This window comes from Sinohyriopsis cumingii, chromosome 5 (assembly GCF_028554795.1).
Source record: "Sinohyriopsis cumingii isolate HCF-2022 chromosome 5, ASM2855479v2, whole genome shotgun sequence".
Classification (NCBI taxonomy): domain Eukaryota; kingdom Metazoa; phylum Mollusca; class Bivalvia; order Unionida; family Unionidae; genus Sinohyriopsis; species Sinohyriopsis cumingii.
In genome coordinates, this window is record NC_142965.1 from 47302171 (window position 1) to 47374259 (window position 72089).

Sequence of the window (72089 nt, forward strand, 5' to 3'; positions counted from 1 at the left end):
GTAGGGGCCCTCTAGTTGCCGTGAATAAATTTATATGTTTAACCATAGATAGGTCTAAAGTGTCTAATACTAAGCCTTATATAGCTAAAATATACATGTAATGAACAGTTAAGGAATGGTGTTAGATTGTATTTGTAAATCTATATAGGTCCCCTATATTTATGTGTCCTGAGTTATCCGAAACCGTAACCCAGTCCTGGTTCTAAGAGTCTGCACCAATATAGAGCGAACACTATCTACTATAATTGAATACATCGTATTTCGGTGTGACACAGCGTCAAACCATATAGTTGGTGCTTATTATTATAAAACGGGGTAAATATAAACGCGACTGCACATCTGCCGCCCAATGAGCACACCCCTCTTGCGCCTCATTTCTAACTTGAATCATGTATATATTTATTGACTGTGCGACTGGCATTCGCTCACACGTTTGTTCCAGATACAAAACGGATTTGCAGTGAAAAACAAGCATGATGCGCAGTTTAACTGGTGGGTCTGCATTTCTAATTCTTATAATCCTGCTGCAGATTCATCTGTCAAAAGGTAAGTGTACAAGTGGCTGCTGAACAGTATTTTCAATTATCGTGAGCTGTAAATAACCATTCTGTTCTGAAAATTCATTGAGATAATTTGGCAGCGAATTATGGAATGCATATGCATGCTGTGGACGTGTATGTGGAGCCCCGGTGAAAGGTTCCAACTAACGTACATGTTTATTTTGCTTTGTGTTTGAATTCGAGTCCGGTTTGAGGTTTTTATACCATAATATATTGCTGTTTTATTGCACTTTCTCATGTACAAGACCGTACTGGTTCAGCGGTTGCATTTTACGTGCGTATGCAACCTAATTATTGTAGTCATAGCGGAGTATGCACACTGAAAATTAAAGGTTAACTCTCTCTAGGTAAGCAAACTGGTAAAGTTACCATTGTTGGGTTTTACTTTCTGGTAAAAAGAAGAGTTCAACATTTATAAAGGGAGTTCGTGGTATAAGAATGTGTCACCCTACTTTGTAGTACGCGGAAACAAAAAAGGTATGTACGTTTGATACTGTTCTGATTCCAAGCAAATAGATTCGTGGAGCTATTACGAGCAATACCCTCCGGAGACCGGATCAGTGTGAGGTAGTGCTGAATATGCGACTGCTTCCGGGCGATTTACTATGACATTTTATGCATTATCCCTACGCCCACTAGCTCGTAGAACACGACTGTATGTTAAAAGGAACAAAATAGTTCCACCAAACACATGGCCCCACTACTTTATTATCATGACTTGCTAAGATCTCTGTAATATATCCCTTCATTATAATTTAAACTTCTTCGTAAAAATATTGAAACTTGTTTTGGCAAGAAGTAATATTGCTTATGCTTTTCGGAGCACGTCCGCTGTGAAAGCTTTAGTTTCGGAGATGCGTAGATTGACATGTTGTCAAGCTCTTAAATCTGTGTGTGTGTGTGTGTGTGTGTGTGTGTGATTTCGATTTTTAACTTAGCTTTAACAATTTTTCAGTCATATCGTTACGATGTCTGCAGTGTGGCAGTTTAAAGTGATGTCTAGCACTGGGGCATCATGCCGCAGACATGTAGAATGGTGTCCCACCCAGTCACATTATCCTGACACCAGGCCGACCAGTCCTAACACTAACATCTTAATGCTGAGCGCCAAGCGAGGCAGCTGTTAGTACCATTTTTGTAAGTCTTTGGTATGACTCGGCCAGGGATCGAACCCACGACCTCCCGTCTCCGAGGCGGACGCTCTAACCACTAGCGGTCTTAAATTTTTGAGGCAAGTAAATCTTGTACGCAGACCGCAGTCCCATAATGACAAGACAGAAGTGATCGATTTCGAGAGAACACTGGAACTTGTCAGGTTTGGGACCGGATGGGCGATTTTTAGAGCCTTAAATTAGTATGACCATGGGGCTCCCGCAGCACAGGTCAGTGGGGTGGGGTCACGTGACCCCCCCGGAAATCAGACTGAATATATATATATATATATATATATATATATATATATATATATAATATATATATATATATATATATATATATATTCCGACAAGTTTAATCATGCAAATGAAGCTGAAAATATGTCAAGATTCTGTTTAAACGCTTAGTAAATATTAGCTTTAGTTTCAGACTGCTTACTATACTAACTCTCCAGGCCGTGACTGACTGACCAATCCCCCTTGCACAAAATCATGCGCATGCCCGTGAGTATGACGTAAATAAGTGGATACAATCAGATCGCTGGCTGGATCCTTTTTGTGGGCCTTGTGTTACACGTGTCTTCTTGGCAATATAAACGTTTCCACTTAAGTCGTTTTAAAAAAGTTGCTTATATTTACTATTTTAAAAAAAACCCGTAGATTATATATATATATATATATATATATATATATATATATATATATATATATATATATATATATATACAAAAACCTCCGATTTGCATGGATTTGTTTCCATCGATTCTGTGTCTGTGCTGTTATCGGTTGCCTTATTACATCGATAAAACAAGTTCAGAAATTATACAATAATTTTAGAACAGCGACTTTCTTTTATACAAATTTAGATTTTAGATATAATTCTCCAAATTGTGTACTTTGTCGAACTAATGACTTTTTTCATGCGAAAATTAAGATTTTTTATATTTCTATTACGCGCTTCTTGCATGGATTAATGTAATGAACATTGCCGAGATGGGGGTGAGGTGGAAACACGACAGAACATTCCAACAGACTTTAGAACATAATATTATTAAACAACAGATTTTGATGATTGTGACTTTTACTAGTGAGAATTTTGGTTTGTTTATCTCTACCGTCATCCGTGTATTACAAGCACTGAATCGATTTCGGTAACCGACGCTGCTTCCAAATTTCGATTGTCACTTAAGTTCTGTTTGCAACCAACACTGACCAATGCCTGATTTCTCCGTTGTTTTTAGACTTAATGATGACTGTGAGGACAGTTAACATCGCCAATTAGCAATGTTAATACTTTATTTAATCACGTATTATTTACTTACAAATGTGTTTTGTTTGTGGTCGAGTGTAACAGGTATACGATACTGTATGGGCGACAGAGTATCTAATAGAATCAGGTTATGGTATACGATACTGTATGGGCGACAGAGTATGTAATACAGTCGGTTTATGGTATAGGATTCTGCATGGGCGACAGAATATCTAACAGAATCGGTTTATGTGATATGATACTGCATGGGCGACAGAGTATCTAATAGAATCGGATTATGGGATACCATACTGCATGGGCGACAGAGTATGTAATAGAATCGGGTTATGGTAAGTTCATTCACTGACAATTTGCCTGATTCATATGGAAAACTAATTATACAAGTTAATCTGCGAAGTTGCTTTTTATTGTTTGGGAATCATTTTTAGAAATTCTTGATGGCTCCTTTTCATTAATTACATGCATGTATAACTAGAAGGTCAACAGTCGTGAGGCATTTTAAGATATATTCATCCTGATAGGGAGTGAGAGAGGAATGTGGGAGAGAGAGAATGAAAGGAAGAATAAAAACTATGTAGACCTAAATACGAAACATAAATCTAAATAACATACATATTTCGCCTGTAAGGAGGAATATAAATCTGAATAACATACATATTTCGCCTGCAAGGAGGAACAATAGTATTATCACAAGTGACGAAGCCGCGAACTACAAGACAAAATATTTCGACTTCACACGAGTGATTTATTTTCTTATATGTTCCAAAAGAAAACCTTAGATTTCTGTATGGTATATCATTATCATGCAGAAACATCTGCTTGCATTTTTTTTTTTAAATCGCATTTTCCCCCAGTTGCGGTTTCCACTGCAGAGAAGTAAACCGCATTACTTAAAACAACAGTTTAAAGAAAAACCCAGATTTGTTCACAAGATAAAACATTAACTAAACAAAAATGCTATCTCATCCGCTGTGTCGATATAAATTTTTCTCACATTGATAAATTTCACATCACACACACACACACATTTATTTATTTATTTATTTATTTATTTATTTATTTATTTCACGAGTGTAGTGGTAACATTGTACAGTCATTAGTAGCGAAGGAACGGGTATGTAATTCAAAGCCAAATTTTGGTCCAAACATTTTTTAAGTTTTTTTTCTCCCAAAAGTAGTTGATAAAATACTATGGCACAAGTTTGATTAAGATTTGATGTACTTAATATTGAAATTTATCTTTAAAAATGGTTATATTATGACATCATACGCAAGTGCTTATGACGTCACATTTGACCATAATAAGTCATTTTGTACCACAGTTTGAGCTAGTTTTAGAAATTTCACTTGGTCCACATGTAACAATCATTTTAATATTTTTTACAGAGTACAAATGTATGCGTACCAGAATATCATTTTGGTTGTCGCATGTGGACCATGTAAAAATGAGAAATGCAAGTCCGTCAGTGTTCATTGATACCTTGCATCTCTACGACGTTGCCATGTACTAATAACATCCAAACAGGTATTTCGACATCACTGTAATCGTTATCGTAATCATGGTTTTCAAATAAAGCTTAATCGTTGTTGCTGTTCTTGTTGGGTTTAACGCCATTTTTTAGCACAAGATAGGCTGTGTATAGCGGCCGGTATAAATGATGAAGGAAAAAACCGTAAGGAACCACCGACCCACGAAAAGCTACGGGAAAGTTTTATCACATATCCACATTGTACGAAAGCGTAATCGTAATCATCAGTGTCAAACATCCTGTAATTGTAACTGTGATAGGGCACCTGTAATCGCCACCATGCCTGCTGCTGTCCGGCGTCGTAGGCCACAAAAGTGAACTACACAGTATCACCCACCCACCCACCTCGCGTAAAATAACTGACATTCAGTATCAACTATAAAATGTATTTATTTTTGAAGGCGTCTTATTTCTGATCGTGTTTTGGTACAGGCTTTGCGTAAATCTGAATATCGTGATGATGCCAGCTAAATATAGAAAGGGCGCCTGAAGGAAATCGAAAAACAATAACAACAACAAACAGCTTCTTGTATTTTTTAAATAACAGGGCCAGGAACATAAGGAATGGAGGTGGAAATAACAGTTACCATGAATCTTTTACTTGCCTTGTTCATTTTAAATAACATATATTGTTTTAATTCATCTATAGACTATATTTTACCTTTGTATGATTCACAAACCGGGATCTCTGGCATACATCATCAGAATGTGACTGTGAATCACACACACGCACACAGAGATTGTTGTTTTGTTTCTTTTCGGTAGTACCTACAACGGTACTTTTTCATTGTGCCGGTACGTCGTTTTATCCGTCAGTAAGTAATGTATTTTCGACTTAAATGATATTACATCGTGTTTTCATTATTCATGGCGAAATAGCTCAACAAATTAAGTTGGCTTCTTACAAAAGGTTGTATCTGTTACGTATTAATGGTGAATATTACAAATATAGTTTTATTACATACGTATTTGATATTACATGGCTGGTCGAGCGTGGAACAGAGGTGTTTACATGGAGCATTTTTCAAGAGATTGTACAATATTTTTCATAAAACACCAAATGCCCATCTCAAATTATTAAAGTATACAGTTGAAACGAACGTGTGACTAAAATGGGATGTGCAATAAATATAAAACTACATAAGTGTTATGTTCCGAGTCTAGGAAAGAACTCGTTTGATACCGGGTAGGAACATACATCTCGGCCTCATGGCCTCGACATATTCATAAGCCGCACTCGGAATAAAACGTGTTGTTTTGTCTATATATGTATGCTCCCTGACCCTGTTACGTGTATCAACGCAGTGGCCAACTGGAATGTTGCGAAACATATTCGAACCAAATCCAACTTTAGCAAAAATTTAGGATAAAAAAAATGCAACAAGAAACATGTTTTAGTTATTTGCTAGTGTATGTGAATATGTTAAGTATTCCTTTTTAAGGTTGCTAATCATCCTACGATTTTCAAGTGCGCACTTCTTTCCTGTCTGAACTTTATGTAAATTTTTCAAGTCCATTAAATATTTTCTCGGTTTTGAGTAAGTGTACTTCGTGTTTACTATGTTATTTCATGTTTACTCTGATGTCCCAATTATATCAGCAGTGTAGTTAGTAAATTGCTGGCTTCATATCAATACTTTTTTATTTTTATCAGTAGGCTTTCGAATGTCAGTACGGTGTCTTTAACGATATCAGCTGTGAGCTTAATCATCCCACTGTAGTTACAGCTGTTAGATTGCAACTTATACAACAGTTACACATAGCAAAATCATGTCTTTTGAAATGTTGGTCATTTAATTTTCGGGGTAGGACTGTAGATTTTTTTTGAGCTGAAATATGTTCTTTCATTTTTTTATTAATTTTATTCCAAATAATATGGATATATTATGTTGTTCTATTCCTTGTATCTTGCACTGTTTCGTTGCTTCAGTCTTTCTCACTCCTGTCAGATTTTTGTTAAATGTATTAATCAATTATCTGTCCTAAGAGTTGAAATAGCTTAAAAATTATCTTGAATAGCTTAAAAATGACACTGAATAGCTTGAAAATGACCATGAAAGCAGTTTGTATTTAAATACTGCAATTTAAACCGGTTGCTTAAATTATACATTATCCAGCTTCCTGTTTATCATTTCATTGTTTCCTGAAGCTTCCGTTAGTGACCGTTCTTGTGTGTGTGTGTGTGGGAGAGGGAGAGAGAGACTATAAAAAAGCAGAAAATAAGGAGAGGCTGCGGAGCCTTTTGGAGTCTATCCTTCGCTTTCTTGCCAGTGTTCAGTTGTTGGATTTTTAATGTCATATACATATTTTCGTTCATCTTCAAACTTAAAATGCACACGTGTGTTATATACGTGAATGTTGGATCATAGCTGCTGCATTTCTTTAAATCAAATTTCAAAAGAACAGTTTGTTTACCGGCCTCACCTTTAGTACAGAAATATTGTTATTCAGGAGTAAACAGCCTTTTTGAAAAAGTTGTGTGTGTGTGTGTGTGTGTGTGTGTGTGTGTACGTACGTACTCTGGCATTTACATGCGTGCGTGAATATATATAAATCCTTGTTACGTATGGACTCCGTATTGAGAATTTTTTATTACATTTTTTACACTGTAATTTTTCTGATTTTCCTGTTTAATTGTTCAATCTAACACTAATTGTAATAAAAAAAGTGGTGTACATCTTTTCAAGGTTTGGTTCTATATATTTGCATGGCTTACGAGAAGATAAATATTGCCATGTCAGCGTGACAACCATATCTTGCGCGAAATTCAGAATGGTCGTAGAGCAGAGTGTTGTGCTATTCCACGTGGATTGACAAGTCGCAATAATTAGGATTTGATCTTGAAGTTGTATGTACATATCGTCAAAAGAACGCTTCAACCGATGGTAGCTCAGCAGCCGAGTAAAATACCGGTACGTATAAAATATTAAGTATAAAATATACACCGATCTGTGAAGACAAGAGTGGCAGCAGATTTTTGCAGGTTTTAATAAAGATGTGATATCATCCCCGAAACCGCCAGTCAGTATATCATTAGAGGTGGGTGACTGGTTTATCAGCCTATATAGTTTATAGTTATTGTATCAAATTTTAGTTTCAAACATCATAAAGAACACCTTTTCTTAGAATTATTAATAACATAAGAGTTTTGACAGCAAGTTAGTGCGAAACATGAATTTGAGTGAAACGTTTTAAATAAAAATAGAAATAGTCGTCGGAAGTAATCAAACGAATGTAGTGGAAATATACACATCATTTGGTGTTACAAAACAAAAATCAATTGCTTTAATGCTATCAGCGACTGTGATGCACAATGCGTGCAAATGCACAGTTTAGAATGTTTGTTTACTCCGTATGCGTGATAAGAGCTTTTTAGCCAACGTAGCTATAATCCACCACTATAGGTAGCACAACGGGGAAATAAAGAAGTATTGGTTATTTAAAGATTTCTTCCCTTCATTAAAAGCGGTCCTGGATAAAAATGAAATGCATACTTAATGGATCGGGGGGGGGGGGCATATTTTATCTATAAAGTTTCATCTGGATTTGATTATAGTACCTACCTCTTTGACAGTATACAGCAGACGACAAAGTTCATGTGGCAAAACTCGCATTGAAAGTAAGAGTCTCTGATATTTCGAGTATTATTAATGGATGATGTACTAATACTTTCCTTTGTCACATTAAAATGCTGTTTCCCCCAGATTTAGAGAGTGGAGGACACAATCCACCGTGCCCTTCAGATCATTTTGCAACACAGACCACATAAACACTTATAAGGTATACAAAAAATAAAAATTTATGTATACAACTGCAGTCTGACCCCAGAGTCCATTCATACCTCTTGAGGCGTATTCCATTGATAATAACTTGGAAACTGAGATCAACGTGTCCATTCGTGCATCATGAATGATTCATTAAGAATGTTATACTTGTTACTTTTATCTTTTTATTATTGTAACATCCTTAGGTTTTATAATTTATCTTGTTTACTAGTGTTTATACTTATTTTTGTTATTAAAGTTTTGTGACAGTCTTCATTGCACATTTTCGAAGTTGATCTTTGGTTGGCACCATATAACCAGGACTGTGCCGAAGCGCCGTATAACGCTATTACATATGCACTTACTATGATGCATCCGATTATGACGAGCCCATAAACCAGACTAATCAAAATTTTACTAGCAGCAGATGCCTCGCTTGGCGTTCAGCATTAAGACACTAGTGTTGGGACTGGTCGGCCAGATGTCAGGATAAAGTGACTGGATGGGACATGATGCCACAAGTTTGCGGCATTATGTCCCAGTGCTAGACATCGCCATATACTGCCACACTGCATACATCGTAGCGATATCACTCAAATTATTAAAGCAACTTTAAAAATTCAAACACACACACACACACACACACACACACACACATTTGTATTAATTTGAGAAAAGGAGCCAAATGGCAATCTTAGTGTCTTCTATTGCTAACGTGGTATATCTTTTAAATCGCCTGAAAATAAAATAAGTCAGTATTTGTTTTCAGTGATATATGTAGTATGAATCCTGCGTTCTTAGGGATAATACAAAGATCTAAAATTTGTTCTGGCACATGATAAAATCCAAGCTGGAGCCAAATCTCGTGACCTAGGTTGTTCTTTCGCTCCAACTATTGGCACTATATATCTTTCTACGATAATCTCATTCTGTGAATCTGTTAATAAAATACTATGTTTTAGTTTTTAAATATTGGTAAGGATTTATAAGCCGAGAAAGTATCTTTGTTAGTTTAACGTTCTGGACAGACCAAAACGACCAAAAAGATGTTCTCCGCCTTTTTTTCCGACGTTTCTGGTGGTTCTTAATGGAAATGGTGCCGATCCCCCACCAGTCATGTCCGGATAAAAAGGCTGAGAACAACTTGCTGGTCTACGTTTGGGAGAGCAGTATCCAATTTTTTCTCCTCCTGAATAGGCCAGTATGAATCATCCGTGAAGGAAATTCTAAATATAAGCGCATGACGTCAATTAAGAATCTTTCACTGATGATGTACTGTGAAACATTTGTGAATTATATATCGTATTTCACCTGAACCAGACTCAGGAATTCTTGTGTCGTGTCTCTATGCTAAATGCTGCTAAACTCTCACATCGTCCCAAAATGACCCTTTTAGGCACGAGATTGTTTCGATATAGGCAAATGGATGACCTTCCCGCAATCATTTTAAACGCATGTTACGGTAACCGAATTAGTAACATAGGGTAGTGTCTGTAACGTTATATGTGCCCATGCTAATTATATTTATTTTGGTTCCCCATCTCGTTAGGAACATTCCCAAATTTAATCAAAATCGACTTTACGAATGAGAGAAGAACAGAGAAGAGGACTTAAAACGTACATAGATAACTGGTAGTTGACACATTACGCTTATATGGGTTCAAAAACTAGATTGGATTTTGCATCTCAAATGTGGTCGACTCTGAATTATTCAAACTCGAACGACGGTAGATCTTTGACCTTTGTATTGTTATTTCGGGAAATAGTTCAGTCATTCCAATGCAGAATTTAAACTAGGAGAAACGTAAGCATTTGTAAATTGTAGTAGTTGTGCAATTCGTCAGTTTTTTAATTTTCTGATTGGTTTGTTCCTGAAATACTGTCGCATGTATGCACGTACGTTCTATGTTAATATATTGAGATCTGCTCACGATTACTAGCATGGAATGTGTTAAAATACTTAATTAAGGGACTTAGTCTGAAGCAGATGTAAATTAACGGTACAATGACAAGGCTTCTCTCCACCGAGGCAGACAAACATCCGTATGAGTCTGGCTTGAGGCAGATTATTTTCCAGTTTCCTTGGCCCTCAAGGCAACAGTCGTTTTCAAATGAAAGTTATTGGACTCTAAAATACTACAGTAATTTTCTCTAATCACCTAAAGACCACACATCACGAAACTCTGATTTCAAGGGGTGGGGTGGGTCCTCGTTTCACATTTGTATAATTTACTAGTAAGCCTTTTCGAGCTGAATATTAGCACTTAACGACATACAATACAGAACACGACCCAGTCACCTAATACAAAGAAATATTCCTATCTCAAAGTACTAAACACTTTTTTTTAAAAAAATATCCAGATAATTTCTTTTTATGACATTAGCGAGGGTCCATCGTAGGAAACGAATCCGTGTTGTCCAAAATTTCATGAATACTCGATATTTTGGCGTTTGTTCTTAGAAATTGGCTAACTGCTTCAGCTGAGATATATATCGCCGGGAGTGGTCTAAGGCTCTCACATTCACCGAGCACTGCCATCTTCCCAGTCTAAGTGGGCTATCGTTTCGAGTAGGCAAATGTGTGTATGCGAAAAGGCTTGCCAGTAGCTTCTCGTCGGGCGGTAATTATTCCCAGATTCTGCCTCCACCAGATAAGCTAGCCGCTCTCTATAGCCTATCATGTGCTGAGAAATGACAGTAAATATACGATATATATATATATATATATATATATATATATATATATATATATATATATATATATATATATATATATATATATATATATATATATATATATATTTAAATAATGTGTGTGTGTGTGTGTGTATCGTTAGTCCTTGCCAATATCCATGTATCTACTTGAGTATTTGGGGGAGGGCTGTTGCTAGGTTGTGAGAACTTATAGAACGAAGCCACGTGCTTTAAATATGGCAGTAAAATATGTTCGATACCCACTAGCTCCAGATCGGATCTGCTGCTTCTTTGTGCCTTTGGCAAGGCATTTAGCTTCAGTTTCCTTGACATGATATTAAATACATCCCAAATCTTAAAGGCCGCCTGATCAGCGCTATTAATATACGTACTAAATCTTCTTAGTTATGTCTTTCATATTTGTGACGGGGCCCCGAGTGGCCGAGTGGTCTAAAGCGTTCTCCGTTACGGATCACTGCCATCTCACCTCTGTCTGCGCCGGTTCGAGTCTCAGATTCAGCCAATGTAGGTATGTGAGAAAGCATGCCAGTAGCTTCTCGTGGGTCGGTGGTTCTTTCTGGGGTTTTCCCAGATTCTTCCTCCACCATTAATACTGGCCGCCATATATAGCCTATCGTGTGCTGAAAAATGGCGTTAAACCCCACAACAACAACAACAACAACAACAACATATTTGTGACTTGACTATCCTGTATAGGATACGAGACACTATCTAGAGATAAGAAAGCATTGAAAATTAAAAATTATTGAAAAATGACTTACCGGGCATTATTTTACAAATTAAACTTAGTAAACCTGGCAAACTTGTTTGTTGCTATATATATATATATATATATATATATATATATATATATATATATATATATATATATATATATATATATATATATAGTATTATTTTTTAATTGACCTTTGTTCAAAATCAAGTTCATGGTCTCCCTGACCAGAGATATTTATTTTGTAAACAACATAATACATAGCTAATATTTATCTATACTTGAAAATTCATAAACTTGTTGACAACTTTTAAGGTTTTCGAGAAGAAACTGGCATACATCCTGACTTTTTTTCATATGAATCTTGTTTATTTATTCAGTCACCCATTCTTGCCTTAATATCTGAAGAAGAATCAGTTTATTGTTTGTTAAATTTTAATTTGGACGAATGCTTTTATTGACATTATTATTCATTGGAATTACAAAGTGCTTAATTATATTATTGGACTAAAACATTATTTTAAAAATAAAATGAATTCAGACAAGGAAATTTTATATTATTGTGATAAATCAAACGACTTTTATCACATCGCCGCATTCAAGGCCATTGACACATTTGCACGTTCGAGACTACAGGCACATCAAAACATTCAGTATTGGAATTTATGTGTAATAGCACTGGAATTCATTTGGAACGTCATACATTTTGACTTTTTATGACAATTTGCGATTTAATTTACAATACTGTAATGTCATTTCTTTCTAAAGTTATACTTTTGTAGTCTTGGGAAATAAATTATTTGTTGAAGTTTACAAAAACGTGTTGTTTGCTCATTTCTGTTGCTTAGTTTAAGACCATAGAGTCGTAACAGGTTACACTCGAACATTGAATGTGGCCGCCACTGCGGCCATCTTGAAAATCTTGTTATTGCTGCTTCTCCTGATGGTCATATCAAATTGGGATTTTTACTGAGAAAGGAGGTGGGGGGGAGGTGTGGTGGAAACAATTCTGGCCCACAAATACCTTGAACAATTCTTCCTCTGATTTATAGATGAAGAAAAAACTATTATATTCATTATATCCCGTTGAAGAAAATATATCCCTGCTGGAAAGAAACTCCTGGTAACCGTACTCCGACGAATTCAATGGTCTAGCTTGCTCTAAATGAAATTTTTTCCAATCCAGTGTTAAATATGGTACCACGGTAGCCATCGTGAAGCCTGTTACTACTGCTACTACTGAATAGAGAGTCATATCAATCCGAAATGTTTCGTATGATGTCATCTTGTTGTTAAATGAAAATTGTATCGATCCGCCGTCCAATATGGTCGTCATAGCGACTATTTTAAAATCTTGTAATCGCTACTCGTCTTATCTCAAAAGTCGTATCGATATTGGGTCTTTATCAGAAGACTTGTTCTTATGTCAGTCTAATAGGTTCAAAACGAAAATGGTGTCGATGTGACTGCCACGATGGTCGCCATGGCATGGAATTTTACCCGGAAAGATAATATCAAGTTGGGCCAAAGTGAAAATAGTGCCGAGCGGACTATAAATATGTACATCATTGGAGCCATCTTGAAAGTCTGCTTTGTCATTACTCCTTCTAAAAGAAAAGACACTGACATGGGGTTTTCACTATACATTTCTCATTGAGTCTTGTTGGTACACTGCAGTCTTGTCAGTGTCACATACTTTACCTTTGAATGCTGCCAGTAGCTTCTCGTGGGTCGGTGGTTCTTTCCGGGGTTTTCCGGGTTCTTCCTCCACCATTAATACTGGCCGCCATGTATAGTCTATCGTGCTGAAAAATGGCGTTAAACCCCACAACAACAACAACAACAACAACCTTTGAATGCAGAAATCATAAGATAAATAAACAAGACCATAATTGGTTAAATCAGTTGCTGAAATCTTGTTTAAAGATGTTACTCTAAGAAGGCTATCGGATCGAACCTTTCTTTTATGAAACACACCCCAACAGTATTTATTGTATCAGTCTGCCTATAAAATGAGTTCCTGTTTTCACAGGAAGACTTCTTATTAGGGTTTCTGGTCGGACTTGTATACAGATTGTGTCGATTTGATGCCGAATATGGCCGCCTATCTTGAAGATATTTATCAGCTCAGATGGAAAGTCATGTCAATATTGGGTTTTCATTTTCGAAGGTATCAGTTATAGATTGAACTAAAATCTATCATTTTCGAAGGTATCACTTTTAGATTGAACTAAAATCTATCATTTTCGAAGGTATCACTTTTAGATTGAACTAACTAAAATGTATCATTTTCGAAGGTATCGGTTATAGATTGAACTAAAAATGTATAATTTTTGAAGGTATCATTTATAGCTATAGATTGAAATAAAATGTACTATTTTCGAAGGTATCAGTTATAGCAAGGATTGAAATAAAACATACCATTTTTGAAAGCATCAGTTATAGCTATAGACTGAACAAAAATGTACCATTTTTTGAACGTATCAGTTACAGTTATAGATTGAACAAAAAGTGTACCATTTTTGAAGATATCAGTTTATAGTTGTAGATTGAACTAAAATTTACCATTTTTGAAGGTAGAACTTAGATTGAACTAAAATGTATCATTTCAAAGGTTTCACTTACAGCTATAGCCATACATTGAATAAAAATGTATCATTGTCGAAAGTAGCAGTTATAACCATAGATTGAACTATAATGTGCCATTTTCTATGGCATCGGGATTACAATGCAGATTTTATCATGCAAATAATGGTAATTTGTACGGTAACTATTACTGAATGTTTTATGTCAGTATTTAAGTAACAATAACTTATATCACATTTCTTGACCACGAAGAACAGACCCTAGAAGCTGAGGTGTTGAAAAGTACCTTCCTTCAGTCGATCGGCACTGAGGTTTGAACTCTAAACCCACCAGCTAAAGTGTCGGACACTACCGACTGAGGATCCCATTTCTCAAAATTGTTTGTCTCTTTTTTAAGGATAGCAAAAACATTAGAAAGGTAAAATGCCTTTATGTATTGTAAATGGTTCATTCTCAACATTTTGAAACCAAGTCGGGATTAAACATTGGAAAGGTTACACTTACTTCCTGGAAACTCTTGTGATTTGGGAAACATTGTACAAGTACTCGTGTTAATTTAAAAGTCAGTATACGGTCATAACTGCATCAGCATGTTGAAAAGCTAAAGTTGTCGAGCTGAATTTAGCTCTTATTTTGTTATGTTTATTGTGCTTTTCAAATTTAAACATTTCTATTTCAGCCGTAACAAACATAGTTTGTGATGATGGACATGGTTTTAACATCACAGCAGATGTTGGATACAAGTACGTCGATTTGGTTTGCCGAATTAACAGCACTGACACTGTCAGCTGTAGCAGTGTCACGTGGTTTATCCAGAATCTCAATATCACGAATGTAGGGAAGATTAAAGACGATGTATATGGCATCATGGAAGCTAAGTGCAGTGTATGTAACATTTTATATTTAAAGCAGGAAAGAAAAAGAATTGTTTGGTTTTTGTACCTTATCTTCGTCGAATCTTTCAGATTTTGTCACTTAGACTGAGCACTGCTGACATTCTTTCATCAACGCCAAAGTATTTTTTTTCTCTTTGGATTTTTAAAACAATGTTTAAACCGTTCAGTGGATTAATCGAGGAAATTCCAAAAGGTGAACCTTATTATAATCTTTCCAACACAATAATGGGGTCGCTTGTCTTCTGTTTTTGTATTCTGTTTTCAAGAACAACTGATTCCCGGTGTTAGGCTATTACTAAAAAATGTTTTGTTGTTTGTTTGTTTTTAAAGTGAAGTTAATAGTTCAGCATAAATAGGCCCATCCGGGGAGGTCAGTATCAAAATGAAGTTAGTAGTTCAGCGTCATTAGACCAGTCCAGCAAGGTTTTTAGTAGCGGACGATTTTTTAAGCCTCAGTGATCATAAATATACATAAAGTTTTTATAATTTTGAATCTTTAAAGAAGCTGATTTATAAGAACTGTGAATAAGCAGAGATACGTCACTGAAAACGATATTAGTATTAATTATTTTTGTAGACTAGGAGAAGGTCTTATATATGTTGCTTCGTACTATTATTATCAATTAAAAAAACTAATGACAACCTCCCATGTAAAAGGTACATAGTGGAAGTATTTTGACATTATCTCTTTCTCTCCTCTCAGAAACCAAATGAAACCATTACCAGTACCTTAGTGATATATGACGTAAATTATCACCACTTCAGACAGTACGTGATTTCTGTGGCCAATCAAAACCAGACAGTTATGGTTTACAGGAAAGGTGAGCAAAGAGATGAGCTATTAAAAGGTCGAAAATATTTATACATTTTTTCTTGAATGGTTTTTCTTACGTTCTTCTTCAAATACATTACCCGATCATAAAACCATAGGAGGACTACTCATACCTCGCAAATCAAGCTCTCCAAGGTTAAACATTTATAGCTAAAAGGCTTAAAAGTTATCTGCCAACCTTGGAGGCAGTTAGAGTGATCGCTCTTGATACAAGGTTTGGTTCCAAGTCCCGCGAATACTTAAGTTGCTACTTCCACTTGTGCTGAGTAGCATGCTCATTACAGATAGTGGTCCCGCAATAAACATACAGGTAATTTGGAAGTTTTCTACCTTAAGCAAGTTGGAATAGTGTCATCTTCGAAGGGAGGTATACTCCATCTAGAATATAATTTACAACTTTTCTATTTGTTTCCTCGACGACAAAAGTTTCTGGCTTATCATTGTCATTACACCGCTGTCCTTGCACACTTAGGCACCCTTATTACGTACCCGCACAGGTCACGATTGCATCCCTCACATTGCTATTGCTGTATTTAGAAAGATGCAGGTCTAGTGTGTGATCTAGAAACCTCGTATAATACTGCTGTATAATTTCCACTACGGTCAGATACATACAGGTAAGTTTTGTATATTCCTAGTCATATATGTGACGCGCTACTGACTACCTGTATAAGCTGTCATTTGGCCTTATTGTTAACATTCTTACAATTTATATTGTAACGTCCACTTTGTAATTATCAATGATGACCCTTCAGTGTAGTTTTATGTGTATGTGCGACGTGTACTGTAGAAAACTCGGTTATATTGTTGTATAGCTTCCTCCATGGTATGTTACATTCAGGTAAGTTTTCTATGCATAGTTGCCAGTAGCTTCTCGTGGGTCCGTGGTTCTTTCTGGGATTTTTCCGGGTTTTTCCTCCGCCATTTATACTGGCTGCCATGTATAGTCTATATTGTGCTGAAAATTTGCTGTTAAACCCTACAACAACAACAACAACAATTATGCATAGTTTAGTCATCGTGTCTTCTTGATTGTTGCTATAAGTGACATTTCGGTGCTTTTACTTGTATAGGCAATACTTTTTACAGGGAGAAATGTGGTTCTTGACGGTTATAGATTGAGTAGGACTGCTTCACAGTGGTTTGATTCCTATGGGCATCCTTGCGATATTTTTACTGTCTTGAAAATTTCTCCATTGTAGCCGAGACTGTGAGGGTGGAAAATCGGTCGCCTTGGTGGCTGGCTTGTTTTCGGATTTCGTCAACCTGATCATTTAAGAGGTCAGATGATAAAAGTTGCAAGCGTTATGATGGTCTTAAGAAAGGTGGAGGTACAGAGCACTACATATCATTACATGCTATCTCAGAGGCTGAGATAGCATGATCATTTTCACCAGCATTTCTCTCCACGATAGCCTCCCAATCTCAAAATGAACCATTTTCACTCCTCCATCATCACAGATCCCAGTATGGGGAAAGGCTCATCGCTACAGAATGGGACAAGATATGCCACAACAACATCTGGATCAAATAAATGGTTTCCGAACGACTCTGTATCGCTTTCAGCGCATTTCCACCTTTGTCAAAGGTTCCTTCGGCTACAAACGCAGCACTTTTCACGCTTTCATTGACCTAAGAGCACTCAGTTCATTCGTGCCTCTTGATGCACGATGAAAATATCACGATGGGTTCTAAATGTCTTCGAGGCGAGAGACTATGCAGTCAGTGCGAAGATGCGTATGTAAATGTCCCCAATTACACGGCTTCGGGGAAGTGCTTGTGATTCGTCTACAAAGGTATCATTTACCAGTTCACCGCACTCCATTTGGACTGTGCATCAATCCCTGGGGTTTCACTCAGTTGATGGCCCATGTCCGGACCACTTCCTTGGAGGCATCAACTACCTGGACTACATTCTACAAAAATCATGAGTGAATTATATCTTGGAGCATGACATGATATCCCTCGTTTCTCTCCTTCTCAACATTTTGTTCAGACCGCTCCGGTGGCCCAGTGGTTAGTGTCCGCCTCTGATGCGGGAGGTCGTGGGTTCGATCCCCGGCCGAGTCATACAAAAGACTTACAAAAATGGTACTAAGAGCTACCTCGCTTGGCGCTCAGCATTAAGAGGTTAGTGTTAGGATTGGTCGGCCTGGTGTCAGGATAATGTGACTGGGTGGAACATTATGCTACGTGTCTGCGGCATGATGCCCCAGTGCTAGACATCACTATAAACTGTCACACTGCAGACATCGTAGCTGTGTGACTGAAAAATTGTTAAAGCTACGCTAAAAATCCAAATCACACACACACACACACACACACACATTTTGTTCATCTGTGTATAGATTAAACAGTATGTCATAATCAGGAACGATCATTAAAAATAAGTACAGTAGTGGCTTTTTGCTGCATATATGAGACGATCTACCCACTAGAAAATTCCTTTGCCTACTGGGTTCGCTTGAAGCTGCAGCAGACCTCATAATCATAAGTCGCCTATTGATATGTGCCCATTACAAATGATTTTGTTGTCCAAATGGAGGCAGAGACTTTGCGCATCGGACCAACTTCTCACAATCTACACAAATATGAGATTCCATCTCCGAAGCTGGGGCAACCTCACTTGGCCCATGTTGTGTATACCTCTGCAGTACAGCCTTCGGAAATCACAATCTGTACAGATGAGTTGAGGGCTGGGGGCATACACCCTTCCATATTCTGGGAAGATAGTGGAGTGTGACCCTCTTAGGATCGGCATTTACATATCAGCATTTACATATCAGCATTTACATATCAGCATTCTCAAGATAAAAGCCATTTCGAAAGCTTTTCATAGGTGGCAGGATGATCTGTTTGGGAATGTAGTTCTCTTTCTATCGGTCACCACTGTGGTGACTTGACTTATCTCAAATAGTCAGGTGGAGCCAAGCCCCCAGAGACCTTTGAGCTCTTGTTCGGGATTTTCTGCATATTAAACAAGCCATCAAGATCAAACAGTTTTCAAAACCAGCGGTGGAGAAATCGCTCAAGTGAGATTACCCCACACTTAAAGGCCTACGAAGGTGAATTGGTCTTCACACAGTGGAGTGCCCAAAAAAACATTATACTATTGCATGCATCAATACCTCAGATAGCTATCTTCCTAAAATGGCCCTTTGACGACAAACAGCACCAGTCGCAATCAAAGGTTATCGTTCGACAATTACTGGTACATTGCATCATCGTGAAAGAGAGGATATCGGTCAAAACCAAGATCTAGCCGATCTTCTGTCCAATTTTAATTACACACGTCCAGAGACATTGGCGTTTTGACTGAAGTCGACTCTATCATGGGTACTAACCTGGTTGAACAAGACACCTTTCAACCACTCTCAAAAGCCTCATTGGTTCGCCTCATATAAGACATACTTTCTCACCGCATTAGTGAACGGCAGGCAAAATCAGCGAAATACATGCTCTGTCAGTGGACCAGACTTACATGCAGTGTTGACAAGATGGGTCAGTATCACTAAATCATATCCACTGCTTTCATTGCCAAGTAAAGGCTTCCCTGTATGGGAAATCAGACTTTTGTAATGAAATTCCTCTCTACTCTGGAAACTTAATTTCAGTGTCGTCAACAGGACCCAGTGTGAGCTCTGAAGTGGTACTTAAGAAGGACCGAGCCTTTGCGTAGAAGGAGATCATGCCTCTTCTCACCCCTACTTACAGAAAGGATTACATAGCAACATCACCTTCGTCCTCCAAAAACGGGGTTATTTTTCTACATATCGAGAAATGACCCGATTCCAAATGAAACTGACTCGCATCTTGGATCAGGAATAAGGACAGTCGCCTTAAGCATTGCATTTAAGCGAAACTCATCTGTCATTATCAATGCCTGGAATAAAGATCCGAGTCCACTTCTTTAGCTTTTATTTAATATATCTTTCATTCTTAGCGGCTCAACTCATCTGGTGGCAAATGTAGCCGCGGCACAACATGTTACCAGCCTTTGTGGTTCGACAGCTTCATAAAAATTCGTCCCCACAACTTCGCCTGGAATTTTCAGAGGGAGTACCTTTCCTTTTTTGACGCCTTCCCCCCAAATATGGAATATAGTCTCCAGTTAGGTTATATAGAAGCTGCCTCACATAACATAGGAGACTGAAGATGGTCTCTTTGGGGTACGAGGATTCATCCCCTCCACCTCTTACCTATTGTCCTAAGGTATTATGATCGGGTAATGTATTTGAAGAAACCAATTTTTTTCTGGTAAAATGTTTCTCCAATAACACTTACCTGATCATAATACAAATACACCTCCCATCCTACCCACTGTTGCATCCGTATAAAGGGCTTGCCTTCCACTCCAGCTGTAACTGAAGTATTTACAGGATTTGGTGTCAATCCCTGTATCAAGGAACGATCACTCTAAGTGCCACCTAGGTGGGCAGATAACTTTTAACTTTATGAAGAAATATATTTTACTCGAAGAAGCTAAATGCTTTCACTTGCGGTTAAAATGATTGTTTTGCGCTAAAGGGAGTAGTATATATTGAAAACGATTCTTATTAATACAGTCGAAACAGTCACTTGTTAGAATAAGTGCGTCAATATACTCATTTGATGATGGAAGAGACGTTTCAAATGTTATTGCCATGCTTACGCCTCATATTTTGTGGTTTAATTATTGCATGTATCTGGATAACAAACTGAAAAGAGCATAATAAAGAGGCTACCATTCATTAATAAGTAACTTAAGGTCTTGGTTGTATTATATCCGTACTGTTGTGTTCATGTACTGATGTGTTATTAATTAATCTACCACCAAAGAAGTCGTATTTGTATGGAATATTAATATCCTATATGAAATAGTACTGATTTTGAGTAAATATTGAAACATTGAGGAAAATGGTTGAAAATGTTAATGTATACAGTTTCGTGATGGGTGTATGTTTGAAATTATGCAATGTCTCACCTTTCCCATTGATTGTATTGGTCGGTGGGCAATGTGTATCGGGAAAAGGTAGGTGTTTGACTTTTATATGGTGATATTTTCATTACATTTGAATGTATCACAGCCTTGAAAAACATGAGTACTTGAGATTTTCATTGTAAGCCACAAAGGGGTGTGAGTGAGTGTGTGTGTGTATGTGTGAGAGGGAGAGAAAGAGATATGGAAATATAAATAGAAGAATAATTAGAAAGTATAATATGATCAGCCCACCAGCCTTTGAAGGCTGCAGACTGCACAGCATTGTGCATCATGACGTCAAACTCGGTCACGTGTCTGTGTATGTTTCGATGACTCGTACTACTTTAATGCCATCCTCTTGGAGATGACATTTCTCGTCCCCAATGACATCACTCACATGTAACATCATACCAGATTTGTTCATGACTCGCATTTACGTTAGGCTGTGCTGCATCTTGGATCCCAAGGGCAGGGAACATTGTCTCCCGCACCTTCCAGATCCGGGGACATTGTAAAGGGACAAAGAAACTTTAAGTGCATAATGCACTGGTAGTGCTAAAAATGGAGATGATCTTGTTTGCTTCGATAGTTTTTCCACAGAAACTTTGTCGTTTGCATTGCACTGTTGTATTTTCCTTGAAAACTTACATCACTGCAATAATGTAATGTGCTTGGGTTATTTTTGAAAACATTAACATATTTGAATATCTGGTTTAGTTGATTTTTTTACCATGGAATATTCCATTCCTGATATTGATTAGATGTAACGTGAGTGTTTACTCATTATCTACCATTATTTCCATACGAAATGCACCCCCTTTTAATTACATTTCTTTTCAAATTACTAAATACATGTACTTAATTAAATGTCATTGTGTATGAGCATAAATATAGTCGCTTTTGGCATTAATTCAGCCTGTAAGTAAACCAAATTTTCTTCTCATAGGTGTGAGTGTAACTCCAAAATACTAACTGCTGTCAAAGTCTTTTACATTGATACTAAGCCGATTGCCATAAACCCTGAACATTTTGATTGCCATATTTAGTTTTAAAATGCCAGATATATTGTTTTTAAATGCCAGATATATTGTTTTAAAATTCCAGATATGTTGTTTTGAAATGCCAGAATCATAGTTTTGAAATGCCAGATATATTGTTTTAAAATGCCAGATATATTGTTTTGAAATGCCAGAATCATTGTTTTAAAATGCCAGATATATTGTTTTTAAATGCCAGATATATTGTTTTAAAATTCCAGATATATTGTTTTGAAATGCCAGAATCATAGTTTTAAAATGCCAGATATTTTGTTTTAAAATTATTTATTGCCATCAGTTTTAATCGTCTTTAGTGACTTCTGCCATTGTTAGAGCCAACATAGACATTAATGGACATCCACAAAAGAAACGTTGTAAACGTATTTTTCGAATTTTTTGTCTCGAAAAATTGCGCCCAGGGGGTAGAGGGTAAATATTTGGGAACACTACAAAAATTGCGGGAAACCTGCGATCCCGCGCTCAAGATGCAACCCTGGTTATAGCATGTTAGGAATAAGATTGGTTGTGAGTTAGTAGTACACGAGTCACTGATGGTTGGTATAACAGGCTTAACTTGGAAGGGGCTGTATAAATCATGGTTTCAATGATTAAGGTTTCTAATAGTTGCTGCTTTTATATCCAATATAAATTGTTATGCTCGAAACAGGAAGGAGTCGCGAATGGAACAGACATACGGGTGGAAAAACAAAACCCTTAAAAGTCGAAACCCTTGATAATTTTGCCACCTCGATAAAGAAAGCCACCTGTCTGACATCACGGTTAACTTGTATTGCGTTGCGTCACTTAACCCACGTCGATTATGAAACCATACCGTTGTCTAAAGAAATAGCTCTGACTTTACAAAGATGTAAAGAATTTTACTCAATTATACCGGACACAGAAATCCACTTTCATAAATTGAAAGAAGAAAAAAAAAAGAACGATTAAGTTTTCCATCGACGACACATCGGAAACAATTGATACATCATCGTACGCAACATCACGTTGGACATAAGAAAATGTTAGCTCCCAGAAAATGCTTGAGATGTCTGGCTTACTAGAAAAGGAATATTGTTAACTTTCGAGGACTTAAAATAGTGACTAAACACGATTAAGGCATTCGTACCTGAAGTCTGACCGTGGAACCCGTACTTCGGTAACCCTGTTTGTTATCAAACAGGAGAGCAGAAACTGTTGTCTCCAAACGCGAACTGGAGTCTGTATATTGAAATGTGTACTTATGTTTTCTTCTGAAAGGAAATACTTTTTGGTTGACTTGCGTGATTGACCCCGTTATTCAACAATGCCCATAATAGCTGCGGTAATTTTGTTATGGTTTACTTAAATATTTTCCGCTTTGCAATACAGCACTTTTAGAGGTAAATGTAATTGGACAGTCTCGAAAATACATGCAAAACCATTTTATAATTTGCTGCGTAAGAATCCTCATAAAGGAGTATAATATAAATATATAAATTTACAAACTTAACAATTCCAATATAAAGTTAACTGCTGTTTTCCTGGATATTACTTGTGAAGTAATTTGACCAGCGACCGTTACGAAGGGAACACGTCTTCTCGTCACTCTTTTCCAGGAAGGATAATTTGAATCAAAGCATGAGACGTATAGATGATACGGGTGATCATTCAATACCAAATGTGGGTGGTGAAAGTGTAACTCAGTTTCATAAAACAGCGGCGTTTTTAAATTTGTACACCCGTTTGTCAGTGGTATCTGATTCAGTGGCAACACGTTTTAGGGCAAGATGCTACCGAACCGCGCTGTCGATTCGACCCCTGCCTGCAAGATTTGTGTGGCGCTACAGTCAGTGTCGACCACTCTAGGAGGAAACCAACCCTACTTTACCTCGAGTTGACTTCGTAATAGGCATATTGCTTGAAGTGGAAGACCATTTCCTTGACATCGACAGCAGCAATCTCAATTTTGGGTGGCTTGATGCAAGATGCCCCCCCCCCCCCTTGCACCATCGCCGCTAAGTAAGCAGCTCTGCGATATGGAGCTTTAGTATCCGGTTTGGGATATTATCCTTATACTGACCAGCTTGACGGATACGTATGTATGTTTGTCTAACAAAATGGTTCCGGACACTTGAACCTTTACGTATTTTGCTGTGATGAGTTGCTGAAGTCAGTCAAATATGTGTCTTAGTTATAATTTGAAATAAGTAAAATTCTTGGAAAAAGTGCGTTTAACATGAGTGTTTGCAAAACGTAATACTGCCCATGGTAATTGGAGCACTACTGTTGTCAAATCATGTTTCAGAGATGCATAGCATTTGCACTTTGTCAGGCTCATCAGTTTCAGAGGTCAGTAAAAATTGCAGGCATAGCCGCCCGCACATATGGGCCCTGGATTTCGTCTCGAAACAGGTTTTGGCCTACACTAGTAAAACTTAATAGCTGACCACTTCATGTTTGTTCTCCCCCTGCCACCCGGAAAATAATTCTGCGGTCGCCTCAGATTGCTTGTTGTCCGCGATCACATAACGTCTCAAAGGAAGTAATGTTTATTATTTTTTTTTTAAACCACTGGACTCTGCGAAGTTTGGCATGTTGTCAATGGTTGACTCAAATATCGCCAATTTGTTCACCAAGGATTTCAGTCGTAATCCCTCGGTCATCCATCAGACATAAAACTTGCTTAAGGCAAAGCTTTGCAAAACAGTGCGCTCGACTCGCAGTGCCTCGACTTGTACAATAATCCAATCGACCCGGAAGCGTGTACCGTTAGAAGAAAAATATGCATAGATTCCATGAAGGAAATTCTGTGAGACATTGAGACGGAATAAAGTTCCGAATCGTACAGATTTCGCAGACATCGATGATTTTAAAACTGAGATACATTACACGCCTCATTGGACCACATCGAACGTCACGTGAGAAAGGATCACGATCGAGACGACGTTAGTTTTTGCGTACGTTGATGTGTATTTTTTCGGGTGGAAACGTAGATCGAACGAAGACAACGAACACTGGCCAGCCGAAAAGAGGCCACAATAAAAACCCAACAAACAAACAAAAATGGAACTTACCGAGAAGCAAATAGAATTTTAGCATTCCTATATCATTCCAGTGATCCACACAAACCAAAACAAGACGACATACTGTACAGCAAGAGAGACGAAGACAAGCAAGAGGGCCACACCAAAATATGGCTCAGGAAAGTCGTCTCACAGACATTTAAGACCGTCTTAATCGGTATATTAGACCTAAAAAAGCATACTGTTTTGAGACAGAGTCACGGTAAGCCATTTGCAAATGGAAGGGTTACTAGGCTTGGAAATGCCCTTCGCACGGCCTTCAGGCTGAAAATAAAACGATGCGAAAAATCGTGATTAAAGAGAAGTCAAGATAAGAGACGATTTAAAAGACGATGTAGAAAAGAGCATTGAAGCCACTGAAGAGGAGGAATAAGAAAATAATATTGCCAAAGCTCTTAGTAATATTGTTCCATCAAAGATTGAGTAATGTTGTTGTGGTTAAACGCCATTTTCGGCACATGATCGGCTATACATGAGGGCCAGTATAACTGGTGAATGAAGAATACGGGAAAACCCTGGGAAGAATCACTGATCCATGGGAAGCTGCTGGCAACCTTTCGAACGTACCCATTGGCCGAGCCCGAGATTCGAACCAACTTGGACAGAGGTGAGATGGCAGTGATCGGTAAAGGCGAGCGCTTTACATCACTCGGCCACCCGTTGAAACCGTCTTTTCTGTTTTGAATCTGTTTTTGTCTCAATCACTAATACAAATTGAAACAAAGATGTTTAAAAAAGTGAGAACTGCATTATTATTTATATTTATGTGTTGATACATGCATGCATACAGACACGCGCACACACGCACACACATACATACACTATGCGATTGTGACGTGTTTCAGTCATTGGCGTAATCATACTCCAATCCTTATCTCTTATATACATGTATGTGTTGCACGGACGTTTTCGCTGCGCTTATTGAAGACAGCATAATGTTGAATACGATCATTCACTTGAGTAAATCAGTCCCACTAACTGATGCAGTCATGTTTGTGAATACTCATTTCAGGCAACTGGATGTATATGAATGTACACATATATTGCGTGTATTTGTCTGATAAAAGGGGAAAGTCTTAAAGTCTGGCCACCCACCTGTGAAACGCGGTTAAACGAAGAATTTTTTAATTTTTACCAGTAATGATTTCATCTCTATTCTCGAATACTAGTGTAAATCGGGGTGTAATTGTTCAGGATTAATTGCTGATAAACGTTTATTCGGATATCAAGTCGAAATAAGTTGTCCACAGTTAAGTGCACACAAATTGCAGAATCTTCTCGGCGATATTCTACCCTGATACAGTTTCTCGTATGCGTGGGTCTGCATAATCAATTACTTAATGCGATACTTTAAAGTTTACTTTTTTAGTGCAGGCACGTTTGTTCAAATTTATAAATTAAGATCATAACATAAACGAAATATAAATATTTAGAACCATGATTCTAGATGGACTATAAGCGATACTGAGTTCCGAACTTTTTAACAAGGGACCGTTGAGGACATTATTCTAAGTAATGACCTCGAATACCGATCACATGAGACATGATATTAGATGCATTTGGTATGAGTGCAGTTTTGACATCCATGTAAGGGCATAGACAGAGAAAGAGAATAGGGTAATGGAAAGGGGATTCTTGAAAAAAGCATGGATGGTCAGTTCCGGCTTGTTACTTAAAATTAATGAAATATTAATGAAGCCTCTTGATTGCCATGCTCAGAAGTAGTAAAGACAATGGAGTAAATAAACAAAAACGATAGAGTCGTGTCTTTCGACGTGGGCATAATGTGTATACATCATGCACGACATTGACGTGAATGGCACCGTATCTATTCTCAACCTAATGCTGAACGAAGGTTGAGTAATCTTGGATCCAAGTTGACTACTTTTAGCAAATCAATCACATTTGTATAGTTTCTTTTGCATTCTGCGCAGCATGTAACCCTATATACACATGACTAAATAAACAGTTTTGCTACATTCTGGGCGAAGATAATTCGGATACTTTGAATATTTTTTGTTTTCAAACCAGTATGTTCTGTCTATGCAATATTTTTCTTAATCAATTTCCGTTCGAAGTGATAAGACTTTCATGATTTTTAATTCTGCGTCATTTGTGTTCCCCTGCCTTTGGCGAAAAGCAGGGGACATGCAGTCCGAATTTCCGTCAGCATCTTCGTTCGTTATTTCATCGTCTGTCCGTCCGTTGCAGGGTCGTTTCTGCTATGTACCTTAATGCCCATCCGCGAGTAAAGGATGAAAGGTTTGCTATACTGGGGGAGGGGGGTCTTATCTTCAAATAGCTCTGTGTTTAAAGTTTTCCGTCAAACTTTCATTTCACTCCACATTTTTCAAGCCATTTGAGATAATAAGGGATGAAACTTTGTAGACTATTACATCATCATTAGAAGATGTGTCTCGTACCACATTGGTGTTGCCATCTTCAAAGGCACGACCTAATGTTATGTTTTCCATCACACAGGACCATTTTCTCTATAGCTTTGGAGCTGTTTAAAGCCAATGAATGAAAGTATTATTAGAAACGTATGTTGCATATAGTGTTCCACATATAGTGTGCGTTTCCCGCAAGTATTTTTTTTTTCTCGAGTCCTCGAAAAATACACCTGCAACTTTTCAGTAGTGGATGTCCTTCTAGGTCTCGGTCTATGCTAGCAATGGCCAAAGTCGCAAATGGCGATAAAACTGTTAAGAAGAATTTTTTTAAAAAATGCATCTGGTAATGAAAACGTTCAGTTTGATAGTCAGCCGAATTGCATTCAAAAGTGTTTTCCGGCCGTTTGTGCAGCATATTTCCAAGGTTAAAGTCGCACGGAAAACGAGGAAGAATTAATTTATTTTGAGGTTGGCAGAAGTGATTAAATTTATGCAAATACAGTTTGTTTTGGAAGTAATTATTTGTTTCTTTGGAAGGAAAATTCAAAAGCAGGTATTTTATTATAATAAATGCTGGTAGATAAAGAATGTTCACTCAAGTTTAACGCGAGAGTAAGTTCTATAACGCGAGAGTAAGATCTATAACGGTGCAGCTTATTTCAGGTTAACCAGATGTTTTCGTGAATGACTTGAGCTCATGATGAAACTTTTTTTTTTTTTTTTTTTTTTTTTGCACTAATGTAATTGTAAGGAAAATGTATGATTGTGCACTGCAGACCATACAATTATGGTACATTACTGTTACTGTCATTATTGTCATTTGTCCCTCTAAAATGGTGCATGTCCTCCAAATTTGGGAGGATGGGGACACTGTTTCCCCTGCTTTTGGTATCCTATTTGTGCAACACTTGATATAACATTGGTGGGGGGTGCGATTTTCATAAAGATCTAGTCTGAATTTTCTGTCTTTCATCCCATTTTTAAGGCTATACTTTTAGAAACATTAAAAGTTGAGGGATTAAACATTGTTTACTTTTACATCAACATTAGAACGTTTATTGTGTACCACATTAGGTGTTGTATCTTCAAGGTCAAGGTCACATTTCAGTATTTTAATTTTGCCATCACAATTTACCTTTGTTATCTGTAACATTTGAGCCCTTTCAGCTTTAAAACTGAAATTTGACAAATTTGATATTCGTTATCACCAGGTGTCGCATGCTGTATTACATAGCTTTTATTCAAAATGAAGGTCAGTATCCATTACTATAAGTTTCTGCGACATTTTCGCTTCAGCACTATAATTCAGGAGAAGATAAGTTGAAGACATTTGGTTTACTTCAATATTGTCATTGTAGGATGTGTTATGATAAGGTTTTCTTGTATGTATCATAACCTTCTTCTCATTTCTTGCTATGAGAAGGAATTACTCGTAAGTTAAAAAATGTCTTGCCTATGGTGAGAGGGATAGAGAAGAAAGAGTTCAGGCTCTCTTAAAGGATGTGTTACTCATGACGGGGTAGATACGGCTACATCTTGGGGAATGAGGTAGGTGAATCGCTGTAATGATAGAAGTCTCTTTGAGTTCCGACGAAACGGACTAATTTTATTGAAATACTCAACATATAAAATTACATTCCAATATCAATCTACATAAACTTGAATTATGGATATAAGAGATACGTATAAAACTACGATATTCCTTCACTTACCAAGATCATACAGTTGTATAATTTCTGTCTGTTAGAATATAATACAGATAATTAAATATAGAATAAATTCACGATAGCTAAAGAATCTAAACTTCAATATTTCAGACTAATACCGCAATCATTTAGGAGAAATATATTTTACTGAATTTAATCTAAAATAACAACATATTAAACTCTATTATTTAAAGAGTATTTTATTTCTGAATTAATTATTACTGAGTATGAAGTTGGTAGCGAACGTCGTCTTCTACTATGATCCATAATATAATTACAAGTAAATATAAGTTCTTCAAACAATTAAACTTTCCAGTACATTATATTAAAGAATAGTAAAGAAATATTAAAGTAATCCTATGTTGCAAATTTACCGATGTTAGATCAAACTCTTAACATCTCAACACTAAAACCCCCTATAATGTAGAGAAAATTGTACGCAGACGGTATATTACTTGTAACGATACAAGCCTTTTTGAGTTCCGACGAAACGGATTAATTTTGCCAAGCAAATCTCGTTTCTTACAGTTTCTTAGGACGCAGCCAAATATGGTCATACGTCTTAGTTCTTGGGTTGCGCCAGAATCTCAAAGCGAGGCTTCATCGTTTCTTACCGACTACCGTCTGGGTCTATGTACGTCATTAGACTGACAGTTTTGCCCGACGCGAGGCTTCATCGTTTCTACCGACTACCATCTGGGTCTATTTACGTCATTAGACAATTTTGCCCGAAGTGAGGCTTCGTTTCTACCGGCTTATGTCTGGGTCTATGTACGTCATCAGACAGACAATTTTGCCGCATAGCTAATTACTCTTTCATTGGGAATTTTTGGAAATCGTTAGTTCAACAACCTACGCAACTTACCGAGTGTAATTTTTGCTGACCTTTCTATACAAGAGAAATATATAAGGCAAGGGAGTTTTGCCTTTGCTCATAATGGCGCAATCTTTTCTAAATTAGTATATAGTTGTAATACAGAAATAAATGAAATTAATCTCAGTATATTTTGGTAGAAAATTGCTTTCAATATAATTTAATGAAAAGTTACTTTTAACACAATTTAGAGAAAATTTCAATCTTATTACTTTTACTAAAATATTCTGTAATAATAAATGTGTTGCATTCCACTTTGGTATCCTATCTTCAAGATCAAGGTTACAGATACATACCGTATGTCTGTTTCTGTTTTATACTTTTAAAGCTGTTTGAAGTTCAGAGGTAAACTAAGGTAAACTGACAACTTTTTATTTAATGGCATCTCGAGTATGACAGTCCTGATTTCATCTTTAAGGTCAAGATCATTGATAAGTTTCTTTTCTTCATTTTCACAGTAAATCAGTTTGAGATAGAACCATGAAACGTCGTAACTTTCCATGTCTGTTCAGTAACTCCACATCTGTGTCACAAGGGTCACAGTCATATTTTATCATTTTGTGCATTCATAACCTCACCACAGTGTGCTGGTGGGTATAAATTCAGCTAATTTTTCTTGTAAATATATATATTTAGTCAGGGGTGTCTGCAGAATTATTGGCGGGGGCAGACATATAGTGGTCAGCTATTAAGTTTTACAGATACAGGCCAAATCATGTTTAGAGGTGAAATGGGGAGGGGGGGGGGGCAGTGCAACCCCTTGATGGTATGTATTGGCGACCATGGATATGGTCCCAGCATACCTCCCTATGATCACGGCTACCTTCATTCAGAGGCATGCATATATGCTGAATCAGTATTTTTGTTGTAGTATGAGATATGAAAGACCAATTGCTTGACTGACTTAAGTTTGCTTTGGGATGTGTTTGAAGTTATCAGTGTTAGACATTTCACTCCTGCGAGCACATGCTGATTCATCCTTTCAAAATTGATTTGCTTGAAAGATCACGATAATCAACAAAATGCTTGCACCATCACCTCCTTGCTGGTACCTCTGCACCATTACTCCCAAGTTGGCACTGCAATCTTGCAAAATTTACTGTAAAATATTGGATATGATCATTTTTCTGAGCAGCTCATTGATTTTGCTACTCCTTATCTATTTGGATGATTGCTGTGAAACTTCACATACATTCATCCCATAGTCTGGTTGGTTCTAAAAGAAAATCGGTTCTAAATGAAAATGGTCCTGGGTGGACATCCAACATGGCTTCCACAGTGGCTCTTTTGAAAACTTACCCCTATTCCTCCTGAACAGAAGGTCGTCTCAGCATGGAGTTTTCACTAAAAAACTCCCCATGATGTCCTCAGTGATAATGGGGTCAATCTTGTATCAAATATAGTCCTAGATGAAAATGGTGCCAAACAGAAATCCAGTATATCCACCACTGCAGTGTGTTTGAAAATCTTGCAGCCACTAAAGAATATCGAAGATTGTTTCAACACTCGGCAGTTAAAAGGAAGAAATGTTCTTATCTTAAATTGATGGAAATTATTTGTGGACAGTAGAGTGCTGCTGCATCCTAGGGACTGTTTAAAATATTGATTCTTTCGACGTGAATAGGTGGCATAGTGTTTTCTAGTACACAGGTGGTTTTATGTTGTTGTATGGGTGTTGCACATATTACAGTATATATATATATATATATATATATATATATATATATATATATATATTTACTGCTTTTCCACTTTAGTCGTACATGTATTGTTTGTGTTGTTTTATGTGTGTGTTGTGTCCATGTTATGCAACTTATTTTGATATGTTATTACTGTTTATATTATGTATATTGATCCCATCTATCTAAATTATAGATATACACTACCATGTTAAATCATGATTGATAGCAGATTCTGCATAATTGGAACAGGATTCTAATTTACAATCAATAGTGATTGAACGAATAATATATGAAGGGAACAGTATGAGTTGGGACATTGAATATAGTATGGGCATAGGATGACATAAATGTAAAAAGATAAAGGATGTTTGAGACTTGTACGTGTTTACAGTAATAACAAACAAAATGCCGAGTCATAAAAATTTGTTTTGAATGATGTCATGGGGAACTTTTTTGTATGACTCGTGTAAGCTTTTTGGGGGGATGAATGGGTTGGCTGAGGACGATGTCATTACTAAGGTATGAATGACTCATGGGAATTCGCCATAACATGTGATCTGAAGTACTGTCATGCTTCACTACTGCATCATGAAAGGTTGGTGTTTCAATCAATCTATAATACTGAGAGAGAGAGAGAGAGAGAGATTTTATTAGTACTTTTGTCACGTTTAGGTTTATGATTGGAGTGTATGAAATGAGATTTGACAATTGATTCAGTGCTCTTATCTTATTGAAAACACACAAAAAAACTCTTACTTTTTTATTTATTCCCCAAACAGAGACAAGTGGAGCAGCTGATCTAACCCCACTACTGCACTTGGTGACCCTAGTAATAATCCTGTCCTTGCTCCATTGATTTTCACGTGTTAATCCATGCACGGTCAAGTCAAGAGTTCCATTCATCACTTGCCAATTCCAAGAATTCCTGCTTTGAAGGAGGTGCAGATGAATTTAATTTGTCATTCATTCCATAATTATTCACTTATTTGCTCCGTTTTATTTTCACATTATTTGTAAATACAGTGTTCGTTTCTCTAACTTACATTTTTCTCAGTGTTCAATAAATGAGTCTGTTATAATAAAAGCAATATACATTTTTCCCCACCTGTTCCCAGTTTTGAAGGGGATGTTTCAACAGTATTTTACTTTAGTGTTATCTTCTACTGCTGAGTTAGATATATCTGTGATTAACGAAATTCTCACTAATATAAGAAATGAAGTAATGATTCTTGAGCAATAAATAACAACTATATTTGAATCGTTGTCTACATATACGGTCAAAGCACACATGAATGGTGCATGAATACACGTCAGTTCTTTCAGGTGTTGTGAACTAACAACTAATGGTTTTCTGAGTTACATGATGAAATTTTAAACACTATAAATGCCAACTACAGATGATTGGTAAAGGTTCATAGTTATTATAAAATAATTCCTCTTCCAGAATCCATTCCAAGATGTTCTTACCAAAAGTATCAAGTTACATATTTCTGACAGTGTTTTCATGATGTCAGACTTTGATGGGCAGTTCTTATAATTGTAATGTATCTTCTCTGTGTGGACACGATCATGTTTCCCATTTTTCTTCGTATGTCCTTAATTTTGGTTGGGCTCAATAACTTTGGGAGCACTTCTTGAATCAAACAACTTTTTTTATGCGGCTTGATATCACATTTGTTTCATTAACAATGACTGACTTGTGAATCGTTTTACTTAGACCCTTACTTTTGCGTCATGAATCTTGTTTCTACACCATGACTGTGGAAAAACTAATCAATCCCGATTTAAAGATAATTCAGGCATTTGAGCGTTTGTAATTCTATATAATTCTGTGATTAATCATAAGCTTTTGCTGGCCAATATTTGCAAGTAATAATCGATTAATTTGTCCACATGATATGTTTCCAAAATGGAGTCTATTTTTCAAAAATAGCCTGAATTCCAAAAACAGTGGGATAGTACATACATGAATTGGACCACCAGCCAACAATAAAATTGTAATTAATTAATCCGTCATTTCACCCAAAGTGGCAATAATTAACCAAATCTATCTACTTTGAAGAGCAATAAGGCCTTCGGATAAAGCTGATCTACATAAAGTTTCACCTTTACCCGAGAAAATTAAACTCCGATATAGTCTCTTTTTGTAAATTTACCCATGCATCGCGATTCAAGGGTTTTTACTTTCATTTATACCATATTTGCAGGTTGTCAGTATCATGTTGATACGTGTATCGTTTTGCTTTCTTTCATTTATATGTCTAATAAGGCTTCTTTGTATCACTTTTTCCATTTATGTAGTTTGCTATGTGTATAAACAGAACGTTCTTCCTGGTAAGTGTTGGTGATGTATGTTTAGTAATTACATTAATTTTTACTTCAGTCAGGGTGTCTAAACTTTTCGTGTGAAGGGCCACATTGTATGTTTTATTTCTCACTGACTGGGCCTTTTATAAATTTGGCCTATGTCTTTCACCGTCAGCTGGTACAAGTTATGAAAGTTTGGCGTGCCAGATAGAAACCATTAGCAGGCCAGATTCTGGCTGCAGGTCTTACGTTGGACAATCCTGACCTAAATGTTGTAAATTATGAGCTAAATGTACTTCACGTTAAATGTATGTTGTTTTTGTATTATATAGACGGTAGTATACTGATAATATAGTAGCCTTGACTTGCAACTATTTCAGCAGGGTGATTTTTTGGGGACAATTTAGATTTTCTTGAGAACACTTTGACAGTTGGTAGGATCCAAGGTTTTGGCATTTGTCTGTCAAATCTAGCAATTGTGTAAACAATAAAAAAAATTGGTACAAATTATTGTTGCATAACTTAATGACGAAAAGAATCCATCCAGTACGGCAAATTTTTCATAGTTCCGCACTGTCAATTTACCTTAGTTACCACCCAGATTATCTGTTTGACCAGTATAAGGAGCACTGGCTGTTACCTGGCTTGTGTGATTTCACACTAATACAAAATACAGGTAAACATTTAGGAGCACATGCCAGCAAGGAACAAGAAAGTAGATTAAAATGTAGAGAATATAAAGCAATTCTGAGTTCTGACGTCTTCAAAAGTATTCATTGGATTTAGTTCAAATGTTAAGTTGGCTTACTTTTAGTAACATAATCAGGTCTCTTAAATTTTTACAATTTTTATGCAGTTGGAAAAGATTTTCCTATTCAGACGAAGGTGGATGGAGATTACTGAAAATGGTACAAGGGACACCAGTTTTTTTTTACGATGAGGATTGTTTAGTTTTACACAACAGATGTTATTTTATTGGATCACAAACTGACATGGTCACGCAAAGTAGACACAATCATACTAAATAGAGAAAAAAAATCGTATAGATTAGTGATAGGGACTGCTTGGAGATATAAACAACACAAAATATAAGTTTGAAGGTGCGTTTGAGTCAACGAAAAGAATCTCGATAACATTTGTAAAGTATTTATAATTTTGCTATTTTTAAATATTTTGCAGAAAGGGAGCAAGTATGAAAGTTTGGTTTAGGTATTTTTAAAATTCAGGAACATTAATTTTATACAAAGATTTCCTAATTAATGTGCATTTTTTCCCCCGAGTTCTTCGTGGTGCTTAGAATTTCCTGCCTTGATAGAATTGTGATGATGTTTTTGAAGATGGAAGATTGAATATTGCATGTGAAATATGCATAATGTTTATTGAAATAGAATTGACCGAAACTGGTTACTTGGCTAGCAAGCGGTACGTCTGATGTATTTTTAAACATCTGAGCAGTACATTTTTCATGGATAATTCTTTTTGTTCCAATTTTGTTTTCACTTGGGGATAAATGCGGCAACATAAAAAATCGGGTGCAAACTACAGGTGTTCCTTGAAATGTTAAATAGTGTTTCCATTTAAAGAAGATAAGGTCTCGCTTTATTACAAATGTTAATTTACACATGCTTTTTACTATCTTAAGTGAGAAGTTAGATATGCATTGCATCTATTGTAATACTTGTATAACGTAATATTACAGATTATACAAAGATGACCTGCACTATTTCATGCATTTCACTAGCTGTTTTGCATTGTTTCTCCCACTAGCTGCTTTGCAGTGTTTCTCCCAGTCATGACAAGAATTGTGCATAACGAATAATCTCCTTTGCAGAGCCATCTACCACTATACCATATAGCCAATAAAGAAACTGAGTTTTCATAGATAACTCTAAGCAAACGTACTGATTGGATTTAGCCAAATTTCAAAGTGAATGTATTTAACGTAAGGTAATAAAGTGGGTAATTTTTTTAATATGTTTGTAAAATTGGGAAATAGTTAAAATTTTAAAATGTTTGTATAATTGGGAATATTGTTTCTGTCAAATGAAGTGGGGGCTAAGGGCGAATAGTAGAACCATAAGTTGATGTATACAGTAGCATGGGTTTGATTGTTGTCACAATTCAATACTAGAGTTATTCACCTGAAACAATATCAAGTTTTATAGATGGTAATAGCAGTGGTAATACTTAGAAAACTACACTTTTCCACTTGACAAAAAGTATGTTTCTTCTCATTACATTTCTTATACAACATCAATGATAAAAACAGCAACAACAACAAACCAATTGGCAATATGAGAATGGTTTTAGAGACATTTTATCGTTTGCATCGAATTTGTCTTAAAGCAGAGCCAACACATTGAATTCCTGCGTCTTGATTTTACGACAGCTTATGCAAACAAGTACGATAGTGAGAGGAAGTATTAGTAATGTTTGGCTTGCACAATTTTTAGCTCAGCTGGCTAGAGGTGGCATATAGTATGGCAATGGGTCCGTCGTGCGTCCGTTAATAGCTGGTATTTTAACTTTCTGAAATACAACTGGACCAATTTTGTCCACAACTTCGGCAAAACATCCTGGTCATACAGGGCTTTCAGATTAATACAAAGGATGACGATCTGACATTAAACATAGCTACCATTGCTAAAAATAGCAAGAATCTGTTTAATGATTTCTTTTTAAAAACGATCAACATAGTTTGATAGAATTTGAAAGGAAGCAGGATGTCAAGAAGATCTTATCAAGTTATATAGAAGGCCGTTCAAAATGTTTGCAAATGATACTGGTCGCCATCAAATATGGCCACAGTTACTAAAAATAGAAAAATCTTGAAGACTGCTTCTTAAAAAACCGCTAAATAGCATTTGACCAAATTAGACGCAAAGCATCGTGGAATACATTTTTCGGGTTTATACAATTGATATTGATAAATCATAAAGTATGGCCACCATTACTGAAAATGAAGAAAATAAGCGATTACTTTAAAACCGCATATCATAATTTAGACAGTTAACAGAAAGCATTCAGCTATGAAAATCGTTCAGATTATTCAAAATGATATCTAGTGGGGCTACCTTTAATATAAGCAGAAGAACCTTTAATTGAATTCATCGTCAAAACTGTTGAACAAAATTTGAACAAGAAAAAATATCAGCATGAAGACCTTTCAAGGTTTTACAAATGATGGCTAAATACGGATGCAGTTACTAAAAATAGACAAAGCATTTCAAGAAATTCTCAGAAATGCGTAGAATTTGACAAAAACCACAATAACAGAGAACATTAAAGTTTGTACAAGTGATGATGATATTCCATCAAATGTGGCCGTCGTTAAAACTAAAATTTTAAACGACTTCCTCTGAATCGCAGAACAGAACTTGTACGACAGAGAGCTTTCTTGCACTAAGACATTTCAAATTTATATAAACAATGCCGATCCGACATTTAACATGACAACAGAAACTAGAAGTAGATAAAAGACTTTTCTGTCCAATAGACTTCGACAAAAATGGCATAGATATATTTCAAATTAGCACAATATGGAATAGATATATATTTCAAATTAGCACAACATGGCATAGATATCTATTTCAAATTAGCACAACTGATGCCAATCTTCACTCAGACAGGACAATTATTCAAGTATTTTTATAAAAAAATCTTAAATCGGCTTCTTTGTCCAAAACCGCCCAATAGAATTTGGCCAAATTTGTGATCGCATCCTGGAATATAGTGCTTTCAAATTATACAACTGATGTTCATATCCAATTAAGCTTGGCCGCCATTATGAAAAGTAAGAAAACACAGAATTTCTCAAGAACCACAGAACAAAATCTAGTTATAGTTAACAGAAAGCACCCAGGCAGGAAGACTTTTCATATTTTTACAGTTTATGTTAATCTGCCATCCAGAATATCCAATATAATACATCTAGATGAACCTTTAATCAAATTCTTCTCCAAAACTGCAGAATATAATCTGACAAAACTTGACATTCTGGCATGAAGACCTTTCAAGCTCTTTGAAATTATGCCGATCATCAGATTAAAGTTATTTTCATAAACTTTTCGACATAATTTAACAAGCTTACACTTTTAGAGCTCTTCAAATTTCTACAGATGATGTTGATAGTGCATCAGATGTAAACACTGTTACTAAATATGGACAAATCTTAAAGGCCGTCTCCTCCAAGTCCCGTGAACAAAATTTGACCACATTGTACAGAATTCATCCCAGCATGGTGACCTTTCAGATTTGTACAAAATTATGCCCATCGGCCCCAGAACATGGCTACCGTACTAAAAAGAGAACAATCGTTTCTATCAAATTGCCGAATAGAACGTAACCAATCTTCACAAAAATCATCCTGGTACTACACTGTTTCAAATTCTGCAAATGGTGCTGATCCGCCTTCAAATATGGCCACTATTAAAAATAGAATAGCCTTTAATAGCGTTTCTAAAACCGTTCAATTACTAACAATGGAAGAAACATGTAAAGGATTTCTTCTCCAAAACTGCTGAACTGAATTCGATCATATTTCACAGGAGTTATCCTGAAATACCTTTTGAAATGTATGCAAATTCATAAAACTTTTAAACAATAAACGTTTATATAAATAATTTCATTCACTGTTAACTTGGCCATTCTATTGTGAAAGAACAAGCATAGCTTTAACAGGAACAGTAACAGCTGTAATTACACTACGCCTATGGAACAATTTCCAGATGGCCGTTTCTGTAATCCTCTTCGAGAGTGTAAGTGTAGATGGCATTTGGGGAACTTGTACCCTCAAATCACAATCGTATACGATGTTTTAAAATTCAGGAAATCCCGCTACTACACTCAATACACGCCCAGACCACTTGGCTTCAATGAAGGTATGAATAACCTTCTTTCCAACAAGTAATGGAATTTCACGTACAGGCGATTCCTCACTTGGGCTATCTGCGGTATCTTTAATTTACTGAATGCGGTTATTTTTCAGTTTTTCTACTAAGTATGTCTAACTCTTTTCGCTCATTTTTTCAGTTGTTTATCTTTTACGGTCTGTTTTAAGACACTCTGCCTGAATCGTATTTGTGATGTTAGTGCCTTTCATTTCTCCGTAATGTTTAGCTCTGCAAGGATGTTCTCAACATCATCTGGTCTTTGCCACAATCCATAAAGAAGGACTGGATTTGTGTGTTTGGATTTTACTTTGAGTGCTTTTTTATGTTTCTTTTCTAGGGCAACTTGTTTATTTTGCAAAGTCTCTTTTCGTTTTGCCTTAATTTTTTTCAGCCATTCTTCTATTTGGCTTGTATTTGTGTACCTTCTTTTCTACATTTGAAATCATTTTATCTTTTTCTGTTATTGGCAGTGACTCCAGCCATTCTGTTATTAAATACAAACAAAAGAAGGCCTCGTTAGAGATGGTGGTGCCATTTGGTCTGTGACTGAGAAAAAAGTGAAGTATTCCAAAAACACGCTCATGAACTTTGTTATGTGGTATAACTGACTGGGTGTGTTCTATGATTGCATCTGAAAGTAACTTCCAGCAGACAGCTGTTCTTTTATAGCCTTTCTGAGAAAACTTCCAAGTCTTCTGAAAGCCATTTGTGCACGAGTACATATATTGTCATCAATGCCATCACAGGGCTGAACAAGTTTGGCATAAATTTATCTTTTTCAATTAGACTACTTTCAAATGGGTGGTCATTACCATTAATGAAATCGTGAATGTTACTAAATAACAAAGTATATCTGTATTTTGTCAAATATACATACAATTAACACCAGCATGCAAAACACGAAAAAAAAATTAAAAGAAACTCCGTACAAGATTTATTAAATGTCTGATAAGAAGTAGATATGAAACACAATTTGGCTTACTACCAAGATAATTTATCCCGGATTAAAATTGTACAATACAAATTACGACGTAATTCGTCACGAATTGACGTGCGAGTGACCTTATATATTTATAGCAGGTCGAATACAGAAGATAAACAAAATAGAAATTGTTCTCAATCAATACTTTATTTATTATTTTTGATTAAATAACTGTATATCATATTTTGTGTACAGAGTGATTTTCAGCTTCTAATTTGCATCTTCACATCGATTCATATACATGGTGCAATGAAAACGAGGCTGAAGAATTACATCTAACGGTCATTAAAAAATTAACAATTGTACTTCATTACTTGGACGATTGGAACAATTTTTTATCTATTCGGTATAAGAAATGAATAATAACTATTAATATTTTAAAAAGAACTACGTAATCGGCCCAAAAATTATTTTCATTAATATTTCTTCTCTTCTAAGAACATTTGTATTATCCGCACTGCGCACTTTTTAGGAAAAAGTGTCATTACGCATGCTCCAAAGACTTTAGAAAATGTTCGGTACCTTTCGGAAACATGACAATATGTAGATGTTAGTAAAATTGCCGTAGAGTGTACCCACCCATTCGGATTTTCACACATTTCCTTACCGAAAAGTTCCGTACATATTTTCGTATGTTTGCTTTGTTTATCTGTATCAATCAGCTAGTTCAATGTGGGTATATAAGGAAGCTTGCCAGTAGGCTTGCTTCCTGTGGAACATTGATTCTTCCCGGATTCTTCGTCCAGCAAATATACTGGCCTACATCTATAGCCTATCAAGTGCTGAAAAATGGCGTTAAACCCATAAAACCAACAGAAACCCTATGATATTCTAGGGTGTTAGTCCAACATAGAATTGAGGTAAAAGAAAAAAGTTACTAGGGAGTTGACTCCTATTTATTAAACCATCCAAAATTACCAAACTCAAGGGTGCAAGGCTTATGTTTTGTGCACAAATTTAACGCCACATCCACCTGCATGATATAAAATTCATAAAATTAAAAAAAAAACAATAGTGAGGTCACAAAGGTCCACGTATAACACAACAAAACATGAAAATATTGTTCACTTGACTTGACATGTCAATGGCAGTTCATAGCAAAAGAAATTGTGCACCCGAACTGAAATTTTATTCATGCAGTTTTTAAACTAAAGCCCAAAGGTTACTTTTGGTACCAAGTGATTCTTACAGCTTAAATATAAGCCCTTTCCTTAAAGGAGACCAGAAACCAATGGAAATATAGAATAATAATAAAAGTACTATAGCAGAAAACCTTATTCTGAAGTATCATCTGCGACCGTAATGCCAATATTTAAGTATTGGACTATCTTCTAGGAGCTGAATTTCCGTGACCTCGTATGCAAAATTTCCGCGCCTATTCGGTTACTTTCGGGATGTGACGTCATAGTAGCGACTCCAGAAGCCCAAGTGGGTGTTGCCAGAGTAAAAGACAATACCGTTTTGCGTTGCTTACGGGTGCAATAGAACATTAAGAAAAGCCTGTGGACATACTTTGTTTTTTCTTTTTTGAAAGATAAAGGCATAATGAAAGAATGGGTACATTATTACAAACGAGTCGATTTCAAAGCAACACCATACAGTACTATGTGCTCGTTACATTTCTTAAAGGAATGTTACGAGAGGGATCATGAAAAAATAGCAGCTCAAAGATACGCAAATGCTAGGCCTAGACTAAAAGTTGGCGCTGTTCCAGACATACCTTTGGACATTTTAAATCCTGGGAAAAGAGTTAAACGTGTGAGTTACGAAAATACGCAGAAGGACGAGTAAGTGACCACAAAATGCAACAATCAATCCACATATCTTTTATCTAAAACAGCAGTGCTAAAAACAAATCTGATAGCCCGACACCCTGGGCCCCTTCTGGTTTTAGTTCCGGCCCATCCTGTATTCAAAGTGAGGTGCCCGTCAGGCTTGTCTAAACAAAAATTGTTTGCCTGAGGAAACTTTGATTGCGCTGGTGAAATGAGTAAATGTATTTTCAAGATGTTGACATACATGCCTTAACACGGCACAATCTAAATCAAATCACCACTGTCCTGGGTGAAATTTAGATTTGATTTTAATCAAATGGAAGCTTTGCTAAAAATAAGATTCTAAACCTGTCGTGTTTCGAGAAAACACAATTTTCAGTAATCTTATGCAAATTAAATTTTTTTTATAAAAGAAAATGCATTGTATACATGTAGCATGCATAAACGGTAATCTGTAATTATTGGAACTGATATAAAACAATTCCTTGGGCAGTTTAAAAAGCAGCAATTAAAAAAAAGAGGTCAAAGTTTCACATTAACTGTCTGACAATAGAACGGGGGGGGGGGGAGAGCGCTATTGACCCCCCACCCCTTGCCCCACTGTGCGACCGCCCATTTGACGTGCCTTTTCTCGCTGTGATACGCCTTATTATTCCCCCATGACAAGCCCCTTTTGCATATTCTGGTCAGTTCTGGCTAAATAGCAAAATAGCTAAAGTTTTGATTTAAGTACGCAAACAATAAAGCCGGTGTGACTAATGAACATAATCCTTATCCTTGTGAAAAGGACTGCCCTTCGGACATACCTCAAAGAAACCATGTTCGACAGTGTGTGTATGTGTAAGCACCAGCAATTGATTACTAAATAAACGATGCCTATTTTGTTGTTACTTACGATGCCATGGACTTCATTTTAACAGTTCAAATCTGCAGTCACAAGTTACCGTACATGTGACAACTGTTTTTCTCACGTTTTATGCCCCACCTTATTTCCTTAGGTTTAGGTCTTAATGCATGTAACACTGTTTGCTGAATAAAATATTTATTCAGAATTACTTCTTTAGGGCCACATATACTGCATGGTATATTTTGTTTTATTCCTCGTAATTTAATCATGGTAATTAAACTTTTCATATACGGTAGAGAAATGTCAGGAGTTAACTGGCCGAGTTTCTTTGGATGAAATGGAGATGCGATTTTGTTTGCAGAGAAAATTTCAACGTGATCATTCATTTAAACTATTTGGTGACAATTTTATTCTTTTAATTATTTTTTTTTACTATAGTAATGTTGTAGTTGTTTAAAAAATCTGAAATTTACTTGAATAATGTTTAATCTTCACGTTCTATTTACTGAAGAAGAAAAATAGAAGAAAAAAACTGTTGTATGATATTAATTATTTCGTCCAGTGCCGGGTTTTGACGTGTGTGCGTGTGATTTGAATTTTTAACGTAGCTTTAACCGTTTTTCAGTCATATCGCTACGATGTCTGCAGTGTGGCAGTTTAGACTGTGGATTGCATACGTTATATTTAAAAATGGTTTGGGGTTGGGTTTTTTTCTTCTGACAAATGAAAATTGACAGACATAATATAATAGACGGGACTTCGCTGCGCAAAATTGAGAGATATTACGAGATCGGGATGTAGATGAGGAAATACCCCCAAAATCGGGAGGTTTTTCTCCCGGCTTGAGAGTTGACAGGTATGAACTGTCCGGGCTTGTGGAATTTCATTCAAGACTTTAGTTTATTTAAGTCACCAGCCCGGGGCCTGTGCCTAACAAATTTCTTTTAGCACTTACCAGTACAGTACATAAACTGTTATATCAGACTGCAGATTCAACTTTTGAATGTGCAACCCAAATGTGGTCTCCAGCCTGCCTCGCTCGCCAATGTTTATGTTTGTATTCGAGGACTGGCTGGTATAGCGTCACGGTACCACGTGATCTGTCGTCTCATCAAAACTCGGGAAAACTCGGCAATTTACGGAATCGTGGTATCTTCCACGCAATATAATCACTACCCGCTTATGATATTTAATTTATAAACATTGCAGTCGAATTAAAATCTGTAGAGAATTACATACGTAAAAGGAAAATTTTGATTTCTAGTCTCCTTTAACAGATATATACTAAACAGCTTGTTGCAATTGTAAATAGTTGCCATCCAGGTTGTTTTTGAGATATGCTACTTGCCTTGATCCCGCAAGTCTACTATGGTACTGTGGGTGGCTAGCTCTTCTTCCCAGTCAATTATTGGTATTTCGCTGTCTTCATACTGTGAAGGAACTATGGGAGGCGTACATGCAACACATCAGTTTCAAGAACACAAGCCCAAAACACCTAATTCACAAATATATCCAAATCTTTAACTATTAAACAATAAAAGCTGGAAAAGTTGCTTCATAGCCTTAAGTTAAGAAACTTGACGGGCCAAATTACGAAACTATCCCCTGCCACAGATAATTTGTATCGAATTTGATCGGTTGTCACGAGCCTTGGGCGATAATCACTTTGTCAAGGAACTGAGTGGACTTAATGTTATGCATTATACCTGAACTAAAATGTGTTCGGGTTTCGCTTCCGTATAGAGCGTTACCCAAGATTATTTATTTATGTCGTTTTCAAAGATGCTGTGTTTTAATGTCCCTTGTTTGGGGGCCTGAGTGATTTTTAATTAGGGTCTGATCGATAATGGTACCAGTTGAAACAAGTGTCATAAAATGAAATTTTCACGAAATCGGTTTATTACGAAATGCGGAAATAAGGGTTAATTAAACCTTGATAGGCATGTGTTACGTTTCAATGGTTAGTTAAATGTTATCCTGATTGGTTAAGCTGAATAAGAGATGTTTATTTCCCATACGAAATTTAATGTTTTCAGTATTGTCCTTCACAAAATTAGTCACATTTTCTACGGGAAGACTAGACGTTTTTAGCTCCAGGAGAGTTTGAAGTATTCTCTTGTTATACGTTGTCCAAGGGATAGGTGCCTGGAAGTTTGAGGGACACGGAACTTAAAGGTACAGAGAGATACTGCTACGATAGAAGTGAGCTTGTCTCGAAAGCACAATGCATTTGTCTCAGTTGCATGCAAGTCATTATTTAATATGAGTGATAATTATTGCTTGATCTATTTGTTTTAAATTCATACATCATTTTTGCCTTGTAATGAGTTCAGAAGACATATGTTTGCATTCGTTTCTCTAGAATGTTATATGAGTCATTTATTCTAAGAATTTCATACATTAGTTTCTTGAAAAGAATCTTGAGATAATTGTTGAACGTATTCGTTGATATGTAATTCGAATCACGTAGGATAGGAATTGATATTACTTTGTCTGGAAATGTTATACCAATAAATTGTTAGCAAATATTGTAGTTGATACATTATGTGAATTTTGTTAATTTAATTGTATAATTAATACGTGAAATTTTTTAAGCAAGAATTGATGTTAATAGCGTTAAGACTGATATTTAGTCCAGTTTGTCATCTAGACCACAGCAGGGCGTACGATTTATAGTGCCTCTTTATGGTATAGTTCATTTAGGGATGCTGAATAGCTCATTAGGGAGATACACTAATCTTTTGTACAAGGGTTATGGTATCATCTATCAGGCTGAGACTTGACCCATATTAATCGTAGTTTCTGTTGAATTACGATATGACGACATCTGACTAAACGAGAGAAGGGTTAATATTCGACCTCAAAAGTAAAAGCCCGACAAATATTTATGTTGTCTATTTATCTATTTTTAAAAGAAAAATAGCTCCATATATACCTCAGGACAGAGAGGGTGGAGAGCAGACAACCAAATTACGGTTGATGACCCGAAAGAGACTGGATGAGAGAAAGAAAGGAGCAAATACGTCGTCTCTAACCTGTCAGCAACGTTGAATTTGGAAGGACCAGCAAGAAACCAGGTTATGCAGGTTTGCTGTGCGATTCAGTTCGGTTGCTCACTCGATTTCATGATGAAACTTGTCTTTTCGGTATTCGCAGAATTACTAATTTTTATAAATTTGGTAATTGTTTTTATGAGAAGTGTATCTTTCAAATGTCATGTTCAATTTCAGTATGTTTATATCATTGATTAAATTGCTATATTCTACATACGGGGGTGGGGGGGGGGGCTGCTGTTGTTCTTTTCTGTATCTCTCCTTAGATATTCCTTTATTCAATCCATGAATTTCATATTTTATTCTATTATTTACTCGATCCGGGCAATAACACCGTGGTCGATCATCCTCCAGATAACGTTAATCAAACCACTGCGTAACAATATAAAGGAAAGTAACTTCAAATTCATGCATGCGCAACGGATATCATTGCACTTGCACTTGACCATGTCTCGTGTACGACACGGCTCCTGTAGTATTTTAAGCTGATTTTGGATGTACAGCTGTATCTTAGACGTCTAGTCGAAGGACTAAGAGGGGTTTCGTATAAACTTTGTACTTCTGGCACTGGTGGTGTTAGTTAGGAGGAAGATAGTGGTTTTCTCTAAGTGAGGGACCAGAGATTCGGGACCAACTGGCATGCAACGAATAAGGAGGCTCTTGATCCTTCGGCAGACTGGGAGGGGTGGGCCATGCGTGGTGGCTCCTTGACCATTTGATAAGACCGGTGGAACCAAAAATTCTCCATAGTCAACTGGACGCCACAAATTATATGCCCCGTTGTTAAGTAATTACTCATTATCACTATATAATTTAAATCAAATTTATTCAGTATCACCATACAAGAGAAAATCATATATATATATATATATATATATATATATATATATATATATATATATATATATATATATATATATATATATATATATATATCCCACTTGTGGATCAAACATTATTTATATTATTGTGCCAATGCCATACCTTGATTACTATTGGTGACAAAATCATACATTATTCATAGTTGTGTAAATCCAATACCTTGATACTTAAGGTGGTAGATAAAACATTCATTTTTGTGTCTAAAAATTCTTAAATACTGATCATCCATGATAATAGATCCATATATCAATTATATTTGTTTATAATTTCCATAAATGGTTCTTGTTTGATTACTCGTTTAAGTTGCATGTTCTGGTTAGTTCCAGTTAGGAACGATACCATTTCCTTATATCAGGTGTTTAACTCGGTGCTCATTATTCTGTTAAATCCATTGTTGGACTTTATGCACAATAGTTTTTTTGTCAGATTCATTATAATTATAAAATTGTTTTCAGCGTCGTCGCTATAATCTAGTCCCAACCCGGACCCTGTTACACCACTACTCTCCCTCCTCACCTGTGGCTGCTTGTACGGAAATTTCTTCGTTTCACATGAATATGCATAAACCCGATTAACCAATCACAGCGAGCGGTACATTTTGTTCTCGCCATTTTGACCCAACATAACCGTTCATTTTGAAATAGCCAATAAAAGTTTCTCTTCCAAGCAGTTACTTATCGATCAATAGGGTGGTACTTGTAATGCACACTTTCCATCTTTCCAAGAGTCTTATGTACATGTACACTGGCATCATCGTTAGCCATGGGCGATAATCCTTTGCGATATAATTGTAAACCTGTTGAGTGACCTATCAGAGCATGCGGTGTCTCTACACGTTAAAAATTATAGTTTTCCGCAGAATAAAGATGTTTTCTTATCTTCAACTAATTTGGTCAGAATGGGCATCATACATAATCTCAACTGATATTTTGTGTTTGATTAATTAGGATAATAGTTGTTGACAAAATCTAGATGTGTATAGTACAAAACCTGGCCATACAAGCCATGTATGGAAGGAATGACAATATACAGAAGTCTTAATTTTTAAAGTTAAATCAGATTTTCCATGTGTGAGATCTCATAAACCCCTGAATGCATACTTCCAAATAGCATCAGATACAGTTAAACTTGTCCAGAGCGGGACTTGAATAAACAGCTAACTGTTTAATTCATTATGTATTTCTAGTCGCGAAAATATTCATGTATTGAACATCAAAACGTAACATCTAAAGGTTTCATTATAGCCCTAAATGTAAACCATCCGCAAAAGTTTGTTCAAGAAACTTAATCTAGAACAACAATTAATGCGCCAAACCTATTTTTCTTTCAGTCACAGTGATCATGTCCTTTGACCTCTTGACCCCCAAATCAACAAGTCTTCTTACTTTAAGCGAAAGCACTCAAACGCTTTTATTAAAGTATATGATTTAGAACTATCGCTATTATTAAAAAGAAACGTTTCATTTTTCTTTCAGATACAGTGATCTTAACCTTTGACCCAAATATTAATTGGCCTCTTTCTTAAAGTGTACATAACCTAGAGCTTCATTTTTGTGCAGAAAACAGTTTTAGTTTTGTAGGAACGGTCACCTTCGAATTTCAGCTTTTGAGCACAAAATCTATTGGTTTATTTTTCGCTAGTAAGCCATCCACAGAGTTTAGTCCAGATCTTTGATGTATAATTAATGATATTAAGCAGAAACTACATTTCTTCTTTCAATCACAGTGACATAAAAATTGCGGTTTTCTGTCACCGGTCTCTTAGTGACAACTGTACCTACCAGGTCGGACACCACGCACCGTACATCTTTTCAGCGATGATGTTTATGTTGAGACCACGAGCCGAAAACACAGCTCGTTGGACCTCTTTCTACTGATTTTATTTGTTCTTTTCCTCCGGCATCCACTTTGGATGACACATTCTTTTAAATTTCTCGAGAATTTTCATCCCGTTGTCATTGATCCTGTTGAATTCACTCGACTTCTTCAGTCTTTTCTTTTCCCTCCTCTTCCCCTACCCATGCGACTTTCATCTTGAGGGCATCCTCATCCATCACCTCTCTGACAAACTCTTTAGCAATTCTAGAAAGATAATTTCACTCTTCAGGTGTCTGTTGTGAAGATAGCACTGCAATTCTTCTACCCGAGCTAGAGGTGCTATACTTGTTCCATCAAGCTGATAGCCTATATCAGCTAACCAACGTTACAGTACTGGTTTATCATTCTTGTTTTACGCACGAGTCAGCGATGGATGCATGACTGACCGCATGATTGAGTTTGGATTAACGTAGTTTCCGACATTATGGCTATGTGCAACGAGTTTAAATTGGTTGTGCGCGCGGCGCAGTATTTCATTTATTATGTGGTGTTACACAATGACAGTAGAAGCCTAGTTTGACAAACCCATGTCCAGTGGCGCAAAACGACCGGGAATCATGAATTTGGTTTTCTTTTAGTCTCTGTGATCTTCATTATATCTTATTTCTGGGAATGTCATTTCTTCTTCATTCATTTCTATTTATATAATTAGTAGTACCTTCATGGACTTTTAATACGTATTGCGATCTATATCAGATTCATCTACCACTATTACAAATATTGTCTTTACTTCCATTCTCACTTATTGTACTGGTTCTAAGTTAAGTTCTTTTCTTGGATTAGTGGCACACAATGTCTTTGACATAGTTAGCCACTTCTTGTATCCAATCATCGAAGCCAAGGCCCTTCCAGTCAGGTACATCATTCCAGTCGTAAATTTATTGGTGTAACCAACACACTATACAAATTTCTTGTCTAAAGCATGTATAAAGTTTGAAAAGTTTGTATTCTTCATAGGGAGGTGCACAATCTGATTGTAATCTCTTAGTTCTGAGACAAATGTATCATACTTCTTTTAGCTAAATACGAAAGGCAGAGACCTTCACGGACTAAGATTTCTAAACCTTCCATCACTACATCCACTCTCAGCGCCCTTGAGATGCCAACATCAGTAGATGATATTACCACTACCAAAGCAGCACCCTTGGCAACAGGAGGAATATGAATTGTTTGTGGAAATGGATTACGACAGTTAAACCTGATTATATCAAATCCATAAATATTTTTGTGATTTCAAGAAATCCCAACGACCCTTTTCAGGGCCACCTATATCTCTTAGAATAGAGATACTACTTAATAATTGCCAAGTTAGGTAAAACGTCACTTATAATTCAGTTATGTGCGTGTGTGAGTGTGATTACATATCTTACGCATTTTATATAAAATCAAGAAAAAGAGACATGCATTTTGATAAATCCTTTTTGAATCAGACTTTGAATAAAAGATCACTTTTCTTTCTTTATGTTTTCTTTCTTTCTTTCTTTTTTCTTTCTTTCTTTCTTTTTTCTTTCTTTCTTTTTTCTTTCTTTCTTTCTATCTTTCTTCTGCATTTTCTTATTTTGAATATCTTAACTGATAGGGGCTCTTCCTCTTCATTAAGGGGCCCCGAGAGGCCGAGTGGTCTAAAGCGCTTTCCGTTACAGATCACTGCCATTTCACCTCTGTCTGCGTGGGTTTGAGTCTCAGATTCGGCCAATGTGGGTATGTGAGAAAGACTGCCAGTAGCTTCTCGTGGGTCGGTGGTTCTTTCCGGAGGTTTTTCCGGGTTCTTCCTCCACCATTAATACATGTATAGGCTATCGTGTGCTGAAAAATATCGTTAAACCCTACAACAACAACAACAACAACAACAAAATCCTCTTCATAATCTTCTAGTTGTCTTGCCTCATTGCAATTATTGACGAGCATTGGTTCTTCTTCTTCTGAAGAGCTCTCCTACTCCTTTATTGCATGTTCGTTTTGTTTCTTAGGACGCTCTGAAGACCAATGTCCTTTTTCTTGACGGAATAACACGTATCTTTACTTTGGTCTCTCTTTTCTTCTGTCTTTTCTCTCTTTGATATCGTGGACATCCTTGTCTCTGTCATTACTCTTTACAGACGGAGCTAGTATCTAACTTTCATCTCACAAGTATACTCTCTAATTACTATCTGTAAAACTCCAACAAGAAACGTGATCTGTTTTGACTCTTCACAGTCTGAAAGCCGAATGAATATGTACTCTTAAGGCGAGAAGCTCTCTTTATATATAGGGAGTGAGTGTGTGCTAAACATAGTCAAGTCAAATTTTGGAATCAATATGAAACGATTACACTTTGATGAGAATAAACCAGAAGAAGATGCCAAGAGAAGACAACGACTTTCGGTGTCGCCTCATACACTAATTGAAGCGTTGACACAAGTGCATCCCAATGATTTTGAGGTTGACGTGAGTGAGTCTGAACTAACACCCTCAACTCGACCCCTTTACGCAAACACGGTGAAATTTAAAAAGTTACAGTCTCAAGTGCCACCCGAGAAAGCAACAGGTCTCGTTACAGACTTGTGAGAATCCATTTTATCCATTGCAACGACAGTGCCAAGCTAAAGAGGACGATCATTTGAGACTCTCCATCAATCACCACAATTTGAAATTTCCTGTCTGGATCGAATTTAGTACACCGGCAGAATTAACACCGTCCAGAGTCATCGACAAAGTAAAACACGTCCAGCAATCAAAATGAAGACTTTATCTGTGTTTTGGTGGTCATGTCTGTGATACATGTACCGTTCATAAATAGTCCACAACGAGTTTGCTTTTAAACGAAATCTGAGAAAAGTACTCTCTCTCTCTCTCTTTCTCACACACACACACACACACACGTCGTCCAAATTTCAATGGTATCATAGGTTGAAACAGTTCTTGTAAAGGTGTTAGATAATGCTCTAAGTTCTTAACACTATCATTGACTTCCTTCCACGGAAGATGTTTCAACACTGTGGACAAAAGTCGTGGCATGGTAATCTTTATATCCACATAACCTTTTGCGTTTGAGGTGATCTTTTCCCAAGAACAAGTCTTCATATACAGTCGAAATAGCAATAGTCTAACAATCGAGAAATGATTCTGAGTTTATTTTTCACTTGTATCTTGACAGACCCTACCAATTACAGGTCAATTACTCTACTAGGTTGTCTTCGTGAGGTATTTACCGCTCTTCTTAACAATAGAATTCCGCTTTATTTAGAAGAAAACAACTTACTATCCTAGGCCCAGTGAGGTTTTCGTAAAGAATACACCACAACTAATAATATTTTGTCTTGTATTCCTTAATAGATCTTTTAAACAGAAGACACAAACCATTGTTTTTTACTTCTGTGGATTTTTCTCAGGCTTTGGGCATGGTAGGAAGAGTTGGCTTACGGAGAAAACTGATTAACACTGGCATGAATGTGAAAAAAACTCAATGTGATAATGAATATGTATATGGATGTAAAGTCTAGTATATTCCAAAGTGGAAGGAAATCAGGCCTTTTTACTTGTAGTCAAGGAGTTAGACAAGGAGAACACCTTTCTCCTGTATGACTTGCCCTGTATCTAATTGACATTGAGAATCGCTTTTTGAGCTCGAATTGTGATTGACATTACAGTTGATTTACTTGACAGAGATATAGTGAGATATTTAGAACTATTTGTTTTGCTCTATGCAGTCGATACTGTTGAACCTTAAAGGTATACAACAAAACCATGACATAGCTTTTAATTACTGCCAAAAATTTAAATGTATCATTAATTAAAAAAAAGGAAAAATTATGATTTTTGGGAAATGTAGAAACAGAAAAAGTGTTAAATTCGAATTGGGAGATTCGGAACTTGAATTGTCAGAAATAATAATATTTAGGGGTGACCCTAACGGAGAATGGTAGATATTTGCTGGAAATTAAGAACCTAATTAGTCAAATTAGGAATGCTCTCTTTAAGAAAAGATTATTAAATCTTAACTTGCCTGCTGACTGTCAGCTTAAATTTTTAATATGACACTAGTCCAAATTCTCACATATGTCGCTGAGATCTGGGGTTTTGAAAGGACGGATATGATGGAACGGGTTCATTTAGAGAAAATATGTGCTAAAAGTTAAAAATCCACCTCCACGTGTATGCTTATGGTGAGCTTGGCAGAACCCCGCTACACTTAAAATAAAAAGGAGAATCCTTGACTATGGGGTAAATCTCATTAACAAACGAAACTATCTTGCATCATGTGAATGAGCCTTTTTCATGGTTCCCAACAAGACCTCCAACAAACACAGCAGCCGAATTTGTAGCATACATTTAGCACCAATACCAACTTATAGATCTATAACATATATACTTCACATGGCTTTTAATCTGACCCACGAAAGACCTGTGCAGACTAGAACTGTATGGCTCTGAGAAAAAAATGTATTGGCACGCTTCTAAATAACTAAGAAACGGTGTAGCGAAACCCAAAATTAAGATCACAGAAATCAATCGACTACTTTAAGCCAACCTCTTTCCTACACCTTTTGGAAAAACAATCAAGTATTCAGAAATATACTGTAGGAAAACTTTCAGATTTTCAGACTCAAGGAGTCATCACCTGTCTACCAAAGGAGGAAAAAGACAGAAGATATTTTAAAAACTGGAGACCTATATCACTTTTAAATACTGATTATAAGATTGCTTCGGGAGCAATTGCAGCTAGGATTAAAAAGGTTCTTCCATCAATAATCAGCGATACTCAGAAAGGATATATGAAGGGTAGATTCATTGGAGAAAACACCAGACTATTATATGATATCATGGACCAACTTGAGAATGAAAACAGATATGGTTTATTATTGTTAATAGATTTCGAAAAAGCCTTTTGACTCAATTAACTGGATCTTTGTGGAAGAAGCTCTACAATCTTTTAATTTTGGTGATTCCGTTTGTAAGTGGTTTAAACTGTTTTGCAATGACTCTAATAGTTGTGTTATAAATAATGGACATGTGTCATCTTTTTTTAGACTTGAAAGAGGATGTCGTCAAGGAGATCCCCTTGCACCTTATTTGTTTATCATTGGGGTTGAGATTTTAGCTATAACTTTAAAGCAAAACGTGGATGTACGGGGAGTAATCTTTGACGCCTGTGAATATAAATTGGGTCAGTATGCCGATGACGCTTTTATTCTTCTTGATGGATCTAGTTTTTCTCTTGAAACAACTATGAATATCTTGCAAGGTTTCTCTCTATTATCGGGACTTAAATGTAACATAACAAAAACAAAAGCTATTTGGATTGGAAACAGGAAATTTTCTAATGAAAGAATATGTCCCGAAATGGGCCTAATTTGGTCCTCTTCGAACTTTACACTCCTTGGCATAGAATTTTCTCCAGATTTACAACAGATGGTGGAAATTAATTACATGAAGAAACTAACAAAGGCAAAACGAATACTGGCAAGCTGGAGTCAAAGACATCTGTCAATAGTTGGTAAAGTAATTGTTGTAAAGACTCTTGTTCTGCCCATATCCATACATCTTTTTTCAGCACTCCCTAACCCATCAGCAAAAGTTGAAGCAGAACTAAATCGCACGTTATTTAAATTTGTATGGGGTGGAAAAGTAGAGAGAATAAAACGTGATATACTAGTTTCCCCAGAAAACGAGGGAGGACTAAATATGATACACATATTTTCATTCATTAGGTATATTAAGATAAGATGGGTTAAAAGATTGCTGGAAAAGGAAGATGGAACGTGGCAGAACTTAGTCAATACAACTATACTCAGAAATAAAAAGGATATTTGGAATTTAGGGAGAAGGAAATGAGAAGAATTTAGTAAGTTCATTAAAAACAGTTTTTGGAGAGATGTAATTTTGGTAGTATCTAAATGGAAAGAAGAACCGCAAAAAGTCCTAACGAGTATCTATCCATGAGTATTTTAAATTTTGTCCCCCCTAAAATGATTTATCAATACAAATCCTGGACAGAAGCTGGTTTTGAAATTCTGAACGATCTAGCAGATGATCACGGTAATTTAATACCTTTTGAGATAATAAAACAAAAAACTGGAAGCGATGATTTCTTGAAATACTTCTCCTTAATATCCAGAATTCCTAAAGCATGGCAAGATGCCATAAAAAACCACCTAGTACATAATAATTTTGATAAGCAGGAGGATAAAATAACGAACTTGTGAAAACAAGATTCACTCAAGTTTGTTTACAAAGATCTTTTACAGGAAACTAAAAGGCAACACACTGCGAAGCAAGAAGCTTGGATGCAAGTATTTAATAAAAATATAAGTAGTGAGGAGTGGTCTGATATATATAGCCGGGCAAAATGCTGTACCAAGGATACCAAGTTGATCTCTTTTAACTTTAAATTAATCCATAGAATAATCGCTACTAATGATTTTCTTAAAAGAATTAACATATTTGATGACAATAAATGTACTTTCTGTAAGAGTGAAACTGAAAGTATTGAGCATCTCTTTTATGACTGCAGTATTACTTCACAGTTTTGGTACCGTTTTATTGAAGTTTTTGCACCTTTTTGCCCAAATATTGTACATCTGTTCAAAAAAGAAACATTTTTAGGAAGTGAACAACTGGACAGTTTGGGTAATTTTCTGCTTATTTTGGCAAAATATTATATTTATACTTGCAGATTCAATATGAAAAATCCTTCTATTTTTGCTTTTAAGCAAATAGTTGCAATGCATAAGAACATTGAAAAATACACTGCTAAGGTAAATAAAAAAGAGGACCAATTTCTTCAAAAATGGACCTCAACAATGAACATTTAACTTGTCTCGGACTTGATGGTAAACAGGAACAAAATATTGTAATATCACAAAGGCCATGTCACCTAGATTGTGTGCCATATGCATGTGTATATGCGCGCGTGTGTGTGTGTGTTTTCTTTTTTACTTTCTCTGTAGATTATATTTATTATCCCTAGATTATCTGATAACCAGAAATGTTTGATTGTAAGGTGACCCTGGGATGGTTCCCCGACCCATTGGTCAACCTATTACGGGGTTAATAAAAAAAAAAAGTGTTCAGAATACACAAAAAGTACAAACTACTTTCTTCCGAGCAAAATTCACAACTCATAAACATTCAAATCGGATATGCAACCATCGTATCTTTGGCATTAGGTTAAGGGACAGCCCGACAAAAATAAGCAACTAGGCATAGCTTTGACAAAACGTTGCAAGGTATCATCTGGTAGGGCAGGAGGAGTCGGGCTACAGATAGCTGGAAGGGCAAGATGAGACGGAGACGGACAGAAAGGATGCAACGGGAAGTCAGGGCACCCTTCGACCGATCCTCTGCTTGTTTTGGAGGCATTTTAATTACTACTGCCTAATTAGTGCGCAAAGACACACAACAAAAAAGGAGTTGTACATTGCAGTATCTGTAGAGAAACGAACAAAATTCAAACAACCAACTAACTATGATATCCCTGTTCTCAAGACAACTCGTGCAAGACGTGGTTAAAAATGTATAGTCATCGACCATTATTTCTAACCTGCTTTTCAACCTAGACTACGTAGTCTACGTGAAGGTATCATGGGCCGTGACCAAGAGTACGGACAAAGCGATATGGAAGAGAAGAAATTAGGTTGAGGCGGGTATGTTTGAAGAGAGTATTGGTGTATGGACCAATAGCGCAAAAATGTTTGAGGAGAAGAACTATAAAGCGGTAAGGTATGTGATAACTAACATTTGTTAACAAACCCCAACTGTCTTTTTCAGGGCCACCCAGCTCACTACAAAAGAGATATACTAATCCTGCTGGCCAAACAATTTGTGTTTCATATTTTGTGTATACATGTGTTTGTGTATGTTTGTTGTTGACAACTAAAACTTGAAACCCATTTTACCCATTTTCTCTTCTGTCTGATTCTATGTTTGTATGTGCGAGAGGTTATAGTAGTGTGTCTGTAAACACTTCCTAGCCTTGTGAGTAATACTATGTTTGTGTAAACGTATATGTATCAACACCCTTTTCGTTGGATTGGAGGGATGTGCGTTTGGGTTGTTGTTGTTGTTGTTGTTGTTATAGGGTTTCACGCCATTTTTCAGCACAAGATAGGCTATACATGGCGGCCAGTATTATTGGTGGAGGAAGAACCCGGGAAAACCCCGGAAAGAACCACCGACCCTCGAGAAGCTACAGGCAAGCTTTCTCACATATCTACATTGACCGAGTCCGAGACTCGAACCTACGCAGACAGAGGTGATATGGCAGGGATCCGCGACGGAGAGCGCTTTAGACCACTCGGCCACTCGGGGCCCCCGTTTGGGTTGTAGAGGTGTGTGTTTTGGAATGTGATCAAAATGCTGCGCTGTATAGTAAGGTGTGTATAGTAAGGTCTGTTTGGATTGTAATCAAAAAGAGGTTGATGGATAGTGGGGGTTGGTTGCTTGGATATTATTTCAAATATGTTGAATTATATGGGGTGTGTTGGGGTAGTAGAGGTTTGTGTTTTGCATTGTAAAGGTAGGTGTGTGTGTGTGTGTGTGTGTGTGTTGAATATTAACACTTTTGACCCCAAAGTGACATTACCATGTAAACCTATGAACTATTGTAATATAGGATTTCCGCCTGACCCCCAAGTAATATTTCCATGTAAATCGATTCCACGACTATTCTCATACTACATATAGTCGACGTTTAATTGGTTTATCGCGCTAATGATGTCGACGTCGATAAAAACTATTGGTAGAGTTACTATTTTTGGCTTGTTCATTTATAACTATTGAAAAGGATTTAGGATTGTATAAATTAGTTGTCACAAACGTAAGGAAAACAAGGATACGATTTGTTATATAAACATCTTCGCTAGCTAAAGTTCCGATGTGATAACCCTATCTACACCTTGGCGTATCGAGCAGATATTTATGTGTTTCGGTTCTGTGACGGTCATTGGATGTGGCGGCAAGCAACCGCATCAAATCAATATAAAACTTACAAGGTATCCTTTTTAGGGTAATTGCCTCCACAATTTTCGACCGATGTACAATGTACCACGCAATAGGGGGCTGTTTGACAATTTTTATTTTGTTGTTCAGAGAGATAGTGGACTTTCTTTTGTTCAGAAAACTGAATACAAAAAATTGATTAAAAAAAAGTTCTACATTTTATTTCATTCGCCTTTTTACATTATGTTCTATTGATTTTGGTTGACAAAAGTTTAAGTTTTGAGCAGATAATGACTTATAACGATATGAAACTTTGATTTTTGGTCCTGATTTAATAAATATTCTTTTTTTAACATCGGCTTTATTTCATGCAACACATATGCTATTCTTTGATTCTAATACATCATCTACATGTTTGCTTATGTTTTCTTAATTTTTTTTGTCATTGTGAGTAAATGCTGATTGAATCAGTCAAGAGAAATATTACCAATCTCTTCCTATCCTATTTTTGCAATCTTTTGTGGACGTTTTATTTTTTCAAAATGCACTTTTGATTTGTTCTTTTCATTTTCGATTGTGAAGATCTTGTCAAGGAGTAAAATAACATGACACTGATATAGTTTTGGTTTGGTCCATGATTTGCACCTGCAATGTATATGCAAATATAAGAACACTCACTTAAGGTGGATTTGAAAATTAAATATTTGTCTTTTTAGTACACCTTTACGTTATATTCTGGTAAATACGGGAGGTTCGTTCCTGAAGGTTGGTATATTTTGTCGTGCCACTGTAATGTTTCCCTTCTGTTTGTCTTCCACAAATTCAACGATTGTCAGAATAGTTTCAATTTCTTCACGTTTCTTGCGAACTCGTTTGCTTTGCGCATGCCTGCATGATGGTATATGGGCTTTCAATCCTCTTGCGTAGAGATACACTTTCCTGCATTTCGGATTCCCAGGGCAGGTCCACATAATTGGCATATTATGATTGACGTGTAGTTGAATACAGATTCGTTTATCTTATTCACACCGCTGTGCTAATGGAACTGCTGAAAAACATATACATGAACGTTATTTAGTGTAAAGAGTTGAACCTTATCCAAAGTTAATACACTCCAAGCTCAAAGAAAGTACACTTCGTATGTACTCTTTCTACCACATGAAGCGAATTGTATCGAAATTTGTGTGGTGTGGTGTGATGGGTAGTACATTCTAATGTACAACAAAATATTGTATACTAGTTACTAACGAAATACCATGAATATATGGCAGGACTCTGCAAGGTTCATAGCGCTGTTTGTTATTCCTTTCTTACTAACTTTACACATAGCAGTACACCTCTGGGCAGGTACCATGAGTTTTATAAGCACTACACCTCTTGGCAGGTACCCTCAGTCATATAGCAGTATACATCTGGGCAGGTACCCTCATTCATATTGCAGTGCACCAATGGGCAGGCACCCTCGGTCTTATAGCAGTGCACCTCTGGGCATGTGCCCTCAGTCATATTGCAGTGCACCTCTGGACATGTACCGTCAGTCCGATTGCAGTGTACCTCAGTACAGGTACCCTCGTTTCTATAGTAGTGCCTAACAAGCAGCATCTTCTTAGGAGACCTCTCAGATTACTGATAATGCACAACTCGTGTTCTTTGAGAAGTATCCACAGTTCACAAGCAATATACAGCTAGTATTCAGCGAGGAGCACTTTTCGTTCACTAGAGCAATTCTTAATCGTTGTTCACCAAGGAGCACTTCTAACTAGCAGTTCATGTTAGTCTCCTCGGAGGAATACTTCTAATTCAGTAGCAGCAGCGAACAACTATGTCTTTTAAATGAGCATCACTCTTATATCGATAACAGCAGTATACAACTTGGATCTTCCAACTATGAAAATTCAGATTCACTAGCAACGCAATTTTTGCATCGTTCAAGCGCACATCCTGTTTACTGGCAGAGCATAACTTGTGTTCTTTATGAAGCATTGTCTGTGCATTAGAAGAGCACAACTAGTGTTCTTTCTGAGTACTCCAAGTTCACAAAAGTGAACAAAGTACACAACTTTTTAATATCAGACGAAACTTCACAGATAATATATTTTAGTTAAATGTATTAATAGTATGTAATTATATATAATGCAATGAGCCAATGCGAAATATACTATTATGCAAGTAGAAATGAAACGCTGGTCACGGAAATATAGGTCTTTACAAATCTTACAAAAAGTGGCTGAATTCGGCCTTTTCCCTTGGTGATGAAAGAAATAACAACATAAAATGAATAGCTAATTATCGTCCCAGAGAAAAAATTTGTTTTGGCCGATAGAATATGTCTACTTCTAATTTTTACTTGAGTATATCATTTACGTACTGCTTAATTGATTTCTAACCGCGTCCTTGTTGCACGTGTATGTATCAAGAGTTATAATAAAATGAAAAGCAAATATAGTTTTTAATCAAGTCCTGGCAAAATCGATTTTTACTCAAAAGTTTCGAGTCGGTAATTATTGACAATATATGCAAAATTAGTAACGTCGGAGATCAGAAGATATTGATCGACTGAATGAAAAGAAACAAGTCCACCTGTATAGTGTTTGTTGTTTACACAGGCAACTTTGATCTGCAACTACCTGCGATGTTGAATGACGTAATAATTCATAACATTCCTAACATAAAAAGTGAGTTTCTTTTAACCGGCGTGTAATTCTAAATGATTAAAGAAATTAAAATATAATGTAAAAATGAAACTTCAAGAGATACAGGTTCTAAAAACATTTCACACGAAAGGCAAGTCATACCTCTAACATTTGGTAACGTTACTTAACTTGAAGAATAAATTCTAACTGTATGTGGTAAACAAATGAACACACAAAAAAGAAGAGTTAAATAAGATTAAATTCTCTATATGCATCCTTTAGTTGGAGAGAGAGAGAGAGAGAGAGAGAGAGAGAGAGAGAGAGAGAGAGAGAGAACAAAGTTAAAATTACTTAAGATTTGTACGTGTGATGTGGTTTTAAAGGCAGTTAATTTGTTGGGTTTAGCGCCATTTTCATCACATGATAGGCGATCCATGGTGACCAGTATATTTGGTAGAGGAAGATCCCGAGAAGACCCAACGAACTGCGGGAAGCTACTGGCAAGCTTTCTCACATACCCACATTGTTCTAGCCGAGACTCAAACTATGAGTTGAGATGTGTGATTGGTAAAGGTGAGCGCCTTGGATCACTCGGACATCGAAGGTCCCTTTTGTTGTTTGATTTTTATTAATCTAGTCGTATTGTCTGATATGGCATCTCACGTTTTGGTTCTCATTCTGAGAAACAATTACTGCTCTATATTATATCTTAATAATTATTTAAAATTTTATTTACCTATTTGATTTAATAAATATTAATCTGAAGATTAATTAGGTTTTAGTTCATTGTCTAATAAAAAAATTTGGAAGTAGCGTGGAAAGTGGCCATGTCAGGAAAATATAAAAACTATAAATGATCATGACATTTACATTACAGTTGTTTGCTATTAAAAAATCGCAGGGATTTTGTTCGTGGTAAAAATGTTAAACAATAAAGATTAAAAAGCCTGATCTCAGTATGTAGAAGATAAGGACTTTTTTTCTACTACATCACTTTTCAACTCTGGACGTGTATTTTTGTTTACTTTGCGAGTTGTTTATAAAATATAATCTATTGTTGATACTGTGCGTGGTATTTGAGTGTTTCTATAATCAGATAAATTGCATACCTTTGTGGAAAAATCCTTATAGTTTATATATACTATGCCAGGCTAAATATATAAAATCGAAGATAACATTATAATAATTATCATTTTCATCATACAACATTTTACAAAATTTAAATGTATGCGTGTCATAAGAGGAACTGATACTTGTCAATGAATGCGTCTCGTTCTTAAGCTGTATCGATACTTGTCAATATATGTGTCTTAAGAAAAATTGATACTTGTTAATATATGCATGCCTTTCTTAAGAGGGGTAGATACTTGTTCGAATGTCATAAGAGGAATTGATACTTGTCAGTGTATGCGCGTCTTTCTTAAGAGGGAACACTACTTTCTTAAAATTAAGGATATCAATATATAGCAATAAAGTTCAAACCAGATCATAAGATAATGTATTAATAGAATAAAGAATTATAAACGGTTCTTACAGGGCATTATTTCTTAAAAGCACCATATGTTAATGTTTTTTAAAAAAAATCTTCATTACAAGAATGAAAATGCTTGCAAAACTAGCATTTCAGAAGATATAAATTAGGAAAGAGATAAGTTAATTTCTTTAAAAAAAAAGAAGAAAGTATCCAGTTTCCTGGCAAAATGTAAAGGATTATTGAAATGAACGCTATTGTGGCATTATATTTTCCTATCCATATCCAATGGTTGTTTGTCATAACTGATACACCATTGTTTGCTTATCTTTAATGCAGTATTGTTGTTGTTCAAAACCAGATCTCTCACGTGACCGATATCTTCTCCATCTGTGTATCTTGCAAATGAGTTTCCATGTTGAATTAGACTAAGAAATAAATGTTTGAGATATAGTCCCTAATCGTTTTGCGCTGAAATGCGTTTATCCTGGCCTCCAGATTAAAGGATTAAGCTGACATGCCAGACAACATAATGATTCATGCCAAGTACGATGAGAATCTTTTAAGGGATTTTGGAAATTTACCAAAATTAAAAAATTAAGCCAACACTTGAGCAATGTTGACGACGAAGCCGGAAAAGGTGACCGCTGTCTCCTTTTCTGACTAATCTGGCCTCAAGAACATCAAAGATGTTTGCGTGCTTATCCACTTCGTCATCATAAGCAGGGAGTTCAGTTGGTAGAGCGTTGAACTCATAATCCATGGGTCTTGGTTTCGATACCCGGCTCGTGGATCAGCTGTGTCTGGTGTGTCCTTGGGAAAGGCACGTTGCTCTCATCTCCTCGGCATGATACAGCCAGTTGTGTGCTAAAAGTGCAGCTGAAAACCAACAAAAACACCACCACCCACCACGCCCCACAAAAAATCACGAGCCACCGTGAAGTCACACATAGGCAGTGTTGTGTCCGTAGCTTTGATTTCGTTTGGTGTTTCACGGTACAGTATCGTGCAGAGGCAATCGAAGTGAAGTGCCGTGCCCAGGGACGCGCCAAATTAATCGATCCAGATCAGATGTGATGGTGGGATTTTAATCCGCACAGTCTGTCGCTAATCCGGCAAGCTATCCATTGAGTCACTGCAACTCTCAGTGCGTAGTTGATATTTAGGGTCTGGACAGAAACATGTGTTGATTGCTTGATGATTATGTGATGATTGCTTGATGATTATGTAATGATTGCTGCTTTGAAGATTATGTGATAATTGCTTGATGATTATGTAATGATTGCTTGATGAGTATGTGATGACTGCTTGATGATTATGTAATGATTGCTTGGTGAGTTTGTGATGATTGCTTGATGATTATGTAATGATTGCTTGATGAGTATGCGATGATTGCTTGACGATTATGTAATGATTGGTTGATGATTATGTGATGATTACTTGATGATTATGTAATGATTGCTTTGATGATTATGTGATGATTGCTTGATGATTATGTAATGATTGTTTGATGATTATGTGATAATTGTTTGATGATTATGTAATGATTGCTTGAGGATTATGTGATGATTGCTTGATGATTATGTAGTGATTGCTTGATGATTATATAATGATTGCTTGACCTTGTAAACCTAACTTAAGAAATCTAAGCATCTCCACCTCAGTGTTTCCCCAGCCACAGAAATTGGCATAAGTTACCCTCATTCCCCCATTCATAAGTCTGGCAGCAAGCAAGATATCAATAAGTACAGACCAATATCTATCTTACCAACTCTGTCCAAACTACTTGAAATACATGTTCATACCCTATAAACTATAATTCATAATAAAACACTCCTGGGTCCCCATGATAGATAGATGCATTACTGCTTTAGATCAAAGAAATTAGTTGAATCCGTACAAGTTAATCTTCGAAAACGTTTTGACCTTGTTGATCATGATATTCTTATCAATAAACTAAACATTTATCAATGTAACAATTGAACGATATTTGGTTTACATAATATTTAACAATGAGAAAACAGTGTGTCAAAAGAAATGGCAGTTTTTCTAAAGAAGAACCAATTACATGTGGAGTACCACAGGGATCAACGTTAGGCCCACTTCTCTTTCTCATTTTCATAAATGATCTGGCACTGACAATAGGCAACCGTATTCCATCTACCGACTTATATGCAAATTATACCACACTATCAGATTCCAAGCAGTTAAAATCAGACCTAGAATTATGCCTTCAGATAGCATTACTTTGAATTGATTCTAAGTGTATGGAAAATGCCATGAAAGTAAACGCAGACAAGACTAAAATATTAATGATTACAACCAAATAAAAGAGAGCAAAATTGGAAAATAATAATTTGAATATTAAGTTGAATAAAATTTGCCTACAAATGGTTACACGTGACAAAATTATTGTTGTGATAGTTAAGAACAATTCGCAATGGAATGAACATATTTAAATCATATGTCATAAAGTCAATTCATGTCTGTGATTTTTTGGCAAGACAATGCCATATCTATCAGCTAAACATGTATTAATATATTACAAATGCTACATACAACCATACCTAGAATGCTATAATGTTATCAGGGGAAACACTTCTGACAAGAATATTCACAAATTATTCCACTTACAGAAAAAAGAGCTTGCAGACTCATCTTAGAAAATGCTGAAAACATCCCAAATGCAATGAATGATATTAAAATGTTAATAGTAAATCAACAAATATTTTTGAGAAAGGTTACGCTTATGCACAAAGCTTCAAAGATTATGGCCCCATTATATCCCAACGAATTATTTCATGCTAGAAAACAAGGCAACCCACCCAATTTTAGATCAATTTCAGTTAACCACCTTTCCATCCTAAAGCCAAATAAAGAACTCCCTCCTTAAGAATTGTTTCAATATTCAGGATCACTAATTTGGAACAGAATACCAAAGGAAATTAGAGAAAGTAAAATACAAATGCATTTAATTATAATCAACTTCAATGGATGAAAAGTGGAACCTGCTCGATTTGTCAAATACATGACAACTTAAATTATAAATTCACTAACCTTCGAGTTTGTTCACACTACTTTTGTATTGTATATACACAGTGTACCTAGTTGGATCATGTTCATTTAAATTTTCTGTTCATTATGTATAGATATAGCTTATTATCAATGGTGTGTATGTGTGTTATAGCTTATTATCAATGCTGTGTGTGTATAAAGACAACTTATTATCAATAATGTGTGTGTAAAGATATAGCTTATTATCAATGCTGTGTGCGTGTAAAGACAACTTATTATCAATGCTGTGTGTGTGTGTGTGTAAAGATATAGCTTATTATCAATGCTGTGTTTATGTAAAGACAACTTATTATCAATGCTCTGTGTGTGTGTGTGTGTGTGTGTGTGTGTAAAGATATAGCTTATTATCAATGCTGCGTGTGTTTGTGTTTGTGTGTAACTATGTACATGTACTATGAATGTAAATATACATGTAATAGAAGGCCACAAGGAGGATTAGTTCCATACAATGAATTGTGTTACCCTCATGAAATAAAGTCCTTCTTCTTCTTCTTCTTCTTCTTATTATTATTATTATTATTGAAAGCAATGCATTCCCTCTAAAAATCTTGTATCTGAAATGAGAACCTGTTCATTTGCTGTCCGATTTAATGAAAAGACATGCTTAGAATAGCTGCTAACAGCGATTCGTATATTTTATTATTCGAAAACTGTCATCCATTTCACTTCAAGTATATACGTTGAACACGTAAGTTAACCGCACTTATTTGACGTCACTCGACAACACTGAGATTGATGTTATGTGACATACGATACCTAGAAAGTGATGTCATGACGTACGAAAACTTCTTGTAGCGCGAGCAACAAGATAATCATTTTGGGTGTCTGGAAAGTGCTATTATATTCCCATGGCGACTTCGTCACCAATTACGTATGTTGCATCAAACGCACACCGGCCTAATTTTGTTCAATACAGTCATAACGAGAAGTTTCAGAAATGCAGAACAATGCTAAAAAAAAGCAAAAAGTACGTACTGAGATTGATGACATGTCAGCACAAACAAGTCTGTACAGTGTCACAGCTTGAGGCCACATCAACACTATATATATATATATATATATATATATATATATATATATATATATATATATATATATATATATATATATATATATATATATATATATGTTTGTTTGTTAGGAGAATTCAGTAGAACAAAAACATAGACTATGACCTGCAGGCGCATTATGTTACGGTAGATAATGATCTTTGATGTTTGCAGTTTGGCTCGACTTATAAGTGAGAATAAAAAGTAGAAGAAAAATATTTTTTTTATTAAAATAAGGGGGCAAAGTTGTTACATATTTAGGAGCTACAGAAGATTGTGTACCAAATGAGGATGTAGCTTGAAATAGCTTGAAATACTTCTCATATTCAGTATTTATCGATACGCAAACTTGTAATAAAAATTAAAACTGAAAAAGTGCTATGTTATTGTCTGGAATAAATAATAAGAATATTTTTTAAAAATCTTTAAAACGTTGTTCCCCCCACCCCGTATGTGTGTGTGTGTGTGTGTGTGTGTGTGTGTGTGTGTGTGTGTGTGTGTGTGTGTGTGTGTATGTAATCACATGCACAAACATACCTGGTTTGCAATCAGAACCAAGTGAAGGCAATCGTGGACACACTTCACTTACAAACCACTTTATATAAGCTAACCCAGATCCAACCAATGTTGCCGTCTTTTGTAGTTACAAACGCAATACATTGCCCGTCTCCGGTTCTTACAATAATATTCTCTCCTAATCATATAATCAATTACTACTTTCGCAAATATTTGCCAAGTGGAAAGTGTTTCAGGCCAGCTTTGGGCAAGTCAACACATTTGTTCTTTATTGAAAGGACAAACGAACCAAGCTGATAAACGTTTGATGGTTCTTACTTTCGGTCTGATAAACCAGCTAAGTTTAGGTGCCAGGGTGAACTGATTAGATGAATGAGCTATGAGCAGGGGTCACTATTAGCACTTCTTGAAGAAAAAGAAATAATACATGGGCATCTGTTTGATATTTCACGCCGCAAGATTCAAACTATTTTGTGCTAAACCAGTCTACAGCGCCATAGCAGTTACTTCATATTCATTGAGATAGCCTTTTTCTTCATTCTTTCTTGTAAGTAGGTTGCTATTCGTTTATATAGGATTCATTCACATGTAAGGTTGGTTGGATTAGTTGCGTGGGTGGGGCAATGAACAAACGAAGGACACGCTCGGACAAACAGCTATATTCCATATTCAGTAGGGACATACAAATCAATGCATTCACCAAAGATGCTATTTAAAAAAATTAGCCATATAAAATGAATTCGTAACTATCTTTTTTCACACATAAACAGCAAGATAAAAATTCACATTGAAAGGCTTTTCTTTACAAATAAATAAGGAGTACGGAGTGTGGTTAATTGACTATGTAACAATGGTATGGGAAAATTAGATGTCCATTTAGATAATGCCATGATCATCAAACAATTACCGTGGGTTTGTTTCTCATATCAGGCTTATATATTTGTGTATGTTCGTTGGCTTACATAACTGTGTATGTATCATTCACTTCTCACAAAAAATAATTTTTTCAGCTGTGTTCGATGGTACACATCAAAGCACCGATTGGTGCCTTTCAGTAATAGTCTGGGGTAGTAATTTGAGTAATCGCTGGTCTCAATTAGAAATCAACTTTAATATGAATCATTTTTTTTTAAATTTAGTTTTTGGCTGGTAATGCTGACACTAAACCCTCTACTGCTTTGTGTAATGGTATGTATGGATTTAAAAGCACTTGAGCACAATCTGACTATATGGTGCCGATTTAAAGTAAATTTCCACAAACATATATCAGGAATTGTATGTATATCAAAACAAAACAACACCAACAACTACAACCACAACAGCAACAATAATACAATAATAATAAAAGAATATTGTGGGAAGATAAACCGTTCTAAATAAATATGAACACGTTCCACTGTAAGATAAAATAGACGAGGTAAAGCTGTCAAATATGTATAAAAGGTATATAAAATAAATTCAAGATAAAGGCCGAAACACAAAATTCTTAAATTAAAGGGTCACACTTATTTATATATATGTAAAAAAAACTCATTCCGTTAATAGTCAAAATTTTCCATCCTAATAAAGTTTCTTATTGAGTTCAAATTTAAAAATAATCCAAAACCTTCGGACTCAGGGGGTGGGGTGGAAGTGGATACACTCGACACGAATGTGTTATACGGTCAGTTCATACTGGTAGTGTATATATTCTTGTAAAGGTTCGCCATTTGCGAATTACGCGTGATCCTCCACGCGATCGGCACACTACACCTCATTCATGTGATTTGTTCTATGTGAAGTATGCCTTTCCCCAATAATGGGTTTAACGTTCCAAAGCTTGTATGCGGAGTTTTCATTCCACATAGCTTGCCAAGTATTTAAAACATGACGATTTATATCATATCTGAAGTAAGTATATTGAATCTTTTATTCGGAAACTCTGGCTGCTTTATCTACCATTCCATTATCCTTAATACCAGTGGGACTAGGCATCAACAGTACAGAATATATAAAACAGCGGTGTTTGGGTTTTTTATTTTTATTTTTTATTTTATTTTTTTTTAATTTTTTTTGGGCGGGTGGTGGTACATAAGGCGAAAATACTACAGAATATTTCAACTAATTGTTTTGTGCCCAAACATCACGAAACTTAAATTTCATACCTGTGTGGTTTTTCTTGTTGCGCATTTGTTTGATTCATCCTAAGCGTTAGTACGTGACTCACAATGAGACTCGACCCATGCACCGTATACAAAGAAGTATTCCTATCTAAAATTACTAAACTCAAATGCCTACAAAAATCCAGAGAATTTCTTATACATGGTTCATTTTTATATATGTTCCTTTTATTTATAAAATATCGCTTTGGAAAAAATTTAAGGATGGGTCCACGTCAAATTCCTTGATGTGGGGGTCGTTCATATGTAAACTTAAGAGATAATCTCCATTTAAGCTTTCTGTTAGTTATCGTATATTTATGCGCTTATTTCTCGAAGTCGGCTTGATAAATTGTCTGCAAACTATTCCAACTGTTGGATATCCCTAAACTGTGAAAGAGGGGTTCATATGAAAATACGTTAAGCAAGGGTTCACGTTGTTGAAAATTGTCATATGATGGATGATCTCTTTGTATCCAGCTTTCTATATAGCTGGTCCCAAAAAGAACACTCGTATTTTTCGTGCTGGGTTAGATTAATAGCTATGAATGCCCTAAAGAGTTTTAAAATTTGATGAAGCATTTCTTTTTCAAAAATTGTCAATAAGTGGGAAATTATTACTTACTGAATCTGGAATAAGGAATAAATATACAACTGGATGTGAAAATGTTTGATTCGGGAATAATTATTTACTTGTTCCTTGTTGAGCCGGTAACTGGTTATTTATTTCTTATCCAATCGGGAGTAAGAATAAGAAACAAATACCCAAATTGATGTCAATGCGAAGAACTGAACACCAATAATGTAATCCATGAACACTTGACATAGTTTGCAAATTAACCATGTAAAACGGACTCCATAAGACGTTTGGCATTGATGGATTGTTACATAATCCCATGGGAAGATGTTGAAACTCTAGTCCTAATGATATCACCTGGTTATATATTGTCGAGATTATGGGTAAGTCTCAACCTGGTAGAAACCGCTCTATAAGTCAACAGTCGAGAGGGAATGCCGGTTAGTTAAATACTCCCTGAACTTTCAACTGCGTCATCTGTCGTGGGTAAGGGGTTGACATTAAGTTTAATACAGCTATTGAGTTTTCCAAAGCCAACTAGGAAGCGACATACGTGGGTTTTCTTCTTCTTAGCACCTAGTAAACACGGCGCACCCCTCCCCCCCCTCCCCCGGGCTTGTAGATCCTTGTATTAAAATACTCTGGTACAGCATGTCTGACAAAATACCCTTAATGCCTGATGTAGCATAGGGAACATATAAGCTCCGTGTCAAACATTTTTTATTTGAATAAATTTGTATTTTGTTTCCCAATGTCACAGCATGCCAATTTACAGGGAACCCATATAAGATATCTCTGTTTTCATGTAATGTTTTGTCAGCTCGTTTATCTGGTCGGCATTTAAATTGTACTTTTCAGTTTTAATGCTATCTGAAAGTTTTGTGCAAAGCTGACCTATTTGTCGTGAAGTGCGATTGTCATCTCTATCTACCTCTTTTTCTAAAGAGTAAACTCTTTGTTTCCATACAAACATATGCACTTTCTTATATTTTAACCTGTTTTCTCTGTTAGACTCAGTCCAAATACATAATTAATTTAAAGCTCCATTTTAAAAAAAAAATACTTTATTAGTAGACTTTAGCTTCGAATAGATTTTTCGATTCAAGAGCAGGGAACGCAGCTGTTATACCAATTACATTATCGGGCATTGGAGAGCCATTTACCCTTCCATATTATGGGCGGCCGTTTTACATACATTCAATTTAATATAGAACTCTCCAATTGATTAGAGACCTCTCCAAATAAATTATAAAGCTCTGCAATAGAAATAAAGCTCTCTTATAAATGAATTAGATACCTCTTTAATTCAATTATTGTACCAGTATTTTTTTTCTGTTTTTTTTTTTTGTCTGATATGTAGTCCAATATAATAAAATTAGAGACCTATGTATTAGAATTGCACCATGTGGGACTGCCGGGATATCGTTATTGTTTTCCTGAGCAATAAGCTAGCGCTTGTGGTCCAGTGATAATGTGATCTTATTGAGAGTTAACGAATTACGTCATCAGCAGCCATAATTGTAGTATGCTGGCAGATTTATGATCGAGTTTATATGGTGTCTGGAAGTTTAAATGAATTCATTGAATCTCAAGATAGTGTTATGAAACATAGATACATAAACAGAACGCAAATCAAGCGTTCTATTAGTATCTATATTTGTAATTTATAAGTTCATTTTGCTTCAGTGTGCCTTGTTCGAAACGGTCAATTTTGGTGGTCGCGTATAGGAGAAAGTGCCCAGTTGCCTATCATCCAGGTAAAATGGACAGACTATCGTCTGCAAGTGACCTTATCTGGAAGCATCAATTGAAATCAAATACTGCATCGTCCTGATCAAAGACTGAACGTGTGGCGCAATGTAAAACTTTGTACGAACTGTATCTTAACCAAGAGAAATGCTGGTGATCTTTAAATTTTCATTGTTAAAACAAATCTGACTTTAACATGGCAAACTCGTCAGAACCTGTGCGATACAGTTTGATAAAATGCCATGGTTTAATGCACGGGTATCAGCCCCTGTATATATCATGTTTCTGGTTGGAACATAGTTACACAACATGTAATGATGACATAAGGACTTTGGTCATACAGGGGCTTCAATCTACAGCCCATTATATTTGTACAAAGTGAGTCAAATTTATAATACAGTCACCGTGTTTATCTGTCCCCAACTATTGGGCTAATTACATCCCTAGCAGAATCCCTCACACTGCTGGATAATTGATGCCTCCTTTATGTTGGTCTGAGTCTACTTTCTGGCGGCGACAATTTCTTTGAATATGACCTTGAAATCCATAATAATAGCATGTCACTTACTTTAGTTTTTCCCGCGCAGTTGACAGGGCGTATTTCCAGAAAAAGTCACTCGAATCGCTGCGGAATTCTCCCTCATTGTTTGAAACGTCAACAAACTGAAGTTGTGGTTCAGCTCTACACTTATTAAGAACTTCTGAGAGAGGGGCTGGTATAAGGTGAAATTTTTTTCTATTGGCAACACGCAGAGTGCAGAGAATGTTAGTATATCTACATGCTACTTTCATTTAATGTGTCTGAAAATTCTTTGCAAGTGGTAATTATGGAGGCCATGCACCATTTCCTCGAAGTTACCTGAGAGGAAAAAGGACTTCAAAGAAATGTAAAGAAGCAGAAGAAAAACGGGGAACTTTTGCTTAAAAAGCCCTTCTAAGGGTTACAAATATTGCCTCTTATCCAGGGAACCATTTTGGCTTGGTATCCCGTTTCGATAAAACTATTATGTACACTAACTTGATCCTTCAATCCACCGCTTCAAAATTAAAACCTTTAATGGCCTAACAGTGACCAAACGTTTTATATGTCGCTCAGACATATTAGTTATTAAATATTTGTAGGGCATCTGTACTAGAATTTTTATGATTGTTAGGACGTTGGAAAATTTAACAACTTATTTTGATTTGACCCAATTGTACAGGTGGCTAACACATTATCGGCATTTTTTATTGTCCATTAGTACAACTAAAGTAAATTTGACTAAGTACGGGCTGGCGTTCTTGGGAGTGTATGACATCCATGGCTGGCTTGCCGAGTTCCTTGCCCTCTTGCCTCTCTCAGACATCGTATAACGGCGGAGATGTGGAACAATTTCCACCCGCCTAAAGCTAGGTGAATCGATGTGACGTCATCGTTGCGACCACTCGCAACGGGCTTTACATACTGCTTGTGTCGACACCTAGTACAGTCAATAACGGACTGAAATCATTGTTAAAATGAGTGTGTTGGACCCATTCCCACTCATGAAAGCCCTTCATTCAGGTCGTTAGAGACGTATAGTCCTACGACCTAAATTAGCAGTGTTCCTTGAGCACATACACGCCTGGGGG

General features: G+C 36.2%; 1 protein-coding gene and 1 long non-coding RNA gene across 2 annotated transcripts; one reads left to right on the forward strand and one right to left on the reverse strand.

Moving 5' to 3' along the window:
- The first annotated feature begins 389 nt into the window (after window positions 1-389).
- LOC149799097 (uncharacterized) lies at window positions 390-32819 on the forward strand. Its single transcript, XM_089958084.1, has 4 exons — window positions 390-546; window positions 14973-15178; window positions 15893-16010; window positions 32515-32819. Exons 1-4 carry the CDS (start codon window positions 474-476, stop codon window positions 32589-32591), a joined length of 474 nt encoding a protein of 157 aa, XP_089814210.1. The 5' UTR covers window positions 390-473; the 3' UTR covers window positions 32592-32819.
- A 24656-nt stretch (window positions 32820-57475) lies between these two features.
- On the reverse strand, window positions 57476-66151 carry LOC149799098 (uncharacterized). The gene is made up of 2 exons (XR_016420870.1): window positions 66036-66151; window positions 57476-58318 (listed from the first exon to the last, which is right to left on the reverse strand). It is a non-coding gene; the product is annotated as an uncharacterized LOC149799098 (long non-coding RNA).
- Window positions 66152-72089: the final 5938 nt, after the last annotated feature.

Bases quoted from the DNA above. Each gene is read 5' to 3' on its own strand.
- LOC149799097 (XM_089958084.1), top strand. From the start codon at position 474: ATGATGCGCAGTTTAACTGGTGGGTCTGCATTTCTAATTCTTATAATC. The intron at 547-14,972 runs GTAAGTGTACAA...TTTCTATTTCAG, and splicing joins GCAGATTCATCTGTCAAAAG to CCGTAACAAACATAGTTTGT. The intron at 15,179-15,892 runs GTATGTAACATT...CTCTCCTCTCAG, and splicing joins TCATGGAAGCTAAGTGCAGT to AAACCAAATGAAACCATTAC.